The sequence below is a fragment of the Thunnus maccoyii genome, chromosome 12 (genome assembly GCF_910596095.1).
Source record: "Thunnus maccoyii chromosome 12, fThuMac1.1, whole genome shotgun sequence".
Classification (NCBI taxonomy): Eukaryota; Metazoa; Chordata; class Actinopteri; order Scombriformes; family Scombridae; genus Thunnus; species Thunnus maccoyii.
The window spans coordinates 33,269,277-33,341,365 of NC_056544.1; the positions used below are offsets into that span (position 1 = coordinate 33,269,277).

The window sequence follows — 72,089 nt, forward strand, 5'->3', positions numbered from 1 at the left end:
CTCACCTGTGTGTCTCACCTGTCTGTCTCACCTGTGTGTCTCACCTGTCTGTCTCACCTGTGTGTCTCACCTGTCTGCCTCTCCTGTGTGTCTCACCTGTGTGTCTCACCTGTCTGTCTCACCTGTGTGTCTCACCTGTCTGTCTCACTTGTGTGTCTCACCTGTGTGTCTCACCTGTCTGCCTCACCTGTGTGTCTCACCTGTCTGCCTCACCTGTGTGTCTCTCTGCCTCTCAGATGGCGTCTCTGACGATGGGTTTGGGAGACGCTCTGTCTCCTCTACAGTCGGTAAGTTTTTCTCTGTAGCTGCATTAATATTAAACGATCCAGCTGCTCTGAACCAATGAAAGTAGTTTCGTAGACTAGCTCATGACATCACTATGACATCATACGTGTCGTCACTGACAGGGATCTTTAAGAGCAGGTGTGATTGGTCGGTGTGAACCTGCCGTGTGTGTTTAGGTGGCCGCTCAGCGCCAGCGAGCGCTCGCCATCATGTGTCGAGTTTATGTGGGCTCCATCTACTACGAGCTGGGAGAGGACACCATCAGACAGGCCTTCGCACCCTTCGGACCAATCAAAAGCATCGACATGTCCTGGGACTCTGTCACCATGAAACACAAGGTCAGAGGTCAACTCGCTCTCTTCCTCCCTCTGACTGCGGCGAATAAACAGGAAGTCAGAGTTATGTCTACCACTCCCTCCATAGAAACTATCAACTATCAATAGTTAAACTATTAATACCACAAAGTCCTGCATTCAAATCTTTACTGAAGGTGAAGAGTGACAGCGAGGTTTTATCAGCATAACGTACTTACATTTACTCCACATACTGCTGGATAGTGTAATAAATAATAACGCATCATATTTTATTTGTTATCTGAATCTGCAGCGTAACCAGTAACATTTATCTGTCAGTAAATGTAGTTTACAGTGTTTAGAAGAACACAGCTGCATATTTTTTAAGTGCTTTGGGCGTTTTTTATTTTGATATAGTTATTTATTATTATTGTTATTTCAGGGTACAGTGAGTTAGAATATTTTTAACTTCTAAACATCATAATAAATCTCTGGCAGGCAGTTGCCCATCTTCCATCTTGCTTGATGGTAAAGTCTCCGTGTTTCTAACCGGTACGTGGATATGATGGATGTAACGTATTGGTGTCTGAAGAATGACACCAGTGTCCACAGAGGAAGTTGATTTGACGACCAGGAGACGGTGTTCTGTGGGTTTGTGTCTCAGAGTGTAAAATAAGTATTGTTTAAGACTTTAATTGTAGTTTAAGAGTTATAATAGAAGACAGTGTCATCAGCATAGAGGCGGTGCCTCAGTTTATATACTGTATATAATGAACACAATGGGACCCGGATCGGATCTTGGCAGAACTCCTGTGGACAGACTGAGTGGCTCAGTTCAGTTTCTGTAAACACACCTGTACTCAGGCGTTCCTTGTTAACGCTGCCGTGTGTTTGTGTCTGCAGGGTTTTGCCTTCGTGGAGTATGAGATGCCGGAGGCGGCTCAGCTGGCTCTGGAGCAGATGAACTCTGTCGTCCTTGGAGGCAGAAACATCAAGGTGAGTCCAGACTGATGACCTGTCCGTCAGGTGCGGCAGTGTGTAGCTGAAGGTGTTGGTGTCCGCAGCAGACAGCAGAAAGTCTTCTTCAGTCCAATTTAAACTGCAGCTGCTGACAGTTTGATGGCAGCAGCGGGTTGGATGAAGAATTATCCTTGTGTTGCTGAACCGTGCTGAGGATGCAGTCTGTCCATCTTCCTCGTCTTCCAGGTGGGGCGGCCCAGTAACATCGGCCAGGCTCAGCCAATCATCGACCAGCTTGCGGAGGAAGCGCGTGCCTTCAACAGGATCTACGTGGCGTCGGTGCACCCCGACCTCTCTGACGATGACATCAAGAGTGTCTTCGAGGCCTTTGGCAAAATCAAGTCCTGCATGCTGTCCCGAGAGCCGACCACAGGACGCCATAAAGGCTACGGCTTCATCGGTGAGCAGAGCTGCATGTGATGGCTTGGGGGGGGGGGCTGTAGACCAGTCCTCTGGGTCTGATGGCTTTATGTTGCTGGTCACCAGAGTACGACAAGGCCCAGTCTTCACAGGATGCTGTGGCCTCCATGAACCTGTTTGATCTCGGGGGTCAGTACCTGCGGGTGGGGAAGGCCGTGACTCCGCCCATGCCCCTCCTCACGCCGATGGCCCCAGGAGGCCTCCCTGCCGCCGCTGCCGTGGCAGCTGCCGCCGCCACCGCTAAGATCACTGCTCAGGTAACTCCTGAAGCTCCGCCTCCCTGAGAGACAGAACAAACAAACAAACAAACAAACAAACAGACGAAAAGGTGTTTCTGAACAAATACAGAATCATTTATAACAAGCATATCACATGTGGTGGTTTTTACTGTGCAGCACTTTGAGTAGTATATACATATATATATATATATACTACTCAAGATACATGATACATGAGTTTCAGAATATGTCGGTGTTGGGTTTGTTCCCCTTTCTGCTTTAATGACAGCAGCACTCGAGCTTCATGGAGTCTACAAGTTTGTGTAAAACCTGATGATCCGTGTTGTCCCGGCAGGATCTGACAATGTTCCACAGAGCTTCCTGTGATGTCACAAAATGTTCAGTATGGTTGAGGTCAGGTGACTGTGGAGGGAAGTCCAGGACAGTCAGGACTCCTCGTCTGGTCTTCTCTGGTCTTCAGTCGTTGTTGTTGCAGAGCTTTGAGGTGTTTGGGGTCGTTGTCCTGCTGCAGGATGAATCCTTCCAGCATGAAGATGCAAACCAGACGGTCCAGCATGTCTCTGAAGAACGGAGCGCTGCTTCTCCTCCGTCAGGGGGGTCAGTTCACTCCAGAGTAGTCAAACCCCCCCAGACCTGAATATTCCCTCCAGCATGTCTGACTGTGGGTTTGATAGACTGCGGTATCGTTCTCTCTCCTGTTGGTCTCCCTACATTCACCCCTCTGTTACTGCTGTACATCTCAGACTGGGATTCATCAGTAAATAAGACGTTTTTCCAGTCATCCACTGGGAAACGCTGGTATTTCTTATCCCACCCCGAGCGTTTGGCCTTGTTTCCCTTGAGAGGCGGTTTAGAAGCTGCTGCTCGTCCTCTGAGACGTCTGTAGACTCTACTGCTGATTGGAGTCTTGTGGTCTTTATTTATCAGATTCTGTATCTGTGATGAAGTTTCTGTCTCTCAGGGAACTCAGCTTGATGTATTGATCTTCTGATGGTGTTTTGGATGCACTGGTCCAGTTTCTGCAGAGTGTTTTAGAGCTTCATGCGACCTCTTAGAAACCTTTAGTCCAGCCATGATGTGATGCTGAGAAAGCTGCTCTTTGCTTAGAACGTCAGGTTTCCCGCCATCACAACGCTGCTCAGTGATCAATGATCTGCTGGGAACATGAGGCGGCCATGTTTATAACAGGTGATCACTGGCTGCAGGTTGAGTTATTGAACGAGCCTCCTGAGTGTCGTCTGAACGCTTCAATGGAAGAGAAACAATTCAAAGATCTTTGCTACAAAGTTAAGTTGGTCAATGATTTTTGGTTGCTGACACAGAAATACTGCAGAATCTTCTAATTCTTCTAAAATAAAGATTTTCAATGTGGTCTCAGACTTTTGGACCCCAATGTGCATATCTTATATATATATATATATATATATATATATATATATATATATTTGGCAGTAGAGGGGGTCTGGATCTGATATATTTCCACAGTATCTGATGTGTTTTGTGTTGCGTTCAGGAGGTGGTGGGAGCGTCGGTGCTCGGAGCTCTGGCTGGACCGGCGCTCCTCTCTCAGCAGCTGGGAGGACTTCCTCAGGCTGTCATGGCTGCTCAGGCTCCAGGTGTCATCACAGGTAGGAGCACCAACAGCCCCGCCCACACACATTAAACCCCACCCCCCCTTGTTAACGAGGACGTCCTGCTGTCCAATCACTGAGTGTCAGTGTGCAGCCAGTCACAGTCTGAATCCAATGATGTCACATTAATCAAAACATCACAGCAGGTTCAGGAAGTCTTTTGTTTTTTCCTTCCTCAACATCAACTATTAAGAGAAACCTGACAGAATAAAACAGCACGTATGAAACAGAGGAACTTTATTTTTCTGTGTTTATTTGATATTATTTCCTCGTGCAGCTGTGACTGATTCAGAAAGACGAACCTGAACAGACATCATTTCTGTTTGAAGAATGTTGACAGTTGTCTTGTTTGTTGTCCTGAACATGATACGTTTTAATCCTGTAAGATCCATTTAAGCTTTACACAAATTATTGTTTTGTTATTATCTTATTCACACATCTTATTATCTTGTTCAGATAAGTTATTATCTTGTTCAGTATGTCGTCCATATGACTTCTCTTATTCACTCTAATTCGTATCTTGTTCACCTGAGTTATTATCTTGTTTTTATAAGATTCGTATCTTGTTCTCACGTTATTGTGTGAACGAGATCACCAGTTAAAGTGTTTCAGGTCTGCAGCAGCTGCTGAATGTGAGTCATCAGTCAGACCTCGTTCTGCTTTTATTATTATTAGTTTGTTTGTGTTGCTTCATCCGAAGCGTCTCCACTAATACATTTTCTCTTTTATTGTCTTTTTTTTCTCTCTCTCTGTTTTTTCTCCTCTCTTCCCCTCTCTCTATCGCCCCCCCCCCCCAACGTTCACACCCACAGTGACCTCTTAGCCCCTCCCCTTTGCTGCACACTGACCAACCAAGTGAAGAGGACTGTTTCTAGCCCCTCCCTTTAAACATAGCCCCTCATTCCTATTGGCCAGTGAGTCTCAGATGCTGTGTGATTTGTAGAGTTTCGGTCATGTTGTTCATCACACCTGCACACTGGGGGGGTTCATTCTTAGCTTAAAGTCCAAAACTTCCTGTTTCCTGAGATTGTTGTATTTAACCAACTGTGAGTATTTAAAGTTCAATCTTACACGGTCACTACAGGAACATCAGCTGCTAGCTAGTAGGCGGAGTCACAGTCAGGAGCGGGTGCACTCGTTTGCAGCTCCGCTGGGTGGTGATGCACCACAGGCGGGTGGAGTTAATGATGGAAATAAAAGCAGTTTGGCTGAATCCAAATATTCTCCTTCTGGACTGGTGGACCTCAATCACACGAACCGCGACATGTTCACTGTCGTCGGGTCAAGTCTGCGCCGGACCACCAGGAGACCGAAGATTCTGCTGACATTTAAGATTATAATAAATAAATCAGCCTGTTATTCTGCACATTATAGCTCACAAAGCAAATGTCATCAAAAGTCAATATTTTACATTCCTATTATTATTATTATTATTATTATTATATTATTATTATTATTGATTTTTATTATTATTATTATTATTATTATTATTATTGATTATTATTATTATTATTATTATTATTATTATTATTATTATTATTATTATTATTGATTATTATTATTGATTTTTATATTATTATTATTATTATTATTATTGATATTATTGATTTTTGTAATTATTATTATTATTATTATTATTATTATTATTATTATTATTATTGTTATTATTGATTTATTATTATTATTATTATTATTATTATTATTGTTATTATTGATTATTATTATTATTATTATTATTATTATTATTATTATTGTTGTTATTATTGATTTTTATTATTGCTAATAATGATAAGTATTATCCTCTTTTACATTGTTACTTTATAGCCTATTGCTGCAGGATTGTGGGTAAAAAGACTCTCTGGAGGTCTACAGGAAGTCCGCTGAAGGCCTCTTGTGGACTTGATGATCGGTGGCCTTGGACAGACTCGGCACCGGCAGACGTCCCCCCGAGGAACGAGTCTCTGCGCTGAAGTTCGGACATTTGGATTCAGCCTTTGAGTGTTTTAGTTTTAACTCCACCCGTCTCCTGAGCAGGGCGGGACTAGCGTGTTAAACCAGTGCACCCAGTGTGTGTTCTGGTCGGAGGGTCGGTCCAGCAGCCTGGGGCGGCTCCCTGCAGCCGGACCGCCGCCGCCCGTCTGACCGTCCTGTCCTTCCTGCTTCCTGTCTGTTTCAGGCGTGACCCCGGCACGAACCGGCCTGCCTCAGGTGGGTCTGGTGAACCCGGTGCTGGCCACGCCCCCGGCACCGGCGGCCCCTTTCAGTGTCGAGGTGAAGAGAAATGAGGAGGAGGAGCTTCAGCAGGAGGCGCAGCAGGACGGAGCCACGGAGCCGCTCAGCGAGCAAGAACACATGAGCATCAGCGGCAGCAGCGCCAGACACATGGTGATGAGGAAGCTGCTGCGCAAGCAGGAGGTACGAGTTCAACGCCTGCCCGGGAGCAAGGCACCGCGGGGGGGGGGGGGGTCAACGCCTGCCCGGGAGCAAGGCACCGCGGGGGGGGGGGGGGTCAACGCCTGCCCGGGAGCAAGGCACCGCGGGGGGGGGGGGGGGGTTCAACCCCTGCCCGGGAGCAAGGCACCACGGGGGGGGGGGGTTCAACGCCTGCCCAGGAGCAAGGCACCACGGGGAGGTGGGGTTCAACGCCTGCCCGGGAGCAAGGCACCGCGGGGGGGGGGGGGGGGGTCAACGCCTGCCCGGGAGCAAGGCACCGTGGCGGGGGAGGGTTCAACGCCTGCCCAGAAGCAAGGCACCACGGGGGGGGGGGGAGGGGACTTGGGACTTGCTGGACTTGACTCAGGACCTGGTCTTGCTTTGAAACACTGACACTCTGCAGGTGGACTTGATATGGGACTTGTTGGTTGGACTTCAGGACTTGGTCAGGACTTGGTCAGGACTTGGTCAGGACTTGGGGACTTGGTCAGGACTTGGTCAGGACTTGGGCTGGTTGGTTGTATCTTATGAGACAGGAAACAGGTGATGTTGGACATCATGCAGACTCAGGTAGACTTGATTTGGGACTGGGACTCGTACACCCTGCAGGCTGACCTGTATAACAGACGTGTCTCTCTCATCAGTCCACCGTCATGGTCCTGAGGAACATGGTGGGTCCGGAGGACCTGGACGACGACCTGGAGGGCGAAGTGACGGAGGAGTGTGGGAAGTTCGGCCGGGTGCGGCGGGTCGTGATCTACCAGGAGCGTCAGGGCGAGGAGGACGACGCCGATGTCATCGTCAAGATCTTTGTGGAGTTCTCAGAGGCGGCGGAGATGAACCGGGCCATCCGGGCGCTCGACCAGCGCTGGTTCGGGGGACGGAAGGTGGTCGCCGAGGTCTACGACCAGGAACGCTTCGACGGCAGCGACCTGTCGGCATAGATCAGGAACTTCTTCTTCTTCTTCAGTTTGTTTCTGTGCAGGACGTAAAGGACCAGACCGCTGCTTCTCATCCTGTAACTGCAAACTGCAACTTGTTTTTCTATTGATCAAAGGATCCAAACCATCAATGAACTGATTTACTAACAAGTACTGTGTTTATCAAAGCCTGTTATATCAGATATATCAGATATATATATATATATCTGATATATATATATCAGATATATATATATCAGATATATATATATCAGATATATATATATATATATATATATATATATATATATATATATATATATATATACTGATATATGGTGTATCAGGCTTCCAAACAGGAAGAAAAATATAGAAAATCAGCAGAATGATCCTTTAAACTCACCTGCTTTGGTCTCACTTCACCAATCAGATGAATCAATTGGTTCAAACTGTTAAACACATTTAATCTGAACGTGTCTCTGCAGGAAACATGTTCTGAAACTTTTTACAGAATCATTTTTACCTGTTTCAGAAGGTTTTGCTTCTGTTTCCAAATCCAAACAGACTTTTCATGACGCAGCAGACGAACAGTTTTCAGCAGATTCATGATGTTTTAGAGGAAACGTCTGCTGAGACAGAAGAGGAACAAACTGGAACTCGGCTGAAACTTTTAACCTTTTTTTAAACAACTTGTAGATCTGAGATTCTTCCTGGAGTCATAACTCAGTCAGATCTGAACACACGTGACTTCCATCACCAGTAAACCTCCATGAATCCACAGAGAAACCAGAGAAAAGACGTTTTCTTCAGGATGACAGTGATCACTGATACTTGTCTGTTCATCATGTTACACTGAGACTGTTTGACTAAATGTAAACAAATGTGGTGTAAAAACACAGCTAACTCACTGAAGACTTCCTGTTTACATCCCCCAAAGCATTGTGGGAACTGTAGTCCCAGACCATCCCACAAATCAAAGTCCTTATTATAATAAATAATAATAATAATGTTTATTAATATATAACTTGTCAAAACCAGAGATTACAAAGTGCTTTACAAGGACTAAATGAGTGCAGTCACATTTTCCCAAATTGAAGAAGATAAAATACATTTTCAGAAGCAAATAAATAAATTTTAAATAAAACATAAAATCTAAAGTTGAGGGCAGAGAGCGGCTGGTGTGTTCAGGGACTCTGACGCTGACGTCAGATGATGATCAGCGGGATGGAAGCAGACGTGGGTTAAAGGATGAGAAGCAGCTGTGGTCCAGATGTTTCTTCCAGTTTTTTTGCAGCCAAACAGAATCTGGACATTTGTGTTCATGAACTGACCGACGCTCCTGAACGCAACGCCATCATCCAAACTCGAGCCATGAGGCTGATGATGAAACATGGATTCTCCGTCTGAGGCCGCCGGGGGTCAAAGGTCAGCAGTGACGATGTCTTCAGGTGTACTTACACCAACATATGTGAATAAAACTTTACTTTTTTAAATAACGAGTGTGAGTTTGTTTCTCATGAAGCTGTTGTTTGATTGGTTCTTTTTACAATGAAATTAAAATCTCTCAGCTTATAAATGATACAACAGAGAAATAACATCACAAAAATAAACAATAACAATAATTGACAGTTTAAGTTATTATATAACTAATAAGCTTCATATCAAGGATCTTAGAAAGACATCTAACTGCTTCAAACAGGACAAGAATAAATAAATTCCACATCTGGGAAGAATATTTTCAGAATCAGAATAATGTTTATTTGCTGAGTATGTATATATATATATATATATATATATATATATATCAATCACTGTATACAGGTGAACCTGTTTCTGTGGACGGTAAACAGGATACAAACAGTACAAAGAAGTGAAGAGATAAATATGAAATGTTACTGTCAGAGGTGGATTCAGTGATTTGAGGGCTGCTTTATTTCAGTCTTTCTCTAACTGGGAATGTTGGTATCAGCAGTGGAAGAAGAAAAACTCCAACCTATTAATACCACACAGTACAAATACTGTCAAAGTCCCTAATCAGGACAATGTACTGAAATCTACTGAACGTCTGTTCCACATGGAAATTTTAATTCTTATCAACTGCTGGATAGATTAATAAATAATAACGCATCATATTTTATTTGTTATATTTTGTGAGTAAAATCTGAATCTGCAGCGTAACCAGTCACATTTATCTGTCAGTAAATGTAGTTTACAGTGTTTTCCTCTGAAGTAGAATTATTTTTAAGCGTTTTGGGTCTTTTGTAAGTTATTTATAATCAGTCAGAATAATAAGAGTTCAATATGTTTCACATGTAAACATCATAATGAATCTGCATCTGTTTGCAGTGACTTTATGTACATTTTGCGGCAGAATCCCATTTATTTGATAATTTTCATTAAAAAAACATTACTATAGTTTATTGAGACTTTTATTCTGAAGCACACCAAACTTTACACTCAGAGGGCACAGTCTTTTATTGTGAAGACTGACCGGACGCGTGGGTGTTTCCGGCGGTGAGCTTGACGTGACGTCAGCCTGCGTGCCTGCGTACGGCGGCTCGGAGGGTCAGTCCGCGCCGCTCCGCCGCTGCTGTTGCTGACGATGGGAGACATTTACTGCGAAGAGCTCGAGGATTTAGTTCACTTCTCAGTGCACGACCTGCCGGCACGAGGCTATGTCGTCATGGAGGAGATCCGACGTCAGGGGAAACTCTGTGACGTCACGCTCAAGGTAAACATGACGCCGCGTCGAGGCTTGTGTTAGCCTGCTAGCTGCTAGTTAGCCCTCAGGAGGAAGCTAGCCGAGCTAACAGCGCTAACAACATGCTAACAACATGCTAACTCAGCTAACAGCGGATTATAATCAGAAACTAACAGCTGGTGTTAGGCAGCCATGTGACGTCACAGCCTGATAAGCTGTCAGCACTCACTCTGTTGACCCTTGACCCTCCGGACACACCTGAGACCTGCTGACTGAGGCCCAATCGCAGTGCCTCCCCTAAGGCCCCCGTATATAACGTCACAGCACTATGAATTTATGGGTAATCCGTCAGGCAGAGTGCAGAATGTTTGAGGCGCGCGTGAAGGGCACGTGATGACTTCACAGCGCTAAACCTTTAAGCCAGCCAGTGACGCCGGGACCGGGTCTGACAGGTGCAGGTAGCGCCCGTGTGTTGGGACGGACTCTACCTGATACTGGCTGAGATATAATCAATATAATCAATAACTCAGAGTGACAGCTACAGTCACACTACCTGACAGGACCGATGCAGTTAACACACCAACCAGACATGACGTCATTAGTGTCTAAATCTGACAAATGATATTATATATATATAATAATATTCATATTGACAGACTCGGATATTGATCATTCTCTTCAGTCCCATCAAGACGAGCAGATCTATAATATAATCACTTCCTCCTCACAATAATTAACGCTAATTTAAGAAATCTCTGCAATATTTATGAGCTGCAGTTTTGCTAAATTACAGCAACTTTTCTGGATGAAACGTCTGAATCAGCAGCCGCTTGTGATTTGGACCAATCATGGCGTTTAGTTTCGCAGTAACTGACGTCATCGCAGCACACAGGAAGTGATTACACGAGTCTTTGTTGGTAGCAGTTTAAAATAAATCACATCATTTTCCTTTGCTTGCAATTTTTCACAATTCCTACAATTTTACCACAAAGACACATAAAACAAACTATCAGAAGAAAAATCAAAATCAAACATTTTTGGCGCCAATAATCACAAAAGCTCAGTGAGATCAATAAACTCCGGCTTCTTCCTGGCAGCTGATTATTGTTATTATAGCTGATGCTGCGGTCCACTGTACTCTGATCTCAAAAAAAATGACCTCCAACACGGAAAAGTGTGATGGAACGGTCGTTCAAGACGGAATTCCAGGTGGGAAACTCGGGATCCATCCAGCCAAACACACTAACATGGCGGCACACAGCGAACAGGAAGCAGGATGACCTTCTCATCAGTGTTTGAGACGCTGCTCCTCTGTCTCTCAGTGCGCTGAGCTATTCATCAGCTGCTGCTTGGAATGAAACCTGCGTGTTCATGGCGTCCATGTTTTCCCGAGCAGACGCACTGGGACACATTCAGATTGGAAGCTGGAATACCGAATCAGAAATATCAACTTCCGACTTGCAGTTGACCGCAGCATTAAACCAAACTGTCGGTGCTCTACCGCCATCGTCCAGAGGCCGCATGCATAAAGGACGCGCACACTCAAAAACCACCGTACGCCATCTCCAGCACACAAACTGGTATCTATAGACACAGACTGGGAACGCCTCACGCTGACGTCAGACCAGCGAACACGTTGCTCTAAAGCGACGAGTGAAATATAAGCTGAGACTGTTTTAGTGAAACTGGCTGAAATAAGTCAGGACCTCACAGCCAATCACTGCAAGCGTTCTTCTATCTAATGTGACGTGTGATTGGCTGACTGCTGCAGCAAGTACAACACAGTCTGCTGATAAAACATCACGGTACAGTTTATACACTTAATAGATCAATAAATTAATACGTCACTGTACAGTTTATACACTTAATAGATCAATAAATTAATACGTCACTGTACAGTTTATACACTTAATAGATCAATAAATGAATACGTCACTGTACAGTTTATACACTTAATAGATCAATAAATTAATACATCACTGTACAGTTTATACACTTAATAGATCAATAAATTAATGTCACTGTACAGTTTATACACTTAATAGATCAATAAATGAATACGTCACTGTACAGTTTATACACTTAATAGATCAATAAATGAATACGTCACTGTACAGTTTATACACTTAATAGATCAATAAATGAATACGTCACTGTACAGTTTATACACTTAATAGATCAATAAATTAATAGGTCACTGTACAGTTTATACACTTAATAGATCAATAAATGAATACGTCACTGTACAGTTTATACACTTAATAGATCAATAAATTAATACGTCACTGTACAGTTTATACACTTAATAGATCAATAAATTAATACGTCACTGTACAGTTTATACACTTAATAGATCAATAAATGAATACGTCACTGTACAGTTTATACACTTAATAGATCAATAAATGAATACGTCACTGTACAGTTTATACACTTAATAGATCAATAAATTAATAGGTCACTGTACAGTTTATACACTTAATAGATCAATAAATTAATACGTCACTGTACAGTTTATACACTTAATAGATCAATAAATTAATACGTCACTGTACAGTTTATACACTCAATAGATCAATAAATGAATACGTCACTGTACAGTTTATACACTTAATAGATCAATAAATTAATACGTCACTGTACAGTTTATACACTTAATAGATCAATAAATTAATACATCACTGTACAGTTTATACACTTAATAGATCAATAAATGAATACGTCACTGTACAGTTTATACACTTAATAGATCAATAAATTAATATGTATGGTATCTATCACTTTAATGGCACCAGTACTGGTATTGGTATTGGTACTGGTACTGGTATTGGTATTGGTACTAGTATTGGTACTGGTACTGGTATTGGTACTGGTACTAAAATTGGTACTGGTATTGGTCTTGGTACTGGTACTAAAATTGGTACTGAATTGGTACTGGTACTAAAATTGGTATTGGTACTGGTACTGGTATTGGTACTGGTACTAAAATTGGTACTGGTATTGGTCTTGGTACTGGTACTAAAATTGGTACTGGTATTGGTACTGGTATTGGTACTGGTACTAAAATTGGTATTGGTACTGGTACTGGTGTTGGTATTGGTACTGGTACTGGTATTGGTATTGGTACTGGTATTGGCATTGGTACTGGTATTGGTACTAGTATTGGTACTGGCATTGGTACTGGTATTGGTACTGTTACTGGTATTGGTATTGGTATTGGTACTGGTATTGGTACTGGTATTGGTACTGGTATTGGTATTGGTACTTGTATTGGCATTGGTACTGGTATTGGTACTGGTATTGGTACTGGTATTGGTATTGGTACTTGTATTGGCATTGGTACTGGTATTGGTACTGGTACTGGTACTGGTATTGGTATTGGTATTGGTACTGGTACTGGTACTGGTATTGGTACTGGTATTGGTATTGGTATTGGTACTGGTACTGGTATTGGTACTGGTATTGGTATTGGTATTGGTACTGGTACTGGTATTGGTACTGGTATTGGTACTGGTATTGGTATTGGTACTTGTATTGGCATTGGTCCTGGTATTGGTACTGGTACTGGTACTGGTATTGGTATTGGTATTGGTACTGGTACTGGTACTGGGGTTGTATTTTGTAAATAGTACCCAGTCCCAGGTCAGGTTGACGATTGGCTGCACTGATTTACTGTTTTGCATTTACACTGAGATCAATAAATGCCGATCAAAGACACATCAGGAATGTGTCACATGACGGTGCAGGTAGAGCTGCTGCAGGTTAATCCTCCACTCAGTCTGCTGAGTCTGTAACAGAACACTGAACAGGTAAGAACATTGTGATGTGCTCTCACCTGTTCACTGCTCTGTATTCACCTGTACAGGTGAGAACGTTGTACCTTGACGTGTTGTGGTTTTGTCTGCAGGTCGGGGATCATAAGTTCAGCGCTCATCGGATCGTGCTGGCGGCCTCCATCCCATATTTCCACGCCATGTTCACCAACGACATGGTGGAGTGCAAACAGGACGAGATCCTGATGCAGGGCATGGACCCCAGGTAACCACAAAGCAGTTCAGGTACCAGTCCGGGTACCAGTGCACCCGACTGAGACCAGTTCAGGTATCAGATACTGTCTGACCTGTTCCTCTCTTGCAGCGCTCTGGAGGCTCTGATAAACTTCGCATACAGTGGCCATGTTGCCATCGACCAGCAGAACGTGCAGTCTCTCCTGATTGGCTCGAGCTTCCTACAGCTGCAGAATGTTAAAGATGCCTGCTGCTCCTTCCTGCAGGAGAGGTGAGTCATGCCACCGCAGATGCTCAGTGATGCTCTGCAGTCACACGCTACCGCACATGCTCATTGGCGCTCTGTTTAAAAAAGACGTATCAGACTGAAGTGATTTAAAACAACAGGTAGATACACTGAGTTCATGTAAAACATATAATAATCAATTGTAATGATCAGGAGATTTGCTCACCTGTCTCACCTGTCCGTTTACCTGTCCAGGTTACACCCTAAGAACTGTTTGGGCGTCCGTCAGTTCGCAGAGACCATGATGTGCACGACGCTGTATGACTCAGCCAGCAGCTTCCTGCACCAGCACTTTGTGGAGGTTTCCTTATCGGAGGAGTTCCTGGGCCTGAGGACGGAGGAGGTGCTGGAGCTGGTCGGCTGCGACGAACTCAACATCAAAGCAGAGGAGCAGGTGAGACAGCTCACCTGAAATCCTCACCTGAGACCCTCACAGAGAAGTGTACCTGTCAGGAAAGAAATCATGACTCACCTGTACAGGTCAGGTGAGTTAGCTGATAATACAGCTCAGGTGTGTCAAGTGTTAGCAGCTCAGAGGCTCACAGTGGTGACAACAAATGTACCTGTGCAGATGTTTGAGGCGTGTTATTTGTTACCTGTGCGGATGTTTGAGGCGTGTTATTTGTTACCTGTGCAGATGTTTGAGGCGTGTTATTTGTTACTTGTGCAGATGTTTTAGGCGTGTTATTTGTTACCTGTGCAGATGTTTTAGGCGTGTTATTTGTTACCTGTGCAGATGTTTGAGGCGTGTTATTTGTTACCTGTGCAGATGTTTGAGGCGTGTTATTTGTTACCTGTGCAGATGTTTGAGGCGTGTTATTTGTTACCTGTGCAGATGTTTGAGGCGTGTTATTTGTTACCTGTGCAGATGTTTGAGGCGTGTTATTTGTTACCTGTGCAGGTGTTTGAGGTGTGTTATTTGCTACTTGTGCAGATGTTTGAGGCGTGTTATTTGTTACCTGTGCAGGTGTTTGAGGCGTGTTATTTGTTACTTGTGCAGGTGTTTGAGGCGTGTTATTTGCTACTTGTGCAGGTGTTTGAGGCGTGTTATTTGTTACCTGTGCAGATGTTTGAGGCGTGTTATTTGGTACTTGTGCAGGTGTTTGAGGCGTGTTATTTGTTACCTGTGCAGATGTTTGAGGCGTGTTATTTGCTACCTGTGCAGGTGTTTGAGGTGTGTTATTTGTTACCTGTGCAGATGTTTGAGGCGTGTTATTTGCTACCTGTGCAGGTGTTTGAGGTGTGTTATTTGTTACCTGTGCAGGTGTTTGAGGTGTGTTATTTGTTACCTGTGCAGATGTTTGAGGCGTGTTATTTGCTACCTGTGCAGGTGTTTGAGGTGTGTTATTTGTTACCTGTGCAGATGTTTGAGGCGTGTTATTTGTTACCTGTGCAGGTGTTTGAGGCGTGTTATTTGTTACCTGTGCAGATGTTTGAGGTGTGTTATTTGTTACCTGTGCAGATGTTTGAGGTGTGTTATTTGTTACCTGTGCAGGTGTTTGAGGCGTGTTATTTGTTACCTGTGCAGATGTTTGAGGTGTGTTATTTGCTACTTGTGCAGATGTTTGAGGCGTGTTATTTGTTACCTGTGCAGATGTTTGAGGTGTGTTATTTGTTACCTGTGCAGGTGTTTGAGGCGTGTTATTTGTTACCTGTGCAGATGTTTTAGGTGTGTTATTTGCTACTTGTGCAGGTGTTTGAGGCGTGTTATTTGCTACTTGTGCAGGTGTTTGAGGCGTGTTATCTGTTACCTGTGCAGATGTTTGAGGTGTGTTATTTGCTACTTGTGCAGGTGTTTGAGGCGTGTTATTTGCTACTTGTGCAGGTGTTTGAGGCGTGTTATTTGCTACTTGTGCAGGTGTTTGAGGCATGTTATTTGCTACTTGTGCAGGTGTTTGAGGCGTGTTATTTGCTACTTGTGCAGGTGTTTGAGGCGTGTTATTTGCTACTTGTGCAGGTGTTTGAGGTGTGTTATTTGCTACTTGTGCAGGTGTCTGAGGCATGTTATTTGTTACTTGTGCAGATGTCTGAGGCGTGTTATTTGCTACTTGTGCAGGTGTTTGAGGCGTGTTATTTGCTACTTGTGCAGGTGTTTGAGGCGTGTTATTTGTTACCTGTGCAGGTGTTTGAGGCGTGTTATTTGCTACTTGTGCAGGTGTTTGAGGCATGTTATTTGCTACTTGTGCAGGTGTTTGAGGCGTGTTATTTGCTACTTGTGCAGGTGTTTGAGGCGTGTTATTTGCTACTTGTGCAGGTGTTTGAGGCGTGTTATTTGCTACTTGTGCAGGTGTTTGAGGCGTGTTATTTGCTACTTGTGCAGGTGTTTGAAGCGTGTTATTTGCTACTTGTGCAGGTGTTTGAAGCATGTTATTTGCTACTTGTGCAGGTGTTTGAAGCATGTTATTTGCTACTTGTGCAGGTGTTTGAGGCGTGTTATTTGCTACTTGTGCAGGTGTTTGAAGCATGTTATTTGCTACTTGTGCAGGTGTTTGAGGCGTGTTATTTGCTTCTTGTGCAGGTGTTTGAGGCAGTGCTGGCCTGGGTTCATCATGACCGGGACAGGCGGGAGTCTCTGCTGCCAGAGTTGCTCTCTAAAATCAGACTGCCGCTGTGTCGACCTCAGTACCTGTCAGACCGAGTCCAGCAGGACGAACTCGTCCGCTGCTGCCATAAATGCAGGTGAGACAGGTGCAAACAGCAGGTAGATGTTGCATCAGGTGACACCATGTGGACGTGTAATGATTGTTTCTCTGAATGACTTTGCTGTCAGAGATCTGGTGGATGAAGCCAAAGATTTCCACCTGATGCCAGAGCGTCGTCCTCATCTGCCGACCTTCAAGACCCGACAGAGGTGCTGCACGTCCATCACAGGACTCATCTACGCTGTGGGAGGACTCAACAGCTCAGGTACCTGTACGACACCTGCACAACACCTGCCTGAGCAGAGGTGGGGCTACAACATGATGCAGTGTGATTGGTCCTCAGCTGATGTCAGTTTTTTTCTCCTCCAGGTGATTCCTTAAACGTGGTTGAAGTGTTTGATCCAATTGGGAACTTCTGGGAGCGCTGTCAGCCAATGAGGACAGCTCGCAGCAGAGTGGGCGTGGCCGTTGTTAATGGGCTGCTGTACGCCATTGGAGGATATGACGGCCAATCGCGGCTCAGCACTGTGGAGGTTTACAATCCAGAGACAGACAGCTGGACGCGAGTGTCGAGCATGAACAGCCAGCGCAGGTCAATACACGATCAATACACTGATCAATACACGATCGATACACTGATCAATACATTGATCAATACACTGATCAATATACGATCAATACAGTGATATGATGTCATAATCGTGTCGTCCTCAGCGCCATGGGAACGGTTGTGATTGATGGACACATCTACGTCTGCGGCGGCTACGATGGGAAATCTTCTCTGAACTCGGTGGAGTGTTATTCTCCGGAGACGGACAGGTGAAGATTCATGGACTCATTCATTTATTCTAACAAATTATTATTATTATTATTATTATTATTATATTACATTAATATACTTCGTTAAATGACAGGTGGCTTAAAGAGCTTTCAGGCTGTTAACTTAAAGGTCTTTTTACGCTTTAAAAAGCCCTTAAACCATGAATGTAATCCACAAGTAAAAACCCCTTAAAAGTTACAAGAAAACTTCACACAGCCTTGTTTTTTAAATGATCTGTTAATGGATAAATTAATATACTATAGTAATTTAAGGATCTTTTCCTACCTGTGGAGGTAAAAAATGCTTAAATCTGCCAAACACAGTGAATTGAGAAACAAATAATTATTTAAGGTATCATTGAAGGGATGATGGAGGAACGAAAAGCTCTTAAACTGTGCAGATATTCTACTAAAATATTTTCCAATCCATCAATTATCAATTTAAAACCCAGAGTAGCTATAGAAAGCATCCCAAAGCACGGCCCAAGACAGGAAGCCTCTGCAGCGGGTGATTAAAACCGCCCAGAACATTATTGGTACCCATCTACCGAGCATCAGTGATATCAGTGAGGTGAGCAGCCTGCACAGAGATCCTAAAAGATAAAACCCACCCAACCACAGCCTGCTCACCCGGCTGCTGTTTGGCAAGAGATACAGAAATATCTGCTGTCTTACCACCAGACTACGGAGCAGCTTCTTTCCTCTTCAATTTAGCCTCTGCACTACAACATAAAAATAGTTTTATTTTGATGACTTATTATTTATTAATCCATTTATGTAATTTCTGTTTTGTGAGTAGCATTAAGGGACTACAAACTACATCTGGCATTTGTTGTACAATCTTGTGTTGAATGAATCTTGAATTAAAATACCTTGGTGACATCATTATTAATTTTATCAGTTTAAAGGTTTTGCCCTTTAAAAACCTCTTAAACTGTAGGTGCCATCCATTAAAAACCCTTAATATATATAATTGAAAAAGCTTTTCAAGATTTTCTAAACGCTTAATTCATGCAGAAATTCCCTTAAAATCCCTCAATATATTCAGTCCATGATTCCATTAATTTGTCTCAAATTTGAGTAAACATGTTGAATATCTGAATAAAATCCCTTAAAATCTCATAAATTATCAGCTGCTGACATAAATTTACAAACAGTTGAAAGTCTTCGTCACAGTGTTGGTTAAATATTGACTTGAGTGTGTAGGGTAACAGCTGCTGTTAAACTGCAGGGTCCTTAGGGTAACAGCTGTTGTTAAACTGCAGGGTCCGTAGGGTAACAGCTGCTGTTAAACTGCGGGGTCCGTAGGGTAACAGCTGCTGTTAAACTGCAGGGTCCGTAGGGTAACAGCTGCTGTTACCTGCAGGGTCCGTAGGGTAACAGCTGCTGTTAAACTGCGGGGTCCGTAGGGTAACAGCTGCTGTTAAACTGCGGGGTCCGTAGGGTAACAGCTGCTGTTAAACTGCAGGGTCCGTAGGGTAACAGCTGCTGTTAAACTGCAGGGTCCGTAGGGTAACAGCTGCTGTTACCTGCAGGGTCCGTAGGGTAACAGCTGCTGTTAAACTGCAGGGTCCGTAGGGTAACAGCTGTTGTTAAACTGCGGGGTCCGTAGGGTAACAGCTGCTGTTAAACTGCGGGGTCCGTAGGGTAACAGCTGCTGTTAAACTGCAGGGTCCGTAGGGTAACAGCTGCTGTTACCTGCAGGGTCCGTAGGGTAACAGCTGCTGTTAAACTGCAGGGTCCGTAGGGTAACAGCTGCTGTTAAACTGCAGGGTCTGTAGGGTAACAGCTGTTGTTAAACTGCAGGGTCCGTAGGGTAACAGCTGCTGTTACCTGCAGGGTCTGTAGGGTAACAGCTGCTGTTACCTGCAGGGTCCGTAGGGTAACAGCTGCTGTTAAACTGCAGGGTCTGTAGGGTAACAGCTGCTGTTAAACTGCAGGGTCCGTAGGGTAACAGCTGCTGTTACCTGCAGGGTCTGTAGGGTAACAGCTGCTGTTACCTGCAGGGTCCGTAGGGTAACAGCTGCTGTTAAACTGCAGGGTCTGTAGGGTAACAGCTGTTAAACTGCAGGGTCTGTAGGGTAACAGCTGCTGTTAAACTGCAGGGTCTGTAGGGTAACAGCTGTTAAACTGCAGGGTCTGTAGGGTAACAGCTGCTGTTAAACTGCAGGGTCTGTAGGGTAACAGCTGCTGTTAAACTGCAGGGTCCGTAGGGTAACAGCTGTTGTTAAACTGCAGGGTCCGTAGGGTAACAGCTGCTGTTAAACTGCAGGGTCCGTAGGGTAACAGCTGCTGTTACCTGCGGGGTCCGTAGGGTAACAGCTGTTGTTAAACTGCGGGGTCCGTAGGGTAACAGCTGCTGTTAAACTGCAGGGTCCGTAGGGTAACAGCTGCTGTTAAACTGCAGGGTCCGTAGGGTAACAGCTGCTGTTACCTGCAGGGTCCGTAGGGTAACAGCTGCTGTTAAACTGCAGGGTCCGTAGGGTAACAGCTGCTGTTAAACTGCAGGGTCTGTAGGGTAACAGCTGTTGTTAAACTGCAGGGTCCGTAGGGTAACAGCTGCTGTTAAACTGCAGGGTCCGTAGGGTAACAGCTGCTGTTAAACTGCAGGGTCTGTGGGGTAACAGCTGTTAAACTGCAGGGTCCGTAGGGTAACAGCTGTTGTTAAACTGCAGGGTCCGTAGGGTAACAGCTGCTGTTACCTGCAGGGTCCGTAGGGTAACAGCTGCTGTTAAACTGCAGGGTCTGTAGGGTAACAGCTGCTGTTACCTGCAGGGTCCGTAGGGTAACAGCTGCTGTTAAACTGCAGGGTCCGTAGGGTAACAGCTGCTGTTACCTGCAGGGTCTGTAGGGTAACAGCTGCTGTTAAACTGCAGGGTCCGTAGGGTAACAGCTGCTGTTACCTGCAGGGTCCGTAGGGTAACAGCTGTTAAACTGCAGGGTCTGTAGGGTAACAGCTGCTGTTAAACTGCAGGGTCTGTAGGGTAACAGCTGTTAAACTGCAGGGTCTGTAGGGTAACAGCTGCTGTTAAACTGCAGGGTCTGTAGGGTAACAGCTGTTAAACTGCAGGGTCTGTAGGGTAACAGCTGCTGTTAAACTGCAGGGTCCGTAGGGTAACAGCTGCTGTTAAACTGCAGGGTCTGTAGGGTAACAGCTGTTGTTAAACTGCAGGGTCCGTAGGGTAACAGCTGCTGTTAAACTGCAGGGTCTGTAGGGTAACAGCTGTTGTTAAACTGCAGGGTCCGTAGGGTAACAGCTGCTGTTAAACTGCAGGGTCTGTAGGGTAACAGCTGCTGTTAAACTGCAGGGTCTGTAGGGTAACAGCTGCTGTTAAACTGCAGGGTCTGTAGGGTAACAGCTGCTGTTAAACTGCAGGGTCCGTAGGGTAACAGCTGCTGTTAAACTGCAGGGTCCGTAGGGTAACAGCTGCTGTTAAACTGCAGGGTCTGTAGGGTAACAGCTGCTGTTAAACTGCAGGGTCTGTAGGGTAACAGCTGTTAAACTGCAGGGTCCGTAGGGTAACAGCTGCTGTTAAACTGCAGGGTCCGTAGGGTAACAGCTGCTGTTAAACTGCAGGGTCCGTAGGGTAACAGCTGCTGTTAAACTGCAGGGTCTGTAGGGTAACAGCTGTTAAACTGCAGGGTCTGTAGGGTAACAGCTGCTGTTAAACTGCAGGGTCCGTAGGGTAACAGCTGCTGTTAAACTGCAGGGTCTGTAGGGTAACAGCTGTTGTTAAACTGCAGGGTCCGTAGGGTAACAGCTGCTGTTAAACTGCAGGGTCTGTAGGGTAACAGCTGCTGTTAAACTGCAGGGTCCGTAGGGTAACAGCTGTTGTTAAACTGCAGGGTCTGTAGGGTAACAGCTGCTGTTAAACTGCAGGGTCCGTAGGGTAACAGCTGTTGTTAAACTGCAGGGTCCGTAGGGTAACAGCTGCTGTTAAACTGCAGGGTCTGTAGGGTAACAGCTGCTGTTAAACTGCAGGGTCTGTAGGGTAACAGCTGCTGTTAAACTGCAGGGTCCGTAGGGTAACAGCTGCTGTTAAACTGCAGGGTCTGTAGGGTAACAGCTGTTAAACTGCAGGGTCTGTAGGGTAACAGCTGTTAAACTGCAGGGTCTGTAGGGTAACAGCTGCTGTTAAACTGCAGGGTCTGTAGGGTAACAGCTGCTGTTAAACTGCAGGGTCTGTAGGGTAACAGCTGTTAAACTGCAGGGTCTGTAGGGTAACAGCTGCTGTTAAACTGCAGGGTCTGTAGGGTAACAGCTGTTAAACTGCAGGGTCCGTAGGGTAACAGCTGCTGTTAAACTGCAGGGTCTGTAGGGTAACAGCTGCTGTTAAACTGCAGGGTCCGTAGGGTAACAGCTGCTGTTAAACTGCAGGGTCTGTAGGGTAACAGCTGCTGTTAAACTGCAGGGTCTGTAGGGTAACAGCTGTTAAACTGCAGGGTCTGTAGGGTAACAGCTGTTAAACTGCAGGGTCCGTAGGGTAACAGCTGCTGTTAAACTGCAGGGTCCGTAGGGTAACAGCTGCTGTTAAACTGCAGGGTCCGTAGGGTAACAGCTGCTGTTAAACTGCAGGGTCCGTAGGGTAACAGCTGTTAAACTGCAGGGTCCGTAGGGTAACAGCTGCTGTTAAACTGCAGGGTCTGTAGGGTAACAGCTGCTGTTAAACTGCAGGGTCCGTAGGGTAACAGCTGCTGTTAAACTGCAGGGTCCGTAGGGTAACAGCTGCTGTTAAACTGCAGGGTCCGTAGGGTAACAGCTGCTGTTAAACTGCAGGGTCCGTAGGGTAACAGCTGCTGTTAAACTGCAGGGTCTGTAGGGTAACAGCTGCTGTTACTCTACTTACAGGTCAGTTAAGGGTTAATTAAAGGGACTTTATGGTGATCATTTCAGGCTGAATGTTGTTAATAAGTCTGATCAGTATGATTGATGCTGTGCGGTGCTGCAGATGGACGGTGGTGACGGAGATGAGTGCGAGTCGCAGCGCTGCTGGTGTGACGGTGTTTGACGGACGCATCTTTGTCTCTGGCGGCCATGACGGTTTACAGATCTTCAACACGGTCAGTAAACTGATCAATACAGATCTAGAGAACACATTATTATTAGTAGTAGTATTAAGACTCATTATTTCAGACTTTTTTCTGATTAGAAGTAAATTGTTGGAAAACTGATAATTAATGATTATAAGATGATTTATATTAATATATATTGATCAGAATAATCATTAATCATTCAGATATCAGCCGTTTATTTCTATATTTATTTATCTAATATTCAGCACACCTGTGTGATGTCACACATTACATTAAACTGCAGTGTGTGTGTGTGTGTGTGTTGCAGGTGGAGTATTATAACCACCACACTAACCGCTGGCACGCCGCGGCGGCAATGATGAACAAGCGTTGCCGTCACGGTGCGGCGGCTCTCGGCAGTCACATGTACGTGGTGGGCGGGTACGACGGCTCAGGCTTCCTGAGCGGCGCCGAGGTGTTCAGCTCGGCGGCGGGACAGTGGAGCCACCTGGTGGCCATGAACACGCGTCGGAGCAGAGTGTCACTGGTTGCTACGTCGGGTAGGTTGTACGCCGTGGGCGGGTATGACGGACAGTCCAACCTCTGCTCTGTAGAGATGTACAACCCCGACTCCGGCCGCTGGACGTTCATGGCGCCCATGGCGTGTCACGAGGGTGGGGTAGGCGTCGGTTGCATTCCCCTGCAGCCTGCTTAAACCCGCCAATCGGAGCTGAAGGAGCCGTGTTTCTGAGGAGGCCACGCCCTCCTGTGGCCATACAATGCCGGGCTGAACGCTCACCTGCACACACGCCACGCCTGAGGGATTCTGGGTAAAGACTGTAGAGTTAGCTCACGCAGGCTAACTGCTAGCATTGTGCTATTAGCGAGCGTGTGCTGATCAATGTTATTGATTTGATTTAAAACAACAAAGCTGCTGAATTTAAACAGGATGAATGCTCTGATGTGTTTTCTGTGAACTGTTGAATGATCAGGGAGACGAGAAAGAGACTGAGTGAGACATCTGAGCTATCAGCGCCGCCTGCAGGCTGCAGACGCCATCACATCTTCATCATCAGGCTGAGGTCAGAGGTCAGACCTCCTGGTGTCGCATCCCTGCGTGTTTCTGTAACAGAGCTGAGGAGGCGCTGTGACATGAAAACAACCTGAACTCTGAACAGGTCGAACCACACGAGTTACATCATCGGAGACGCTCAGACTCAAATGTTTCAGAGACGTTTCTGCACGATTTAAAAATGTTTCTCCAACGTTTCTGAAATGTCTTTGAAAATTGCTGAACTTTTCTTAAAGTTTCTTAAACGTTTCTGAATGTTTCCAAGACATTTCTGAAATAATTTGAACGTTTCTGAAACATTTTTTAATGTTTTTAAACGTTTCTCCACAGTCAATAAATCTTAAACTTTCAGTGTGAACGAGCTTTTACTAAAAGATGATGTCAGATTCTCTGTGATCAGTGATTGATAAATGATCGATGCAGTCGATCGCAGCTGCTGTCATGAACTCTCTCTCAGTTGATTATAAAATGATCTGATCAGCTGATCGTCTGTCTGTTTGTTCCTGGCGTCCGCTGGGAGGCGCAGACACACCTGAAGCTGTTCCCACGGACAGAAACATCTGAAGAAGAACAGTTTAGTTTCATCAGTAAGAGCCCAGAAACTGAGCTCGTGCTTCATACGATGTGTTGTTGTAGACCTTTGAGCTGGAGCTTTCAGCTACATCTCCTGGCCTTCATCAGCGGATGGAGGCGCTCAGTTGTCATGGAGACAGTTCAGTTGTGATCATGTGGCCTAATTTTTAAATATGAAGGCCACAGGACGCAGCTGAAAGCTCCGGTAAATGGACCCTGATGAATTTCAATTTAGAGAATAAACCAGATGAAATGATCAATAATGATGATCCAATCATCACTGAGTTTATGATTGATTAGATTTCTGTTTGTGGATCATTAAAGAGATGAAATCAATTTCTGTTTCCTGTCTGATCTGTAGTAATTAATGATTAATAATCATATTGATCTATCAGAGGACTGAATCAATGAAACTACAACTGAGAAACGATCAATAATTATAAAAACACCCAGACGCTCAGTTTTACTGTAGTATTGATTTAGTATTTGTAGTATTGATTTAGTATTTTACAGTACTGATGTAGTATTTTGTAGTACTGATGTAGTATTATTATTTTGTGTATTTTAATATTTTAACTGTTTAATTTTCTACTTTCAGTGGGTCACAACAAACACGGTGTGTTTGTTTATGAAAATTGCTCCTTAAAAAAATACAGTTTATTATTAATATCATTAAAAATGTGTATTAGAACAGTATGAAGTACTGCAGTAAACGCTGTAAACAGTTAGCTTCCTGTTAGCGGTGGTAGCTAACGAGACAGACTGGAGTTGGAATCAGAATTCATGAAACGTCCCAGTTTAAGACGAGACCTGCTGCAGGTTTCAGTTCATTTAATTCAGTTTTATTTATATGTCTTCATAGAGCAGGGGCCTGTTTCAGAGACCTTGAGATGAGGGAAACTCTGGGTTTTCAGTTTCAGGAAGAGAATTAACTTAAACTCTGGGTCAGTTACCGTGGTAACCGACTCTGTGACGCTAACCCGCTGGCAGGTTTTCTACAACAAACCTTTCTTTTCTCTCTGTTTCTCTCTGTCTCCTCTTACAGACTCAGACACGCTGGTTCATTTCCTCGTTCGTTTGTGGAGCTTTACTGTCAGAATCTAAATCCTGGTTGGATGTTAGTTTGTTACTCAGGACTTTCTAAAGTTACTGCTTTTATGTGTATCAGTCATTTCCTTGGACAGCGGTTTTTTCTCTGACATTCAGATATTCCACAGTGTGAATTGATCTTCAGCTCAGAATCAAACCTCTTCATGTCCTTCTGTTATAACTCTGACACTCAGTTTGTTAGAGCAGCTGCTGACCTCTAATCTTTACTGCACATAATGTTTAATCTCAGTTTTAATGTAAACAATCGGTAAGAAGCTTTAGACACATGGGATCAATCAATAATGATCTCTATCAGTCATGATGTGATTGGTCCACTGATGGAACATTGTTCCTATAATATTAGAGATTATATGTTAATATGCTGAGTGAGATTTTTAAATAGGGAGCTTAATCTGAACGTGTTTTAACAGCATTTCAGTGACAATATTTAAATTTACTACATTTGTTGAAGCAGCTGAAATAAAGTCACTGAATGTTGTTGAGCTGAGATACAAACAGATGTCTAAAAATATAAAATACTCTGTATTTCAACATCGACGCCTTTTCAAGTACAAATCACCAAACTCATTATTACTGATCAGACTGTGAGCTACAGTCACGTCTCTGTGTCTTTGATCTATTTATGTTTTAAATCTTTAACTGTATTTTTCATCTTCAGTCGCTGCTTCCTGTGTTTTGTCCGTCAGATTAAATCTGAACAAATATAGTATGTAGTACTGTACTGTAGTATCAGGGCTCCGTTGATGACGGCATTTTTTATTCATCACGCGTTAACTCGGAGTTGATTGAACCGACTCTGATCAGCTGTTCTGAAAACAAAAACTCTGAGTTTCCCATCTTGAGGTTCATCAACTCAGAGTTCAGGGTTTGACTCAGAGTTTGCTGAACCTGCTTTCTGAAACAGGCCCCAGGTCTAGACCGAACTCTTTAATCTACAGAGACCCAACATTCCTCCATGAGCAGCAGGAAAAACTCCCCTTTAACAGGAAGAAACCTCCAGCAGAACCGGACTCTAGGTGGTTCCATCTGCCTCCACCGGCTGGGTTGAGACAGAAAGAAAGAGGGAGACACAGAGAAGCACAACAACAACAATAATAACAACGATAATATTAATAGAAGCCCACATATACATGACATCACTGGTCAGATCAGGCAGGACCCAGAGAAAACTACGGAGTCCCACATTGTCTTCGCATATGTTCACACAACTCGACATTCATTTTAGTGACCTCAAATTGGCGTAATCGGGAGTCGTTCCCGCCAACGTGAATAACAATCGTCCCATATTTGCGTTTATCCTTGCCAGCAGTTTTAAATTTGATTCTATGTCTCCCGCTCTGGCCCCAGGAATACATCTGACTATGGTTTGTGAGGAGCACCTGAACACACCAGCTCAGGTCGGGTCCTCAGGTGTTCTGGGAACAGGTTTACCTGAGGACCTGGATTCATACTCTGGACTTTATGATATATCAATTGTGAATGACTCTTCATCTACCAGTGAAGAGTAACGACTTCCTGCAGATCACAGAAACAACTATATTTCAGCTGAACATGAGAACCATGAGGACTCAAAGTTCTATAAAAAAGAAAATACTGCACTTGAGTTCCATTTATAACCTTTATTAAATAAACTTTCAGCTCAACATTAGCAGCAAATAAAATCATCAATAATGCCATTGAAATAAATCCATCAACATAAAAATATAGTCAGCTGCTTCGGTCACAGTGATTGCAGTGTTGTTTATTCATCGCTGACTGACTGGTGAAGATTTCTGCTTGTAGTCGACCACAATGTTACAAGGATTACAAAACAGTTTCCCTCCACTGTCATCTGGGAACGTTTGGGAACATTTGGGAATTGTTTTGCTCGTCTATGGCATCATGTTTGTTGGCAGGTGAGATTTGTCCATCTTCCACCTGAATGACGTCAGTTACCACCACACCAAACGCCACAATTGGTCCAAACCACAAGCAGCTGCTGGTTTGGACTGCTTGGTTTCATGCAGGAAAGTTGCTGTAATTTAACTAAACTGCAGCTCTCACAAATATTGCAGAGATTTCTTCTTTGCATGAATTATTGCGATCGCAAAATCGTTATTTCCTGGAGGGACTGATCATTCACACCTGCACACCTCACCTGGTAGGAAACCCTCCAGCAGAGTCTACGTCTGTCTGAAAAAACACAAACATCTACAAAGTCTCTGCTGGACTTCAGTCTGCTCCTCAGATCCTCCACAGGGAGGTCAGACCATCACTGTCCTGGAGGTCCTGGAGCATCGGTCCTGGAGTCTGGAGCAGCTCCCTCAGGGTCGGAGTGCAGACCTGAACACCTGGACAGGAAGTTTTAATCATCAACTCTCACAGTCATTAAAAGTCTGATATACATAAAGTGATATTTACAGCTTCAGGACAGGTTTTAAAATATTTCATATCATGATATTTTAACCTTTATAACTGTATGCTTTACATTTTTGGGTTATTTCAGTTGAAAAGTTTAGCAAACTAATTTATGTTGCATTAAGCTTTACAGTATTGGGTAAGTCACATATTTAGGAATAGGAATAATTCCACAATATTATTTTGTACTTTGGAAGAATGAAGTTAATTATTTTATGATTGTTTCATCGTCATTATTCATATGTTTATATGTGAAACATTTAAGTTATTTATTTATGTCTCCTTGCTTAAATACAATGTAATTTCAGTTCCTACCTGCCGTTGTTTACGGGGGACATATTTGTTTAACGGTAACAGTGTAACATGCTGATAGTGATTTCTGTGCTGTTTATTACCCACAATCCACAGCGACTGAAGAAACCGGTTACAGTATTATTGATTAGTTGATCAGCTGATCAGCCTGAACAGATCTGACAAAATATTTTATAATCTCTGTAGTATCTTGTAATCTTGATGTAGTATTTTATAATCTTGAATTTGTTTCTCATAATCACAATTTAGTATATCATAATTCTAACCTACCATAGTGTATCATAATCTTGATATTATGTACAGCAGTATCTTGTAACTTGACATATTTCATTATCGTGACATTCTGCATTTTCACATATCTGAATGTCGAGGTAATATTTCAGCAGAACAGGTTTGAAAATATTTCATAGCATGATATTATTGATCAGTTCAGGGTGCGTTTGACCACAATAGGACCCTGAGTCACTAGCTAGACTCTTCTCCTCTGTAGTTCCCCGGTGGTGGAACGAGTTACCAAACTCTGTTCAATCTGCAGAGTCCCTCTCAATCTTCAAGAAAAGACTAAAGACCAAGTTCTTCTCTGCACCTGATGGACTGAAGGAGGAGAGAAAACAAAACAAAAAAACAAAACAAATGTGCTTCTATGCTCTCTATGCGTCACCTCTGTTCATCTCCTGTCGACATCTATGTCCCATCAGACTCAAACTCAGCTTTATAGCTCTTACTCACATTGTTGTTTCCTGACTAGATCCCTGCTTGTGTTGTATCAGCTCTCAGATGTACGTCGCTTTGGGTAAAACTGTCTGCTAAATGAAATTTTTAAGACTGTAAGATTGTATCTTTTCATCTTTAGTGTTTCATAATCTTGACATAATGTCTCGTAATCTTGACGTAGCATTTTGTAATCTTGACATAGTATTTCATCACCCTCAGATGGTATTTTGTAATCCCACCATATTATCTCCTATCTTGACATAATATTTTGTAATTTTCACATAATATCTCAATACCTTGACATAGTATCTTGTAATATTTACATAGTATTTCATAATCTTGATATAGTATCTTGTAATATTTATATAGTATTTCATTATCTTGACATAGTATCTTGTAATATTTATATAGTATTTCATAATCTTGACATAGTATCTTGTAATATTTACATAGTATTTCATAATCTTGATATAGTATCTTGTAATATTTATATAGTATTTCATTATCTTGACATAGTATCTTGTAATATTTATATAGTATTTCATAATCTTGACATAGTATCTTGTAATATTTACATAGTATTGCATAATCTTGACATAGTATCTTGTAATATTTATATAGTATTTCATAATCTTGATATAGTATCTTGTAATATTTATATAGTATTTAATTATCTTGACATAGTATCTTGTAATATTTATATAGTATTGCATAATCTTGATATAGTATCTTGTAATATTTACATAGTATTGCATAATCTTGACATAGTATCTTGTAATATTTATATAGTATTTCATAATCTTGACATAGTATCTTGTAATATTTATATAGTATTGCATAATCTTGAGATAGTATCTTGTAATATTTATATAGTATTTCATTATCTTGACATAGTATCTTGTAATATTTATATAGTATTGCATAATCTTGACATAGTATCTTGTAATATTTATATAGTATTTCATAATCTTGATATAGTATCTTGTAATATTTATATAGTATTTCATAATCTTGACATAGTATCTTGTAATATTTATATAGTATTTCATAATCTTGATATAGTATCTTGTAATATTTATATAGTATTTCATAATCTTGATATAGTATCTTGTAATATTTATATAGTATTTCATAATCTTGATATAGTATCTTGTAATATTTACATAGTATTTCATAATCTTGACATAGTATCTTGTAATATTTATATAGTATTTCATAATCTTGATATAGTATCTTGTAATATTTATATAGTATTTCATAATCTTGATATAGTATCTTGTAATATTTATATAGTATTTCATAATCTTGATATAGTATCTTGTAATATTTATATAGTATTTCATAATCTTGACATAGTATCTTGTAATATTTACATAGTATTTCATAATCTTGACGTAGTATCTTGTAATATTTATATAGTATTTCATAATCTTGATGTAGTATCTTGTAATATTTATATAGTATTTCATAATCTTGATATAGTATCTTGTAATATTTATATAGTATTTCATAATCTTGATATAGTATCTTGTAATATTTATATAGTATTTCATAATCTTGACATAGTATCTTGTAATATTTATATAGTATTTCATAATCTTGATATAGTATCTTGTAATATTTATATAGTATTTCATAATCTTGACATAGTATCTTGTAATATTTATATAGTATTTCATAATCTTGACATAGTATCTTGTAATATTTACATAGTATTTCATAATCTTGACATAGTATCTTGTAATATTTACATAGTATTTCATAATCTTGACATAGTATCTTGTAATATTTACATAGTATTTCATAATCTTGACATAGTATCTTGTAATATTTATATAGTATTTCATAATCTTGATATAGTATCTTGTAATATTTATATAGTATTTCATAATCTTGATATAGTATCTTGTAATATTTATGTAGTATTTCATAACCTTGACATAGTATCTTGTAATCTTTATGTAGTATTTTGTAATTTTGACATATGTTTTGTCATCTTGATGTATTTTGTCATCTTTAAATAGTATTTTGTAATCTTAATAAAGCATCTCCTGGTGGACAGTGTGTAATTCTGTGACACGACCTGACAGTGTTTGGTCACATGACCCAGTGTTACGGTGACTCACATCAGGTCGGTGGGCTGGAAGCGGCTCTCCTCTCCGTCCAGGATGCCGTGGTACATGCTGATCTCCTGCTCCAGTCGCTGCTTGTTGCTCAGCAGCGTGTCATAGTCGCGGCGCTGCTGGTCAATCTCTCCGCGCACATCGGCCAGCTCCGCCTCCAGCTTCGCCACCACTGAGCCCAGATTCTGCAGCTCCACGTCGTGCCAGTGCCGTGCATCACCCAGAGAGTTCTCCAAACCACGCTTCTGCACACAGGATTTATAATGGTGACATAATATCTCCCAATCTTGACATAATATCTCGTAAACTTGACATAATATCTCCTCAGCTTAACATATCTCCTAAATTTGACATATCTTGTAATCTTGACATAATATCTTGTAATCTTGACATAATAACTCCTGATCTTGACATATCTTGTAATCTTGACGTAATATCTTGTAATCTTAACGTAATATCTTGTAATCTTAACGAAATATCTTGTATTCTTAACATAATATCTCATAAACTTGACATAATTTCTTGTAATCTTGACATAATTATCTTGTTATCTTAACGTAATATCTTGTATTCTTAACATAATATCTCATAAACTTGACATAATTTCTTGTAATCTTGACATAATTATCTTGTAATCTTAACGTAATTTCTTGTAATCTTAACGTAATATCTTGTAATCTTAACATAATTTCTTGTAATCTTAACATAATTTCTTGTAATCTTGACATAATTATCTTGTAATCTTAACGTAATATCTTGTAATCTTAACGTAATATCTTGTAATCTTAACGTAATACCTTGTAATCTTAACGTAATTTCTTGTAATCTTGACATAATTATCTTGTAATCTTAACGTAATATCTTGTAATCTTAACGTAATACCTTGTAATCTTAACGTAATTTCTTGTAATCTTAACGTAATACCTTGTAATCTTAATGTAATATCTTGTAATCTTAACGTAATACCTTGTAATCTTAACGTAATACCTTGTAATCTTAACGTAATATCTTGTAATCTTAACGTAATACCTTGTAATCTTAACGTAATATCTTGTAATCTTAACGTAATATCTTGTAATCTTAACGTAATATCTTGTAATTTTAACGTAATTTCTTGTAATCTTGACATAATATCTTGTAATCTTAACGTAATATCTTGTAATCTTAACGTAATATCTTGTAATCTTAACGTAATTTCTTGTAATCTTGACATAATATCTTGTAATCTTAACGTAATATCTTGTAATCTTAACGTAATTTCTTGTAATCTTGACATAATATCTTGTAATCTTGACATATCTTGTAATCTTAACGTAATATCTTGTAATCTTAACGTAATATCTTGTAATTTTAACGTAATTTCTTGTAATCTTGACATAATATCTTGTAATCTTAACGTAATACCTTGTAATCTTAACGTAATATCTTGTAATCTTAACGTAATATCTTGTAATCTTAACGTAATACCTTGTAATCTTAACGTAATATCTTGTAATCTTAACGTAATACCTTGTAATCTTAACGTAATTTCTTGTAATCTTGACATAATTATCTTGTAATCTTAACGTAATATCTTGTAATCTTAATGTAATACCTTGTAATCTTAACGTAATATCTTGTAATCTTAACGTAATACCTTGTAATCTTAACGTAATATCTTGTAATCTTAACGTAATATCTTGTAATTTTAACGTAATTTCTTGTAATCTTGACATAATATCTTGTAATCTTAACGTAATATCTTGTAATCTTAACGTAATTTCTTGTAATCTTGACATAATATCTTGTAATCTTAATGTAATACCTTGTAATCTTAACGTAATATCTTGTAATCTTAACGTAATTTCTTGTAATCTTGACATAATATCTTGTAATCTTAATGTAATACCTTGTAATCTTAACGTAATATCTTGTAATCTTAACGTAATTTCTTGTAATCTTGACATAATATCTTGTAATCTTAATGTAATACCTTGTAATCTTAACGTAATATCTTGTAATTTTAACGTAATTTCTTGTAATCTTGACATAATATCTTGTAATCTTAACGTAATATCTTGTAATCTTAACGTAATATCTTGTAATCTTAACGTAATTTCTTGTAATCTTGACATAATATCTTGTAATCTTAACGTAATATCTTGTAATCTTAACGTAATTTCTTGTAATCTTGACATAATATCTTGTAATCTTAATGTAATACCTTGTAATCTTAACGTAATATCTTGTAATCTTAACGTAATATCTTGTAATCTTAACGTAATTTCTTGTAATCTTAACGTAATATCTCATCCTGATTTAGTATATTATAATCTTGACAGTATTTTGTTATCTTTGTGTATCGTGTATTGATCTATCTATTAGTACTGATTGGTACACTGATCAGTGTATTGATTGTGTATTGATCATGTATTGATCGTGTATTAGTATTGATCATGAATTGGTATTGTTTGTTTGATTTATTGGTGTATTGATTGTGTATTGATCATGTATTGATCGTGTATTGACATGGTATTGCTCGTGTATCACTCAGTGTATTGATCATATATTGAACGGTGTACTGACCATGTATTGATCATGTATTAGTATTGATTGGTGTATTGATCGTGTCTCACCAGTGCTCTGATGGACTCAGTCTCGGCCTGCAGACTCTGGATCTTGCAGCCAGCGTCGCTGCACTCGGCCTTCAGCGCCTCCACCTGCTTCTCCTCCGGACTCAGCCTGCTGACACACTGCGCCTCCTGCAGCACACACACCAACACACACACATCAGCATCACATCTGAGAGCAGCAGCCCGACCTGTGAGGACACCTGTCCAGGTGAGATGACCTCACCTTACACTCCAGGTAGCTGTCGGTGTCGGCTCGGTTCCTCTCTGTGACCTTCTCCCAGTGGTTCCTGATGTAAGCCAGGATCTGGTCCAGACTGGTCTCTATGGGAGCGTCGGGTTGGTCCACCTCACGTCCCGACATCTGACTGTAGAGGAGCCGCACGTCCTGCAAGCACACGGGGTCAGTTAGAAGGTAATCAATCAATGAACTGATCAATAACAATGCATTTACATTATATTTCATAAAACTCAAAGTGAAATAATTCATTATTCTGTCTTCAAATAAGGTTTTTCAATGAATTTTTGTTATAAAGTTAGATTTAAAAACCTAACATACAAATATGAATGAATGTAATGACCTTTTCATGATCTCTTTTCATTTCTTTTATAAAGTTTAAAGCCTTAATAACAAGCATTTCTCATTTTCATTTCATTCAATTATCATTTAAAGACTACGATAATTGCTTTTAAATTCATCATTTTGGTGCAAATCTGACTTATTCAAGATATATTTTCTTATTGATCGATTAGTGATAGTTGAACACTGTACAGTCTGTACATATTCTCAGGTCTGTGTGTCATTTTAAAGCAGCTCGTCTGTATCTGATGATGCCGAAATGAAAAATAACTATTTCTCTCTTTAGTGAAACACTGAGGTGTTGATGTTTTCCCGCTCAGAGGATCTGTCATGTGATTGAAGTAACCTGCTCGTGGTTGTGCTCCAGGTTACGCAGCTCTGCTCTCATGTTCTCCATCTGCTCCTCCAGCTCTGCCTTGGTCAGGTTGGCGTCGTCGATGACTTTGTACAGGGAGTTGATCTCCTCCTCCACCGCCTTCCTGAACGGCTGCTCGTTCTCATACCTGCAGGACCACACACCTGACTCTTACTCCTCTTCCTCACATACGTTCACAATCATGTGTTCATACGACCACTGAAACAGGTTTTCATCCCTCCTGTTCATGCTGACCATGATGAGATCATCTTTATTCTGTCTGAGAGTTTAAATATATAGAATATAATCAAATATGAGCTTCAGCAGTCAAATGCAGCGCAGATCTTCCAGAGTTTCTGTGCTTTTAGTGTTAAAGGTCAGCTGACGTCAGCACCTTTAGAAACATGTGTAATGAAGTGTGTGTGACCTCTGACCTGTCCTTAAAGTCCTCAGCGTTGGCCTGAACGTTCTCTGTCTGCAGCATCAGCCGAGCGTTATCCAGGATGGCTTCACTGACCTGCAGAAATGAAGGAAAACAGAGTACTGAGAGCTGCTGCCTGCAGCCAGCAGGGGGCAGCATACACACACACACACACACACACACACACACACACACACACACTGTTGTTGCTGTGGAGACGCTGCTGTCAATCAAAGCACAGAGTCCTGATAAAACTGATCAACTGAGTGTTTGTTAAAGTGTTTATCAATGATTATGAACATTATTACTGATTGTTGGTGGGTGTTGGTGGTGGAGTCATGACCAACAGTCATTCAGTTGATGTTTAACGATCAATATTTGTTGTGGTGTTAAACCACACCTGCTGTTACCAAGGTAACCACACGTGTCAACAAAGCAACCAAGACTGAGATCATGAAAAGATCTTAACTTAGAGTCATGAATATTTAACGTTTTAGAGAAATAAACCATAAAAAGCAGCTTTCAGTCGTATCACATGACCTTCATCAGCTGATGGTTCAGATCATTTGGACCCAGAGGATCTAATCAGGAACTAAATGTCTCTGTTGTGCATCCTGTTTGCATTTCCAGACTCATGAGGAACTACAAACTGAAACGCAGCGTTCACACAACACAGATGTTGTTCTTTGTGTTTCCTGCTGATGAGCTGGATGTGATGAATGAATGAAAAGCAGAAATGCAGCGAGTGTTTGTCTCCAGCGAATCATCTGCTGACTGTCTGATGCTTTTATTTCTGTTTTAGAACCAAACCACATGAAAGAGCCAGAAAATAACCTTTTCTCTTATTCACAGCTTTGTCCTCGCTGCTGCTCGCGCTCCTTTCGCTCATCTTTTATAAAAAGCCGACAACAAAGCCTGACTTTACTTTTATCATTATCGAATGAAGAGAAATGTCCTCCCCTTGTCCTAAATCAACACTAGAGTACTTCCTTGTTTTATGAATGAAGCAGTTTTGTTTGACCAATCAGCGATGGTCATCCCTGCAAACCACGCCCCCCATGGATCTCCCCCCGGAGCCTCATTTAGACCCTGGTTCCTCCGGTGGAAACGCAGACCTCAGTTTACCTGTCCTACCTGTAGGAGGTTCTCAGGCACCATGAGGAAACTGTCTGTGTGTGACTCCGCCCCCACCTATCCTACCTGTGTGTGACTCCGCCCCCACCTATCCTACCTGTGTGTGTGTCTGTGTGTGACTCCGCCCCCACCTCTCCTACCTGTGTGTGTGTGACTCCGCCCCTACCTATCCTACCTGTCTATGTGTGTGACTCCGCCCCTACCTATCCTACCTGTCTGTGTGACTCCGCCCCCACCTCTCCTACCTGTGTGTGTGTGACTCCGCCCCTACCTATCCTACCTGTCTATGTGTGTGACTCCGCCCCTACCTATCCTACCTGTCTGTGTGACTCCGCCCCCACCTGTCCTACCTGTGTGTGTGACTCCGCCCCCACCTCTCCTACCTGTCTATGTGTGTGACTCCGCCCCTATCTGTCCTACCTGTGTGTGTGTGTGACTCCGCCCCTACCTGTCCTACCTTTGTGTGTGTGTGACTCCGCCCCGACCTGTCCTACCTGTGTGTGTGTGTGACTCCGCCCCTACCTCTCCTACCTGTCTATGTGTGTGACTCCGCCCCCACCTGTCCTACCTGTCTATGTGTGTGACTCCGCCCCCACCTCTCCTACCTGTCTATGTGTGTGACTCCGCCCCCACCTGTCCTACCTGTGTGTGTGTGTGACTCCGCCCCCACCTGTCCTACCTGTGTGTGTGTGTGACTCCGCCCCCACCTGTCCTACCTGTGTGTGTGTGTGACTCCGCCCCCACCTGTCCTACCTGTGTGTGTGTGTGTGACTCCGCCCCCACCTGTCCTACCTGTGTGTGTGTGTGTGTGACTCCGCCCCCACCTGTCCTACCTGTGTGTGTGTGTGTGTGACTCCGCCCCCACCTGTCCTACCTGTGTGTGACTCCGCCCCCACCTATCCTACCTGTGTGTGTGTGTGTGTGACTCCGCCCCCACCTGTCCTACCCCAGTGTGTGTGTGACTCTGCCTTCCATGAGCTAACCTGTCGGTAGACGTCCTCCCACTCCCTCCTGAGGGGCCCCCAGGCTCCGGCGCTGGAGGCCTTGCGGTCCAGGCAGAGTCGTATCTGCTCCTCCAGCTGCTGGTTGAGCGTCTCCAGGGCTCGAACCTTGTCTCTGTACTCCATCAGGCAGCTGTTCAGACCGGCCGCTGCCGCGCCGTGACCCGCCGCCCGCTCCCCACCGCGGGGCAGCACGGGCGCCGCGCTGCTCCTCATGCCCTGCAGGAACACGCTGCTGATGCCCAGAGCGCGCCGGGACACCCGCGTCCCCAGGCCGGACACCCCGCCCACGGGCGGGGCGGAGCCCACGAAGACGCCGCGGGGAGCGGCGGTGCCGGTCGAGCTCAGCCTGCCGCAGGAGGCGGCGGCCGGGCGCTCGGAGGACGACTGTCCGAGGAAGGAGGAACGGCGTCGAGGCAGAGGCATGACGGCTCCCAGTGACAAACCGCTCAGAGCCGCAGGCCGCCGGGATTTATGGGAGGACGGCCTTCTGGAAACATGGCCGCCTTTGTTCATCTGCTGTTTGTGTTGCTGCGGTGACCGAAGCTTTGTTCTCATGGAAACACACAGTCTGATTTCAGCTGCATCAGCAGGACAGAAGACAGAGGCGCGAACAGTCCTGAAACACACACACACACAATACACAATACACACTACACACACACACTATACACACACACACACACACACACACACACACACACACACACAATACACACATCTACACACATTACACACACACACACTACACACACACACACACACACACACACTATACACAATACACACTATACACACACTATACACACACACACAATACACACATCTACACACATTACACACACACTACACACTCTAAAAACAAATGTTTTAGCACAACAACAATAACAATAATAATAATAATAATAATGATAATAATGATGCAACAGTTTCTTTTCTCTTTATTCAGAACATCAGCAGCATCTCTTCGCTGCACCTCGCTGTTCTCTGTCTCATGGTCACCGTCTGGGATCAAATCACTGATGATGGATATTGAATCAGTTTCCTGTCAAACTGCGTCCACATGAAGAAAGATAATGAATCACATGATTACTGCTGACTTTTCAGATTGTTTAGATCGCTGGTTTCCAACCTTTCTGACCTGTGACCCTGTAAAATAAAGTGACCCTTCACCACGTTTCATGTCTGACAGTTTAATTATTGTCTTGATTCATCGTTTTGTCCACAAATGTCAGAAAATGTCAATAGTGAAAAATATCCGTTAATGTTGTCGAGAGTCTAAAGTTTCATCTTCAGATGTCTGACAGTCCAAAGATATTCAGTTTATCTCATCACATCTGACGAGCTGAAGCATTAGTTTTTACATTTTTGCTTAAAAAATGACTGAAATGATTATTCAGTTATCAGAATAGTTGCTGATTCTGTCAATCGACTAATTGATTAATCGACTAACCTTGCAGCTCCAGAGAGACTCAATCACTCACTTATTTAATTTTATTTGAATAACTTTTAGAGGCTTGAGGAGGTAAAATACAGAAATCCACAAGAAATAACACAGAAATTAGAAGAAAGCTTGAAAAAAAATGTATGTTTCAAAATTGTGTTTTTTTTCTGTATCTGATCAGTTCCTTTCATCTCACGACCCCTTTGACTAACTCAACCCTCAGGTTGGGAACCACTGGTTTAGATTAACGATATTTTACACATCTTGACATCTTAATAAAAAATGTAATGCAGCCTTTAAGATCAGGAAAAATACAAACTTTAAGTTGTATCATAATATCACAATAACCAAAATAAATGATTTACAACACAAATATTATATTTTATATCTGTCACTGCAGGTGTTATAGACACAAAAGCAACACCACCAGCAGGATGACTGTCAATAACTGCAGAGTCTAAAGAATGAGGCTAAATTTAAGTTACACAACACAATTACATGAATAAACATGAGCGAACTAAAGATGAACCTGCTACAAACGAGCAGTCATAACAGATGGATCCATATCAGTCATATCACAACTAACACACACAAATACATTCTATGATAATCAGCTTTATGGTTTCTGTGTCCCTGACTCTGAACTGTGTTTCCTGTCCAGGTGAACAGCTGGTGAACAGTTGGTGAACAGTTAGTGAACAACTAGTGAACGTGGTGAACAGCTGATGAACAGTTGGTGAACAGCTGGTGAATGGCTGGTGAACATGGTGAACAGCTGGTGAACAACTAGTGAATGTGGTGAACAGCTGATGAACAGTTGAAGAACGTGGTGAACAGCTGATGAACAGTTGGTGAACAGTTGGTGAACAGCTGGTGAATGGTGGGTGAACGTGGTGAACAGCTGATGAACAGTTGGTGAACAGCTGGTGAATGGTGGGTGAATGTGGTGAACAGCTGATGAACAGTTGATGAACGTGGTGAACAGCTGATGAACAGTTGGTGAACAGCTGGTGAACAGTTGGTGAACAGCTGGCGAACAGTTGGTGTACAGTTAGTGAACAGCTGGTGTACAGTTAGTGAACAGTTAGTGAACACTTAGTGTAAAGTTAGTGAACAGTTAGTGAACAGCTGGTGTACAGTTAGTGAACAGCTGTGTACAGTTGGTGAACAGTTAGTGAACAGCTGGTGTACAGTTAGTGAACAGCTGTGTACAGTTGGTGAACAGTTACTGAACAGTTGGTGAACAGTTAGTGAACAGTTAGTGAACAGTTGGTGTACAGTTAGTGAACAGTTAGTGAACAGTTGGTGAACAGTTAGTGAACAGCTGGTGTACAGTTAGTGAACATTTAGTGAACAGCTGGTGTACAGTTATTGAACAGTTAGTGAACAGCTGGTGGACAGTTATTGAATAGTTAGTGAACAGCTGGTGTAGTTAGTGAACAGCTGGTGTAGTTAGTGAACAGCTGGTGTAGTTAGTGAACAGTTAGTGAACAGCTGGTGTACAGTTAGTGAACAGTTAGTGAACAGCTGGTGTAGTTAGTGAACAGCTGGTGTACAGTTAGTGAACATTTAGTGAACAGCTGGTGTAGTTAGTGAACAGCTGGTGTACAGTTAGTGAACATTTAGTGAACAGCTGGTGTAGTTAGTGAACAGTTAGTGAACAGCTGGTGTAGTTAGTGAACAGCTGGTGTACAGTTAGTGAACATTTAGTGAACAGCTGGTGTAGTTAGTGAACAGTTGGTGTACAGTTATTGAACAGCTGTGTACAGTTAGTGAACAGTTAGTGAACAGCTGGTGTACAGTTGGTGAACAGTTAGTGAACAGCTGGTGTACAGTTAGTGAACACTTAGTGTAAAGTTAGTGAACAGTTAGTGAACAGCTGGTGTACAGTTAGTGAACAGCTGTGTACAGTTGGTGAACAGTTAGTGAACAGCTGGTGTACAGTTAGTGAACAGCTGTGTACAGTTGGTGAACAGTTACTGAACAGTTGGTGAACAGTTAGTGAACAGTTGGTGTACAGTTAGTGAACAGTTAGTGAACAGTTGGTGTACAGTTAGTGAACAGCTGGTGTACAGTTAGTGAACAGTTAGTGAACAGCTGGTGTACAGTTAGTGAACAGTTAGTGAACAGCTGGTGGACAGTTATTGAATAGTTAGTGAACAGCTGGTGTAGTTAGTGAACAGTTGGTGTACAGTTATTGAACAGTTAGTGAACAGCTGGTGTAGTTAGTGAACAGCTGGTGTACAGTTAGTGAACATTTAGTGAACAGCTGGTGTACAGTTATTGAACAATTAGTGAACAGCTGGTGTGCAGTTAGTGAACAGTTGGTGTACAGTTAGTGAACATTTAGTGAACAGCTGGTGTACAGTTAGTGAACATTTAGTGAACAGCTGGTGTAGTTAGTGAACAGTTGGTGTACAGTTATTGAACAGCTGTGTACAGTTAGTGAACAGTTAGTGAACAGCTGGTGTACAGTTGGTGAACAGTTAGTGAACAGCTGGTGTACAGTTAGTGAACACTTAGTGTAAAGTTAGTGAACAGTTAGTGAACAGCTGGTGTACAGTTAGTGAACAGCTGTGTACAGTTGGTGAACAGTTAGTGAACAGCTGGTGTACAGTTAGTGAACAGCTGTGTACAGTTGGTGAACAGTTACTGAACAGTTGGTGAACAGTTAGTGAACAGTTGGTGTACAGTTAGTGAACAGTTAGTGAACAGTTGGTGTACAGTTAGTGAACAGCTGGTGTACAGTTAGTGAACAGTTAGTGAACAGCTGGTGTACAGTTAGTGAACAGTTAGTGAACAGCTGGTGGACAGTTATTGAATAGTTAGTGAACAGCTGGTGTAGTTAGTGAACAGTTGGTGTACAGTTATTGAATAGTTAGTGAACAGTTGGTGTACAGTTATTGAACAGTTAGTGAACAGCTGGTGTAGTTAGTGAACAGCTGGTGTACAGTTAGTGAACATTTAGTGAACAGCTGGTGTAGTTAGTGAACAGTTAGTGAACAGCTGGTGTAGTTAGTGAACAGCTGGTGTACAGTTAGTGAACATTTAGTGAACAGCTGGTGTAGTTAGTGAACAGTTGGTGTACAGTTATTGAACAGCTGTGTACAGTTAGTGAACAGTTAGTGAACAGCTGGTGTACAGTTGGTGAACAGTTAGTGAACAGCTGGTGTACAGTTAGTGAACACTTAGTGTAAAGTTAGTGAACAGTTAGTGAACAGCTGGTGTACAGTTAGTGAACAGCTGTGTACAGTTGGTGAACAGTTAGTGAACAGCTGGTGTACAGTTAGTGAACAGCTGTGTACAGTTGGTGAACAGTTACTGAACAGTTGGTGAACAGTTAGTGAACAGTTGGTGTACAGTTAGTGAACAGTTAGTGAACAGTTGGTGTACAGTTAGTGAACAGCTGGTGTACAGTTAGTGAACAGTTAGTGAACAGCTGGTGTACAGTTAGTGAACAGTTAGTGAACAGCTGGTGGACAGTTATTGAATAGTTAGTGAACAGCTGGTGTAGTTAGTGAACAGTTGGTGTACAGTTATTGAACAGTTAGTGAACAGCTGGTGTAGTTAGTGAACAGCTGGTGTACAGTTAGTGAACATTTAGTGAACAGCTGGTGTACAGTTATTGAACAATTAGTGAACAGCTGGTGTGCAGTTAGTGAACAGTTGGTGTACAGTTAGTGAACATTTAGTGAACAGCTGGTGTACAGTTAGTGAACATTTAGTGAACAGCTGGTGTAGTTAGTGAACAGTTGGTGTACAGTTATTGAACAGCTGTGTACAGTTAGTGAACAGTTAGTGAACAGCTGGTGTACAGTTGGTGAACAGTTAGTGAACAGCTGGTGTACAGTTAGTGAACACTTAGTGTAAAGTTAGTGAACAGTTAGTGAACAGCTGGTGTACAGTTAGTGAACAGCTGTGTACAGTTGGTGAACAGTTAGTGAACAGCTGGTGTACAGTTAGTGAACAGCTGTGTACAGTTGGTGAACAGTTACTGAACAGTTGGTGAACAGTTAGTGAACAGTTGGTGTACAGTTAGTGAACAGTTAGTGAACAGTTGGTGTACAGTTAGTGAACAGCTGGTGTACAGTTAGTGAACAGTTAGTGAACAGCTGGTGTACAGTTAGTGAACAGTTAGTGAACAGCTGGTGGACAGTTATTGAATAGTTAGTGAACAGCTGGTGTAGTTAGTGAACAGTTGGTGTACAGTTATTGAATAGTTAGTGAACAGTTGGTGTACAGTTATTGAACAGTTAGTGAACAGCTGGTGTAGTTAGTGAACAGCTGGTGTACAGTTAGTGAACATTTAGTGAACAGCTGGTGTACAGTTATTGAACAATTAGTGAACAGCTGGTGTGCAGTTAGTGAACAGTTGGTGTACAGTTAGTGAACATTTAGTGAACAGCTGGTGTACAGTTATTGAACAGTTAGTGAACAGCTGGTGTGCAGTTAGTGAACAGCTGGTGTACAGTTAGTGTACAGCTGGTGTACACTTAATCAATCAATCAATCAATCTTTATTTATATAGCGCCATATCACAACAGAAGTCATCTCAAGGCACTTTTCACATAGAGCAGGTCAAGACCGTACTCTTTAATTTACAGAGACCCAACAATTCCCCCATGAGCAAGCACTTGGCGACATTTCACATTTAGTGAACAGCTGGTGTACAGTTATTGAACATTTAGTGAACAGCTGGTGTACAGTTATTGAACAGTTAGTGAACAGCTGGTGGACAGGTAGCGAACAGGCAAGGCAAGGTTATTTGTATAGCACATCTCAACAACAAGGCAATTCAGTGCTTTACTTAGAGTAAAGAATAAAACAGAATATAAAAGCAACACAAGTAAAAAGACATATAAAAACAATTAAAAAGCGTTAAATTTGGAAATAAAAAGAAGCTAAAAGGGAATAAGACAGATAAAACAAGAGAATAAAAGTAACAGTGCAGTGTAAAATATTAACCCTCAAATTTGGTTTAATGAAAGGCGGCAAACAGAAAAGTCTTCAGCTGTGATTTAAAAGAACTGAGAGTTGCAGCAGATCTGCAGTTTTCTGGGAGTTTGTTCAGATATGTGGAGCATAAAAACTGAACGCTGCTTCTCCAGGTTTAGGATGGATGTTGAAATTCAGGTCTGAGTCCATGACAACGCCAAGATTTCTGGCTTGGTTTGTAGTTTTTAACATTATTGATTGAAGCTGAGTGCTGACTTTTAAACATTCTTCCTTGGCTCCAAAAACAATTACTTCAGTTTTATCTTTTCTTAACTGAATAAAGTTCTGGCACATCCAATCACTGATTTGTTCAATGCACTTACTCAGTGCTTGTATTGGACCAGAGTCCCCTGGTGATGTGGTTATATAAATTTGTGTGTCATCCGCATAACTGTGGTAGCATATTTTGTTGTTTTCCATAATCTGAGCCAGTGGGAGCATGTAGATGTTGAACAGAAAAGGCCCCAGAATGGAGCCTTGGGGAACTCCATGTGTCATTTTTGTCCACTCAGATGTGTAATTACCTATAGACACATAGTAGTCTCTGTCCTTTAAGTAGGATTCAAACTAGTTCAGTACCAGTTCAGTAATACTAAGACTGTAATTCTGCCACTGTCAGTGTTTAAGTGTATGTCATTAAAAACCTTAACAAGAGCAGTCTCAGTGCTGTGGTCAAAATCCTGACTGAAAGACATCAAAACGGTTGTTTGGTGCCACAAACTTGTTCAACTGTTGAAAAACAGCTTTTTCAATGATCTTGCTTAAAAATGGGAGGTTTGTTATGGGCCTATAGTTGCTCATTAGTGATGTGTCTAAATTGTATAGTGAAATCCTGCTTTCGACGTTGGGAGAAAATAAACTTAGCACAAAAAGTAAGGAAATGTGTGTTTGGTAGATTATTTCTTTGTTGTAACGAAGCTTCTTGGCAATAAATCTTATACCGTTGGAAAGCCTGTTTATTTCCCTTTTAAATGGTGCCACATTTGTAAGGAACATGCATTTGTGGGATGAGCAGCAGAGCTGAGTATGTGGGTTGTGCCCATGAAAAATTTGCCAAATCTTCTCTTCCAATGCCAAACAGCTTATTTTACTGTTGCTATTGACTCTTGTTTTGAGCTTCTGGTACCCCCAGGTGCTGCCAATCAGGTGCCTGATTAACAGCACCTGTGAGCATGGGCCCTGCTACAGTGGTCAGTAGGTGTTTCCTCCAAGAATCAGCATGCCACGTTTGACTGATCTGGATAGGACCCGTGCGATAGGGTGTTCCGCAAAACCAAGTTGCGGCATTATTTGGAGTGAGCCCTAGTACCATCTCCAAAGTGAAGGCCAAGTTCCATATAACAGGGCTGTCAGAGACAGGCTGCAAAGTGGGCGTCCCAAGAAGACAACACCCCAAGAAGACCATTTCCTCACCCTGTCAGCACTTAGGTACTGTAGGCTGTCTTCTACAGATTTGCAGTCAAGGTTTGCAGGATGATATGGCCGACGGCTCTACCCAGACAATCCAGAACAGACTGCACGCAGCCAATCTCCGGTCTCATAGGGCTGCCAGGAGGCCTGTCATGACTGCCCTTCACCGTCAGGCCCGTTTGCGCTGGTGTCGGCAAGATGTGCACTGGAACCTGAACATGTGGAGGAACGTTATGTTCAGCGATGAGTCCAGATTCTGCCTACAGCAGTTGGATCGTAGGGTCAAAGTGTGGAGAACGCTATGCTGATTGCTGCACTGATAGAGTAACATCTTTTGGTGGAGGCAGTGTGATGGTGTGGGGCGGCATCTCCCTCACTGGGAAAACGAGGCTTGTCATCATTAGAGGTAATCTCAATGCAGAGAGATATCGAGATGAGATTCTGCAACCAGTGGCAATCCCATATCTCCACAGTCTGGGACTGAACTCTATCCTCTGAGATGACAACGCTCGCCCCCACAGAGTGGGTTTATCAGAGACTACCTCCAGAGTGGAGAGGATGGAACGGCCTGCCAGCAGTCCTGACCTCAACCCCATTGAACACTTGTTGGATCAGCTTGGGCGTGCTGTTTGTGCCAGAGTGACCAACGCAACCACGTTGGCTGACTTGACAAATGCTGGTTGAAGAATGGGATGCCATCCCACAGCAGAGTGTGACCAGACTGGTGACCAGCATGAGGAGGAGGTGCCAGGCTGTTGTGGCTGTGTATGGTTCTTCCACACGCTACTGAGGCTCCTGTTTGCTACATGAATAAATTGTTGAATTGCCAATATGTCTTGTTTCTTCAAACTTCAATCATCCAATTCACCAAACACCAAACAAGAGTCAATGGCAGAATAAGCTGTTTGGCATTGGCAGAGGAGATTTGGCAAATTTTTCATGGGTGCAACCCACATACTCAGCTCTGCTGCTCATCCCACAAATGCATGTTCCTTACAAATGTGGCACCATTTAAAAGGGAAATAAACAGACTTTCCAACAGTATAAGATTTATTGCCAAGAAGCTTCGTTACAACAAAGAAATAATCTACCAAACACACATTTCCTTACTTTTTGTGCTAAGTTTATGTAATCAAGCCAATTTCATGACGTTACCAAACTTGAATTCCATTTGAAATCAATGAACACAGAAATTTGAGTTTAAATTACACACAATATGAAGTTGATGTATTTCCAACATTATTATGTCAACACAAGTCATTACAATAATGTTTGCAATTTAAAAAGTTGATGCAAATCATTAAATTTGAGTTTTTATCTTGCAGCAGTGCATGCTGGGACAAGCTGAGCTGTGAACCTGATGATGGATGTTATGAGGACCTGCTGTAAACAGAACAACACACACACTCTGCTCCATTTCCAGTCAAATTAAAGTTTCAGACGTCTGACGTTGCCATGACAACAAGCAGCCTATTCATGGTGATCAGTTATTTGTGTGTCTGGCTGGAAATCCCTCGACAGTCGTCGTCACAAACTTGTTTACTGCTCAGGTTGAGACAGGAAGTTAAAGACAGGAAGTGGTTCACGTCAACCAGCAGCTGAAACTTCCCAGCAGCAGCAGCAGATTTTTATCTGATTTCGTCCACAGTCTGGGAACTCCAACACTGAAATATTCATTATACTTATTATTATTAACAATTCAAATCATTCAGACACATCTGGAGTGTTCCTGCTGCTCACTGTACAATCAATCAATCAATCAGTCTTTATTTGTACAGCACCAGGTGGGTGCAAGTCACAGTGCTTCACAGTTGACTGACGGGGGTTTTGGTGAATGTTTCTTGTGAGAAGAGAAGATTCAGACAGATAAAACTGTGACCTGGACTCAGTCTCACCATTGTCTCTTCCTCAGTTTCACTTCTCCTTTCACATTTTGTTTTTCAGCGGCTGTTTTGTTCTGCAGAAAATATCAAACCACAGACAGACTCAATAACACACAGTTCTTCCTTCTGCTGCATAATGTCAGAGTTCATGTTTACTGCAACTTTAGATTCTGTGTGATGTTCAGTGAGACCCAAGCTGAGATTTTAATTATTAACACAGAAGCAGCCGAAAACAAACTCTGATCATAATTACAGTTGTTTCGGCACGGATCAATACTGAGTCCACATGTCAAAACTCTGTGGATCTGCAGCACATTTTAAACATATTTACATCCTCATTTCAACACAGTTTATGTTCAAACACTAACATGTATTCATACGGATCATAACCACACTGAAATACATCTATATTCAACCAAAAAACAAGACGTGCTGTCAGAAATGAACCTCCCTGAAAGCTTCCCTGTACTGTACATAGAAACTATACTGTATACAATATATAAACTATACTGTAAACTATACTGTATACTGTATATAAACTATAAACTATACTACATACAGTATATAAACTATACTGTAAACTATACTGTATACTGTATATAAACTATACACTATACTACATACAGTATATAAACTATACTGTATACGATATATAAACTATACTGTAAACTATACTGTATACTGTATATAAACTATAAACTATACTACATACAGCATATAAACTATACTGTAAACTATACTGTATACTGTATATAAACTATACTGTAAACTATAATGTATACAGTATATAAACTATACTATAAACTATATTATATACAGCATATAAACTATACTATAAACTATACTATATATAGTATATAAACTATACTGCACTATGTATATAAACTATACTATAAACTATACTGTATATGATATATAAACTATACTGTAAACTATACTGTATACTGTATATAAACTATACTGTAAACTATACTGTATACTGTATATAAACTATACTGTAAACTATAATGTATACAGTATATAAACTATACTATAAACTATACTGTATACGATATATAAACTATACTGTAAACTATACTGTATACTGTATATAAACTATACTGTAAACTATAATGTATACTGTATATAAACTATACTGTAAACTATAATGTATACTGTATATAAACTATACTATAAACTATATTATATACAGCATATAAACTATACTATAAACTATACTGTATACGATATATAAACTATACTGTAAACTATACTGTATACTGTATATAAACTATACTGTAAACTATAATGTATACTGCATATAAACTATACTGTAAACTATACTGTATACAGTATATAAACTATAAACTATACTACATACAGCATATAAACTATACTGTAAACTATACTGTATACTGTATATAAACTATAAACTATACTACATACAGCATATAAACTATACTGTAAACTATACTGTATACTGTATATAAACTATACTGTAAACTATACTGTATACTGTATATAAACTATACTGTAAACTATAATGTATACTGTATATAAACTATACTGTAAACTATAATGTATACAGCATATAAACTATACTATAAACTATACTATATATAGTATATAAACTATACTGCACTATGTATATAAACTATACTATAAACTATACTGTATACGATATATAAACTATACTGTAAACTATACTGTATACTGTATATAAACTATACTGTAAACTATAATGTATACAGTATATAAACTATACTATAAACTATATTATATACAGCATATAAACTATACTATAAACTATACTATATATAGTATATAAACTATACTGCACTATGTATATAAACTATACTATAAACTATACTGTATACGATATATAAACTATACTGTAAACTATAATGTATACTGTATATAAACTATACTGTAAACTATACTGTATACTGTATATAAACTATACTGTAAACTATAATGTATACAGTATATAAACTATACTATAAACTATATTATATACAGCATATAAACTATACTATAAACTATACTATATATAGTATATAAACTATACTGCACTATGTATATAAACTATACTATAAACTATACTGTATACGATATATAAACTATACTGTAAACTATAATGTATACTGTATATAAACTATACTGTAAACTATACTGTATACTGTATATAAACTATACTGTAAACTATAATGTATACAGCATATAAACTATACTATAAACTATACTATATATAGTATATAAACTATACTGCACTATGTATATAAACTATACTGTATACGATATATAAACTATACTATAAACTATACCATATATAGTATATAAACTATACTGCACTATGTATATAAACTATAATGTACTATGTATATAAACTATACTGCACTATGTATATAAACTATAATGTACTATGTATATAAACTATACTATACTCTATATATAAACTATACTATATTAAGTAAATCTGAGCAATATGACAGCTGTTCTCTGCAGTAGCAGCAGATCTAAATGTGATGTTATTATTGATTATTGATGCACCTGATCAGTAGTAGAAACGTGGTTTCAGCTGACAGTGAAAACAGGATGAGGAGGAAGGATGTGAAGGAACGAGTGTGACTGTGTTGATCAACTTCCTCCTGTTTTTCAAGCTCACACAAACTCTGCACATGTTTAACACACTTTAATTTCATCACTGAGTTGTGAACAGACGTGTACACTCAGTCTGACACGTTACATGTTCATACATGACCAAAACACACACAACTATTTACATCATGCTCACATCAGTGGGTTAGCATGTTAGCATGTTAGCACGTTAGCAGTGAAAGACTTTCTCTTCACATCAACAAACACAATTAAAGATGAGTCACATGACAGACAGACTCCTCCATGAGATGCGTTTCCTGTTGAAACAGGGTGATGCAACACCGCAGACATCTGAGAAAAACAAAGGTCACATGACTCCAATACTCCAATAACAGCAGCCAAAAATCTCACACATTCACTGTACAGGTGAGTCCAAAAAGTCTGAAAAGTCTGAAAAGTCCAGATGAGACATTCAAGGTCGTTTTTTATTCCAGTTAAACATGTTGATGGTTTGTTTAACTGTCATAACAATCACTTAATTAAACACAGAAAACACCTTAAATCCACCTTAATAACACCTTAAAAACATAATTTCCACATCAACTCTAAATATTAATTAATGAGTTTAAGGTGGAATTAAAATCTTGATGACATCATTAAAAACAGGTAATTGATTGAATTTTAAGATGAATGGATGAAACTTGTTAAAATGTCTTTATGTTTGGTAAACTCTGTTCAAACTCTCAGAACTTTATTTAAAAGTTTCAACAGATCCTGAATCAGTCCGACTGAAATTTGTTGGAAAGTTTGTAAAACGACGCAGCGGATCTGAGCAAGCGATGATGAAAGAGTGATGAAGGGGTGCAGCGTGTCGCCATGACAACAGTAGCTGCTGCAGCACAGACAGGCGGCGGGTCTACAGCGACAGCACCTGCGAGTTCTCGCTGGCCGAGCTCACCAAACTCCTACCGGACCTACTCAGCTGACTCTTAAGCGCCGCCTGCTGGCAGCGGCAGACACGCAGCAGCCGCAGCACGTCATGGCGGAAACGCACGCCCACGAAGGCGTAGAGGAAGGGGTTGAGGCAGGCGTGCATGTAGGCCAGACTCTTCAGCACCTGCCCCGTCTTGTCAAAGCGCTTCATCTCCTCGCAGTCCGTCATGGTCATGTTGGTGGCCTGCGCTGCCTCCATCACCAGCACGCCGTTGTAGGGCAGCTGGGACACGACGAAGGCGACCACCACTGCCAGGATGACACGCATGGCCTTGTGTTTCTGGAAGCTGCGTGTCTTGAGCAGCGTGGCGATGATGAAGCTGTAGCAGAACGCCATGACGAGGAAGGGCAGGCAGAAGCCCATGCTCACCTGCAGCGACAGCGCCAGGATCTTGGTGCGGTTGCCCTCGTGTGGCGGGAACACCATCCTGCAGACCTCGTGCAAGTTCCCGTTAACTTTGGATGTGGTGGCAAACACAAGCTCTGGTGTGGCGAGAAGCAGGGCGAGCAGCCACACCCCCACGCACACCAGCCGGTTGCAGCGGCGGCGTTCCATCTTCGAGTTTTGTGCCCTGGTGGTCTGCACGATGACCACGTAGCGATCGACGCTGATGCAGGTGAGCAGCAGCATGCTGCTGAACAGGTTGACCTTGTAGAGGGCGGAGTTCACCTTGCAGAGGGCGACGCCAAAGTTCCAGCCGCGCGACGCCTCGACAGACCACAGCGGCAGCGTGAACAGGAAGAGCAGGTCAGCCATGGCCAGGTTCAGCAGGTACACATCCGTCATGGTCTTCAGCCGCCGCTGGACATTCAGGTAGATCCACACCACCAGCATGTTCCCGGCTCCGCCCACCACGGTGATCAGCCAGAAGAGCGGCGGCTCGTAGAGACGCCTGAACTCCCGCACGGACGAACGGTCGCACATCAGGTTGGAGTCGAGATAGTCGTTGTAGTCGGAGTTGTTGGAGTAGTCGTTGTAGTCGTAGTCATCAGCGGTCGTGGAGCTGCTGTAGAACGGCTCCTGACAGGAAGAGTCATCAACAGATCAATAATCAATCTAATAAATCAATGAAACAGATGAGATGAACTGTGAGTGGGCGGGGTTTACTACCTGGGTGGGAAACGTAGTCATGTTGTCTTCCAGGGAGGTCATGTGATCAAGATCTTTGTTGATGTTGATGAGGTCATCCAATGACCTGACAAAAACAGACAGCAGCTGTGACATCATACTGTGACATCACCAGTGACATCACACTCGTCTCTGTTGCATTAAAACCAGACTGACATCTGACACATATGATCAGTTTATGTAATAATTGATTATTGATTATTAAAATGGTGATTCTATGTGATAATGATCCAGTAATATCGTATATAAAAATACATACTGATGCAGATGCTTCTGCAGTTTTTCAGTATTTTTACTTAAAATATAAAACTTCTGATACTTTGGACACAAAGTTTTCAGGAAGATATTGATCAGTACTCTGATTCAGTAATACTACAAGTAACAGATTTACTTCAGTAGTATCAGCAGAATGTTTATTAAAGTACTTATTGGACAGACTGGCTCCTGTCAGGGTGATGATTGATTACATCATCATCATCATCATCGTTATTACTGGATAAATATAGTGAACATATTAACATTTATATTAATATTAAACTGTAGCAGCTCCAGAACTCACTGATAAACACTTGTAATACTTGATATGTTTATGTGTAAAAGACCCTTAAACACAGCTCAGCTTCACCTCAGAGAGCCTTTAACCAACAAAGTAGATTTTATATGAAATATAAAATATTTAAAAAAATATTATATATATTTTAAGATCAATTTTGAACAATGAAACCTGTTAAACTGTCTGTACATTTCATACTAGTTCACAGCAGTGTCAGTGTCTACGAGCAGAAACTTTTTCCCGCCTCCGCGACCACGTAAAGTAAACCACAAAGACAATAAAGACAATAAAGACAATAAAGACAATAAAGACAGTAAAGATAATAAAGACAATAAAGACACACAGGTGAGACAGACAGACAGGCAGACAGGCAGACAGGTGTGGACTTACAGTTGTCTCTCAGCTCGTCTCAGCGTCTCTGCCGCTTCTCACAGTTTGCAGCAGTTTGTCCGTTAAACCACAGTGACGTTCAGGACGAGACGAGTCAAAGCAGAAGTGACAGAAATAGAAGGAGGAGCATCATTAACCCTTAAAACAACTGTCCTCATCAAACCTGAGCCACAGATCCTCAACTCTGAACTGATCTGTTAACTGAAACCTGACAGACACCAGAAGGATCTGCTGTTCATGTTCAAACAGCCCTGACGTGACTTTTGTTGTGATTTGGTGCTAAAATTGAATTGAATTGAAAAACTGAAACTGATTTGACTTGAACTCCTGGAAAAGTCCTGGAAAAGTCCTGGAGAGGTAACATGAGTAGTACTAGCACTAGTATCAGTAGTAGTATCAGTAGTAGTACTTTTCCAGGACTTTCCAGACATTCAAGGCCTTAAAAGTGTTTGTTTGCAGGTAAACGATGTGTTGATGGTTTCTTCTGTCACAACAATCACTTAAAATGTCTTTAATTAACTTCATTAACACTTAAACACAGCAGTGTTTAGTAGCCTGAAATCCTTTAATCTGAACTACTGAACCCCTCAAAACCCCCTTAATTAACAAAGCAATTATATTTTAATTTCCACTTTAATGTAAATATTTGACAGATTGATTAATAATGAGTTGAAGGTGTTTTTAAAGTTAAACGCTGTTAATGAGACTTTCAGGGTTTTTATTCAGCATTTTGATATTTAACAGGTTTATTTGCATTGATTAAGGTGTTTTTATAACTTGTACCTTAAAAAGTTCTTCAGCAGTTTAATTAATGTGTTGTCATGTGTTCGTGTTATTGTGTCACACGGCTGCTGTTGTCAGCTGAACAACACGAGTACTGCTTGCGGTATCAGTAGTAGTGAGATGGAACATGGTGTCCTTTTTAGTGTTTACATTTTTATTCACTTCCTTTAGAAAGGTAACACACACACACACACACACACACACACACACACACACACACAGGTTGGTGGTTGTGGTTGCAGTCACTGTAATGTCCTTATAAGTCATAGAAACAAGTGTGTGTGTGTGTGTGTGTGTGACATCATTAAAACAGGAATCAGCCACATTGCGTGCCAGCGTGTTCACTCGGGGCAGTGGTGCATGACAAGCTGCGACCGCACATGCACAGTCTCACACTCTGTATGAACAGAGTTGCTTTTCTGTGACCTTGTGTGAGTTCAGGTTGTTTCAGAAGAAGTTCCCCTTTATATAAAACCTGTCCGAAAGTATGTGGACACGATACAACACGTCTCATGGATGAGGTCACATGACTAGTGACCTCATCCATGAGACTGTCGAGAGCGGCCGCAGTGATGACGTCGACAGGTTGGACGCTGCAGATATTTATGCAGCTGTGATTCTTTCCCAGATGTGTTATTGATCACATGTTGGGGGCAGGCTGGAGAAACAGTCCTTAAACAAGAAAACTCTAAAACTCAAAGCATTTCCATCACTGTGGGGTTCTGGAGAAATACAGTTTACTGAGCTTTGACAGTTTTACATAATATTCAGATTTGTGTCTAGTTTATAAATGTTAAATGGTTTGTCCTCCTCCACTATGTGACTTTGTGTTCACTCGCTCAGTAAGTTCTATCAGATCCTCCAGAATCTCCTCTATAGATGATTGGACCATTTCATCACACTGCATTTAGACATCAGCTTCCTCTGTGAAAACCACGACTCAGTGAACATCCTACCTGATGATATGAAGAACTGCAGTTCAATCAGTACGTTCAAGACCAAATGAAACTGCTAGAAACTACTCAGCTCTGTAACCACTGACTACATTTCATCTCATGGTCTTCTCATATAATCTCTAATAACCTCGTTTTCATTTGATAAGTTTACATCATTAGTTTCTAGTTGACATTGTGTGTGTGTGTGTGTGTGTGCGTGTGAGTGCGTGTGTGTGTGTGTGTGTGTGTGCGTGTGTGTGTGTGTGTGTGTGTGTGTGTGTGTGTGTGTGTGTGTGTGTGTGTGTGTGTGTAGCTTTGTGTTTTGTAAATTAGCTATAAATTAAATCTGGTGCATCAGATGACAACATTTATGTTTAACACTTTACATGATCACCAATAAATACATAAATACAAAATACTATTATTACTGTTACCATGACAACAAAGACCCCCCCCTTGAAAAAGTAGCTAATTTAACTGAAACCACAATGTTTCTGGTTCTGATGGCGCGTCCTGATTGGTGGAAAACAATCAATGAATCAATATGAAGCAGTTGTAATGAAAACAGTTCAGTTTCCAGCATTGATAGTCAGAGTGGCTCCATCTGCTGGCCGGCTGTCGGTGTTACATGTGACGGCTGCTGTGTGTGTGTGTGTGTGTGTGTGTGTGTGTGTGTGTGTGTGTGTGTGTGTGTGTGTGTGTGTGTGTGTGTGTGTGTGTGTTTTCCTTGTCGCGGCCTCAGAGCTGCTCAGACACCGGCGGCTCGTCCGTTCTGAGTCTGGAACATAAATGCTTATTGCAACGTTCAAGGAGACCGACAGTGTTAATGTGTTTGTGTCATTGAGGACGTTGGGTTTACAGGCCTTCACTACGCGGATGGTTAAAGTTGTGCTTTAATAAATCTTGTTCCACATGTTTTGTTACGTTAGTTTGTGGTCTGACGGACACGTTGTTGTGCTGTAGTGTAAAAAAGTCTCTCTTAACTTAGTGCTCAAAACACAGCAAACACTCTTTAATTAAGACAAGAGGCTTGTTTCATGTTTTTCTCTCTGATCCCAGACAGCAGTCGACACAGAGGCCTGATGGGAGTTTATATCTTATATCATTACTGCTACTGAGGTATCGTAGGAGGTTCATATCTTCTGATGACGAGGAACACATGTTTAAGTGTTTTCTACCTCTAGCAGCTCTCATTGTTATTGCTCTTAATATTTAGTTTCTTCAAGAGAGGAGATGAGTCTGAGTGCACAGAGCTCATTTGTCAACACGACTGAGCTTCATCACATGAAGGTTTGTGTCCAGACTTTGAATCAACTACCATGAGCCACAGGATTAATAAGTATGTTTATATTATGTATGTCTCTGTCTGGTGGACTTCAGTCGTACGGTGGCGTGTTCACCGTCATCACGTCAAGTCTGCGACGGCGCCGAAGACCTCCAGTGTTTCACACAGTTCAGTGAGATTTAATCTTTACATGAGCTGCTGATTATTGTAATAACTTTTCTGAACTTCTTAAATCTTCCTCCTGACAAATACCCCCCATATTATAATAAAAAAAACTAAAACTAATACTGAAACTAATAAAAACTAAACTAAAATTAACATTTTTAAACAATAAAAACTAAACTGAAATGCACAAACCCCCTCTGGAAACTAAATGAAATTAAACTGAACTGAAAATAAAAATGAAAAACTTAATAAAAATAAAAATTAATGAAAAATATAAAACTATAATAACTCTTGACTTTTTCTTCCTCGGAGGGCAGGAGGTGTGTTTTGTTTTACAGTCTGTGCACCAAACACACCTGTAACTCAGTCTCATCATAAAGTACGAGGCTCCACCTGGTGGCGTCACCGTGTACTGCAGCAATGTACAGAACAGACAGTCTCACCTTCTGCTTCATCGGTTAATATATTTTTAATCGGTTAAATCATTCACAGCAATTAACTGATATTTGGTGAATCACTGACATCTCCACTATATATCATCTGCCTTATCTGTACTAGTAGGCCAGTTTGCACAGAGCCAAGCCTGGTTTATGTGTTTGAGGCACCTGAACAGGGACAAAATAAATCTTCTTCTATCATTCTCCTGACAGTTTGTGCCCCCTTACATTACTCTTGTAGCAGTTTGATTACATCAATTCCAGGGTGATTTTTCCCTTTATCCTCACACTAAAATTGACTGTAAATCCAAATGTTAAAGCTGATATTTTAAAAACAGTCTTCCTATTTTTTCAGCAGCATACGATGAGAGCGATCGCCTTCTTACCTGAAGTCTTCCAGCTTTCTCTGCTGATATGATTAGAAAATATGTTTGCAGAGCTGAAGAGTTCCTCTGAAGGCTGCACGCTGCTGAAAGCTCCTCATGTACTCAGGGAGAGCGTGTGTGTGTGTTTTCAGTTCCAGCTTTCTGTCAGTGTTTGGCGTGGAGAGGAGGGCCCATGCTGGCCTAAATTACCCAGAATGCCTTGCAGTCCAATGAAGATATCTGGGGGCAATCAGATGTTATAACATAACATGGGTAAATTTCCGAGACATCTTCACATTAGAAATGAGTGAATACAGTTTGTGTTTTAGTACAAAACAGTCTGATGATCCCTGGTGTCATCTGTGTTTGGCCTGAGGGCCCACAGCATGACACCTGAGGGCCCACAGTGTAGCACCTGAGGGCCCACAATGTAGCACCTGAGGACCCACAGCATGACACCTGAGGGCCCACAGTGTAGCACCTGAGGACCCACAGCATGACACCTGAGGGCCCACAGTGTAGCACCTGAGGGCCCACAGTGTAGCACCTGAAGACCCACAGTGTAGCACCTGAGGGCCCACAGCATGACACCTGAGGGCCCACAGTGTAGCACCTGAGGGCCCACAATGTAGCACCTGAGGACCCACAGTGTAGCACCTGAAGACCCACACTGTAGCACCTGAGGGCTCACAACATGACACCTGAGGGCCCACAGTGTAGCACCTGAGGGCTCACAACATGACACCTGAGGGCCCACAGTGTAGCACCTGAGGGCCCACACTGTAGCACCTGAGGGCCCACAGTGTAGCACCTGAAGACCAACAGTGTAGCACCTGAGGACCCACACTGTAGCACCTGAGGACCCACAGTGTAGCACCTGAAGACCCACAGTGTAGCACCTGAAGACCCACAGTGTAGCACCTGAGAGCCCACAGTGTAGCACCTGAAGACCCACAATGTAGCACCTGAGGACCCACAGTGTAGCACCTGAAGACCCACAGTGTAGCACCTGAGGACCCACAACATGACACCTGAGGGCCCACAGTGTAGCACCTGAAGACCCACAGTGTAGCACCTGAGGGCCCACAATGTAGCACCTGAGGACCCACAGTGTAGCACCTGAAGACCCACACTGTAGCACCTGAGGGCTCACAACATGACACCTGAGGGCCCACAGTGTAGCACCTGAGGGCTCACAACATGACACCTGAGGGCCCACAGTGTAGCACCTGAGGGCCCACAATGTAGCACCTGAAGACCCACAGTGTAGCACCTGAAGACCCACAGTGTAGCACCTGAGGGCCCACAGTGTAGCACCCGAGGATCCACAATGTAGCACCTGAAGACCCACAATGTAGCACCTGAGGATCCACAATGTAGCACCTGAAGACCCACAGTGTAGCACCTGAAGACCCACAATGTAGCACCTGAAGACCCACAGTGTAGCACCTGAGGGCCCACAGTGTAGCACCTGAAGACCCACAATGTAGCACCTGAGGGCCCACAGTGTAGCACCTGAAGACCCACAGTGTAGCACCTGAGGATCCACAGCATGACACCTGAAGACCCACAGTGTAGCACCTGAGGATCCACAGCATGACACCTGAAGACCCACAGTGTAGCACCTCAGGATTCACACCATGACACCTGAGGGCCCACAGTGTAGCACCTGAAGACCCACAATGTAGCACCTGAGGGCCCACAACATGACACCTGAGGGCCCACAGTGTAGCACCTGAGGATCCACAGCATGATACCTGAGGGCCCACAGTGTAGCACCTGAAGACCCACAATGTAGCACCTGAGGGCCCACAGTGTAGCACCTGAGGATCCACAGTGTAGCACCTGAGGGCCCACAGTGTAGCACCTGAGGATCCACAGTGTAGCACCTGAGGGCCCACAGTGTAGCACCTGAGGATCCACAACATGACACCTGAGGGCCCACAGTGTAGCACCTGAGGGCCCACAGTGTAGCACCTGACGGCCCACAGTGTAGCACCTGAGGGCCCACAGTGTAGCACCTGAGGGCCCACAGTGTAGCACCTGACGGCCCACAGTGTAGCACCTGACGGCCCACAGTGTAGCACCTGAGGGCCCACAGTGTAGCACCTGACGGCCCACAACGTGACACCTGAGGGCCCACAGTGTAGCACCTGACGGCCCACAACGTGACACCTGACGGCCCACAGTGTAGCACCTGACGGCCCACAGTGTAGCACCTGAGGGCCCACAGTGTAGCACCTGACGGCCCACAACGTGACACCTGAGGGCCCACAGTGTTACTGGTTATTAACACTGGGCTGCAGCTGAGGCAGTTCTCTCTCTTCAGACACCTGTTCTGCTCTGGTTTAGTTATGTTGCCTTAAATTTGTTATACTTTGCATACATGAACCTGACAACACAAACACACACACAACTACACACACACACACACACACACACACAACTACACACACACACACACACAACTACACACACACACACACACACACACACACTCACACACACACACATACACACACACACAACTACACACACACACACACACACACACACACACACACACACACACACACATACACACACACAACTCTACACACACACACACACACACACACACACACACACACACACACAAACACACACACACACACACACACACACACACACACACACACACACACACACACACACACTATCCATTCATGCATCACGCACCTCACACAGATTAGTAATATCAGTGTGAGGTGTGTGTGTGTGTGTGTGTGTGTGTGTGTGTGTGTGTGTGTGTGTGTGTGTGTGTGTGTGTAGTTGTGTGTGTGTGTGTGTGTGTGTGTGTGTAGTTGTGTGTGTGTGTGTAGTTGTGTGTGTGTGTTTTCAGGCTGTAATCAGTGTTTAAATGTCAGACTGATAAACTGCAGCAGGAACAATAAGTTTCAAAACAAGATAAACTTAAACAGCTGAGGCACAGAGAGACTCACAGTCTGCTGCATTTACTTTAATACGGTTAGATTTATATACAGTAAATTATCATAATACATATATTTACTCATATATGTATTCGTTGATGTTTATATATACATATATACAGTACCAGTCAGAAGTCTGGATACACCTGCTCATTCAAGGGTCTTTATTTTTGCTATTTTCTACATCGTGGAACAAAACTGAAGACATCAGAACTATAAAATAACACATATGGAATCATGTAGTAAACAAAACAGTGTAACAACCAACAAACCAAAATATGTTTCATATCTTAGTTCCCCCAGAGTCGCCACTATTTGCCCAGATGACAGCTTTATCCCATTTGCAAACCTGCAGAGCACAGAGGAAATGCTCTAAAATGATGCCTATGCTTGTGTGTGCTCAGGTGTTGAGCGTATCAATCTACAGACGGACTCATTTGCATAAAGTTGAGGTTGAGTCATGATTATGCAAGATATAGCAGTTGGTCCGTCCTTATTTGACAAACTTACATTATTAATTTCTAGTTCACATTGTGGTCGTATGTGATGTGATATTGTGTATTTCATAGCAATGATGTCTTCAGTGCATAGTGTGTGTGTGCCCACATATTTAAACATAGAATGACTTTATATGTTTTCTATATGAACATAAATCTATATGTTGTAGTTTAAACATCATTTAATGTTAATTGTTAAATTGTTCGTCACTAATTATATATAAAGAATATAATTAGTGACTCAGCTAATGTTAGCTTCTCTAACAGGCTAACATCACCTGAGCTTTAACTAACATCAGTCAGGTCATGTGACTCAGGAGAAACAGGTACCACCTCACACCTGGGAAATACTCTCCTCTCATTGGCTCTCACGATATGTCTGTGACACAAAGTGAGCTGAACAACTGCAAGTCTCAGAACCAGAACCTGAGACTAATGACGAACAACAAGGACAGATGGCTCTCTAATCAGTGTTTGTTCTGTCAGACACTGAGATACTGACGTGTTGTATGATAGGAGACACGCTGACAATCTGACATGTTGTATGATAGGAGACACGCTGACATGTTGACGTGTTGTATGATAGGAGACACGCTGACAATCTGACATGTTGACGTGTTGTATGATAGGAGACACGCTGACAATCTGACATGTTGACGTGTTGTACTGTATGATAGGAGACACACTGACATGTTGACGTGTTGTACTGTATGATAGGAGACACGCTGACATGTTGGCGTGTTGTACTGTATGATAGGAGACACACTGACACGCTGACATGTTGGCGTGTTGTACTGTATGATAGGAGACACACTGACATGTTGGCGTGTTGTACTGTATGATAGGAGACACACTGACATGTTGGCGTGTTGTACTGTATGATAGGAGACACGCTGACATGTTGTATGATTATCAATCAATCAATCAATCTTTATTTATATAGCGCCATATCACAACAGAAGTCATCTCAAGGCACTTTTCACATAGAGCAGGTCAAGACCGTACTCTTTAATTTACAGAGACCCAACAATTCCCCCATGAGCAGCACTTGGCGACAGCAGTAAGGAAAAACTCCCCTTTAACGGGTAGAAACCTCAAGCAGACCCCGGCTTGATTAGAGACACGCTGACATGTTGACGTGTTGTACTGTATGATAGGAGACACACTGACATGTTGACGTGTTGTACTGTATGATAGGAGACACACTGACATGTTGACGTGTTGTACTGTATGATAGGAGACACACTGACATGTTGGCGTGTTGTACTGTATGATAGGAGACACACTGACATGTTGACGTGTTGTACTGTATGATAGGAGACACGCTGACATGTTGACGTGTTGTACTGTATGATAGGAGACACACTGACACGCTGACATGTTGGCGTGTTGTACTGTATGATAGGAGACACACTGACATGTTGACGTGTTGTACTGTATGATAGGAGACACACTGACATGTTGACGTGTTGTACTGTATGATAGGAGACACACTGACATGTTGACGTGTTGTACTGTATGATAGGAGACACACTGACACGCTGACATGTTGGCGTGTTGTACTGTATGATAGGAGACACACTGACATGTTGACGTGTTGTACTGTATGATAGGAGACACGCTGACATGTTGGCGTGTTGTACTGTATGATAGGAGACACGCTGACATGTTGGCGTGTTGTACTGTATGATAGGAGACACACTGACACGCTGACATGTTGGCGTGTTGTACTGTATGATAGGAGACATGCTGACATGTTGTATGATTAGAGACACGCCGCAGGTCACACTGTCACATTAGTGTCTCAAACTGAATTAACAGACACGACGAGTCTCTGAACAGGACGTCTTGTTCTCTGTCAGCTGACCAACCACACGTGCTGCCACTTCCTCGTGACCCGATGACCTCTGACCCCCCCTCCCCCCAGACCCTGCAGCTGTTTGAGGAAAATCACTCCACCTCTAAAATCAGGATATTTCTCAGTGAAGTTCTGCATGATACAAACTGTGAGAGAGGACAGAGGAAGAGGATGATGAAGATGTAATGTGTATGATGATGTCAGAGGGAGGAGCCTGTCAGCCTGTACAGCACTGTCATTGGCCAGCTGTGCTGCAGGGAGGCGGGAGCTGAGATCTGATTGGCTGTTTGTTCTATAAAAGGAGAAAAAGTTCAGAAGAGTTCACAGTTTTTCATTTTCCTCAGAAACTCGACTGCAGGTACAAACCAGCTGATTCCTGTTCTACTCTTCTTCTACTGGTTCTACTGTCTCTACTGGTTCTACTGGTTCTACTGATTCTACTGGTTCTACTGTCTCTACTGATTCCTGTTCTACTCTTCTTCTACTGGTTCTACTGTCTCTACTGGTTCTACTGGTTATACTGATTCTACTGGTTCTACTGGTTCAACTGTCTCTACTGATTCCTGTTCTACTCTTCTTCTACTGGTTCTACTGTCTCTACTGGTTCTACTGGTTCTACTGATTCTACTGGTTCTACTGTCTCTACTGGTTCTACTGATTCTACTGGTTCTACTGTCTCTACTGGTTCATCTGGTTCATCTGGTTCTACTGGTTCATCTGGTTCTACTGGTTCTACTGGTTCTACTGTCTCTACTGATTCTACTGGTTCTACTGTCTCTACTGATTCCTGTTCTACTCTTCTTCTACTGGTTCTACTGTCTCTACTGGTTCTACTGGTTCTACTGATTCTACTGGTTCTACTGTCTCTACTGGTTCATCTGGTTCTACTGATTCTACTGGTTCTACTGGTTCTACTGGTTCTACTGATTCTACTGGTTCTACTGTCTCTACTGATTCATCTGGTTCTACTGATTCTACTGGTTCTACTGGTTTTACTGTCTCTACTGATTCATCTGGTTCTACTGATTCTACTGGTTCTACTGGTTTTACTGTCTCTACTGATTCCTGTTCTACTCTTCTTCTACTGGTTCTACTGTCTCTACTGGTTTTACTGTCTCTACTGATTCTACTGGTTCTACTGGTTCTACTGATTCTACTGTCTCTACTGGTTCTACTGGTTCTACTATCTTTACTGTCTCTACTGGTTTCACTGTCTCTACTGTCTCTACTGGTTCTACTGGTTCTACTATCTTTACTGTCTCTACTGGTTCTACTGTCTCTACTGGTTCTACTGTCTCCACATCTTTTAAATTTCTTCTTCTCTACTTTTGTCTTTTCTTTCTCCTCTCTCTGATTTCTATGTTGTCATCTTTTTATCCTGTTGTGAGTCTTCCTCTTCCTCTTCCTCTCTTCTTTGTCATCATGTTTCCTTCCTCCACTCTTCTTCCTCTATTCTATTCAATTTTATCCCATTTTTATGTATTTTATTCTGCTCTTTTATCCTCATCAAGCACTTTTGACTCCTCCACCTCTTCCTCTGTCTCTCTTCTTCTTCTTCTCCTCTGTGACATCTGTGTTTCTTCTTCTTCTCTGTCAGGATTCTCTGCTCCTCCTCCTCCTCACCATCATGGCCGACTGGACCGACTGTCTGAACTTCGGCATCTCCATCGCCAAACAGGCCAGTGAGGTAAGAGCCAGCCGACCAATCAGAACGCAGCATAGAGACACAAATATATTTTAATTTATTCATCAGAGATTAAAAAAACAAATAACCAACCAAATAAATATAAATCTAACTGATTTAACATGAAATATAAATAAATGTATCAATATTAGTTATTGATCAGAACAGTTTATTCGTATTAATAATAATTTAATGAATGCTTCTGTTTTAATGAGTTCCTGTTTGATGTTTTTGATTAGTATCTTAAAACATATTGATTATTATTAACTTAATTTGTTTTTTGGCTCCAAACCAATCAGAGGGCTTGTAGACAGTGATGTCATCAGGTGTTTCAGGTTAGCTGCAGGTCTCAGTTTCTATTGGACAGTCAAAGAAGAATGTTGACCAAACACGGCTCAGCAGCCGGTGTGTCTGTCCAACCAGGTGTAGGGGGCGTGTCCATCAGACGGGGTCAGGTTCAGTTCAGGTTTGATTAAAATGTTCAGGAATGTGAAGAATCAGAGTTTCAGTGTTTGAGTTCAGTAACACTCAGATACACCTGTAAGCACACAGGTGAGTTCAGCTGAGGTCGTCAGGTGAGGTCATCAGGTGAGGTCATCAGGTGAGGTCATCAGGTGAGGTTGTCAGCTGAGGTCGTCAGATGAGGTCATCAGGTGAGGTCATCAGGTGAGGTCGTCAGGTGAGGTTGTCAGGTGAGGTCATCAGGTGAGGTTGTCAGGTGAGGTCGTCAGGTGAGGTTGTCAGGTGAGGTCATCAGGTGAGGTTGTCAGGTGAGGTCATCAGGTGAGGTCATCAGGTGAGGTCATCAGGTGAGGTCGTCAGGTGAGGTCATCAGGTGAGGTTGTCAGGTGAGGTCATCAGGTGAGGTCATCAGGTGAGGTCATCAGGTGAGGTTGTCAGGTGAGGTCATCAGGTGAGGTTGTCAGGTGAGGTCATCAGGTGAGGTCATCAGGTGAGGTCTTCAGGTGAGGTTGTCAGGTGAGGTCGTCAGGTGAGGTTGTCAGGTGAGGTCATCAGGTGAGGTCGTCAGGTGAGGTCGTCAGGTGAGGTCGTCAGGTGAGGTCGTCAGGTGAGGTTGTCAGCTGAGGTCATCAGGTGAGGTCATCAGGTGAGGTCATCAGGTGAGGTCGTCAGGTGAGGTTGTCAGGTGAGGTCGTCAGGTGAGGTCATCAGGTGAGGTCATCAGGTGAGGTCGTCAGGTGAGGTCATCAGGTGAGGTTGTCAGGTGAGGTCGTCAGGTGAGGCCCGGACTGATGATACCTGTGTTCTCAGGTGGTTCTGTCGGCGTTCCAGCAGAAGAAAGAAGTGAAGCTGAAAAGTTCTCCGGCTGATCTGGTGACAGAAACGGATCAAAGAGTTGAGAAGATCCTGATCTCTGCCATCAGGAACCAATACCCTGACCACAGGTGCGGTTCTATTGGGTTCTACTGGGTTCTACTGTGCTCTACTGTGTTCTACTGTGTTCTACTATGTTCTACTGGGTTCTGCTGTGTTCTACTGTGTTCTACTGGGTTTTGCTGGGTTCTACTGGGTTCTACTGTGCTCTAATGTGTTCTACTGTGTTCTACTATGTTCTACTGGGTTCTGCTGGGTCCTACTGTGTTCTACTATGTTCTACTGGGTTCTACTGTGTTCTACTGGGTTTTGCTGGGTTCTACTGTGTTCTACTGTGCTCTACTGGGTTCTACTGGGTTCTACTATGTTCTACTGGGTTTTGCTGGGTTCTGCTGGGTTCTACTGGGTTCTACTGTGCTCTACTGGGTTCTACTGGGTTCTACTATGTTCTACTGGGTTTTGCTGGGTTCTGTTGTGTTCTGCTGGGTTCTAATCTGCCTGGTAACAGCAGACAGGAGGTCTGCAGGTAAAGGTGTGTTCTGACAGGTGTATAGGGGAGGAGTCTGTTCTCATTAACACGTATGTTCTTATTTTACATGTATGTTCTTATTAACACGTGTGTTCTGACAGGTTTATAGGGGAGGAGTCAGTGGCGGCAGGTGAGCGTGTGCAGCTGACTGACGCTCCCACCTGGATCATTGATCCGATTGATGGAACCGTCAACTTTGTCCACAGGTGAGAGGCTCCGCCCATGTTGTGATGTCACTCTTAGGATAAGTTCTTATTGGTTAATTTATTCCACTGACTCCGCCTTTCATTAATCAGCACGTCCTGTTAGTGTTTCACAGTAAAAGACTTCAAGCACAAGGAAAAGACTTTTATTGTGAAACAGCTAGAGGAAGATAATATATATATATATATATATATATATATATATATATATATGTATATATATATATCTTCTTATATATCTTCTTCTTATATATATCTTATATATATCTTCTTAATAATATTGATTGATTGAATGATTGATTTATCAGCTTTTTGACACGATCATTATTTTGACATGTTTGTTTCTCTGACAGGTTTCCGTTCGTGGCTGTTTCCATCGCCTTCACAGTCAACCAGCAGGTAAACTCACCTGTCAGCTGCAGCTCAGGTCAGAGGTCAGAGGTCAGAGGTCACTAATTCAAACTCTGCCTGTATACTGTAATGTTTAGGAGATACACGTTAGTGTGCAGCAGCAGTCAGGTTCCTGTTCTTCAAGCCTTCTGATCACCATCAGAACCTGCTGCCATTTAAAAGCTCAACGTGTGAGAGTGTAAGTGACTCAGTGTTCGACGTGTCTCACAGTTTGACGTGTCTCACAGTTTGACGTGTCCCACAGGTGCGACGTGTCTCACAGGTTTGACGTGTCTCACAGGTTTGACGTGTTCCACAGGTGCGACGTGTCTCACAGGTGTGACGTGTTCCACAGGTGCGACGTGTCTCACAGGTGTGACGTGTTCCACAGGTGCGACGTGTCTCACAGGTGTGACGTGTTCCACAGGTGCGACGTGTCCCACAAGTGCGACGTGTTCCACAGGTGTGATGGGTCTCACAGGTTTGACGTGTCTCACAGGTGCGACGTGTCTCACAGGTTTGACGTGTCCCACAAGTGCGACGTGTCTCACAGGTGCGACGTGTCTCACAGGTTTGACGTGTCCCACAAGTGCGACGTGTCTCACAGGTGCGACGTGTCTCACAGGTTTGACGTGTCTCACAGGTGCGACGTGTCTCACAGGTGTGACGTGTTCCACAGGTGTGACGTGTCTCACAGGTGTGACGTGTCTCACAGGTGTGACGTGTTCCACAGGTGTGACGTGTCCCACAAGTGCGACGTGTCTCACAGGTGCGACGTGTCTCACAGGTTTGACGTGTCTCACAGGTGCGACGTGTCTCACAGGTTTGACGTGTCTCACAGGTGTGACGTGTTCCACAGGTGTGACGTGTCTCACAGGTGTGACGTGTTCCACAGGTGCGACGTGTCTCACAGGTGTGACGTGTTCCACAGGTGTGACGTGTAATGTGTGCAGAGACTCTTTGTCTGGCATGTTGTTGCAGACGCAGTTCGGGATCGTTTACAGCTGTGTCGAAGACAAACTGTTCCACGCTCAGAGAGGAGGCGGAGCCTTTCTGAACGGAGAGCCGCTGCACGCCTCCGGACAGGAAGGTGACATCACGGCTATGACATCACAGCTATGACATCACATCACACACATGACAGACGGACGCAGGACATGAACATACACATGCTTTTTAAGGTGATATTGGGTTCAGTCTAACCGCTCTGTCTTGTCCAATCAGACGTCAGCAGGTGTGTGGTGGTGACAGAGATCGGAGCGGAGCGTGATGACCTCGCTCTGTCCACCATGACCTCCAACATCTTCAGACTGCTGAAACTACCTGTCCACGGGTGAGAACAGGCCACACCCCCCACACTAATCTCTGATTGGTCCTTTAACAGGCCACACCCCCACACTAATCTCTGATTGGTCCTTTAACAGGCCACACCCCCACACAACTGTATGATTGGTTCTTTAACAGACCACACCCCCACACAACTGTATGATTGGTTCTTTAACAGGCCACACCCCCACACTACTCTATGATTAGTTCTTTAACAGACCACACCCCCACACTACTCAATGATTGGTTCTTTAACAGACCACACCCCCACACTACTCAATGATTAGTTCTTTAACAGGCCACACCCCCACACTACTCTATGATTAGTTCTTTAACAGGCCACACCCCCACACTAATCTCTGATTGGTCCTTTAACAGGCCACACCCCCACACAACTGTATGATTGGTTCTTTAACAGGCCACACCCCCACACAACTGTATGATTGGTTCTTTAACAGGCCACACCCCCACACAACTCAATGATTAGTTCTTTAACAGGCCACACCCCCACACTACTCAATGATTAGTTCTTTAACAGACCACACCCCCACACTACTCAATGATTAGTTCTTTAACAGGCCACACCCCCACACTACTCAATGATTAGTTCTTTAACAGACCACACCCCCACACTACTCAATGATTAGTTCTTTAACAGGCCACACCCCCACACTACTCTATGATTAGTTCTTTAACAGGCCACACCCCCACACTACTGTATGATTGGTCCTTTAACAGGCCACACCCCCACACTACTGTATGATTGGTTCTTTAACAGGCCACACCCCCACACTACTGTATGATTGGTCCTTTAACAGACCAGTTTACCAACTTAACGTGTTGTTGGCGTGTTGCAGGGTCCGTGCTCTTGGCACGGCGGCGGTCGACATGTGTCAGGTGGCGACAGGTGGAGCTGATGCCTACTATCACATCGGGATGCACTGCTGGGACATCGCTGCCTCCGCCATCATCGTGCAGGAGGCCGGAGGCATCGTCATGGATACGGATGGTCTGTAGCTGACGTGTGATGTCATATCTCACCTGTGTGTACCTGTGGGGGCGTCACCTCCTCTCACTGGTCTGTGTCTCCTCAGGCTCGCCGTTCGACATGATGTCCAGGAGAGTCATCGCGGCGAGCTCCTCCGCCGTAGCCAATCGCATCGCTCAGGTGATCCAGGCGTTCCCCTGTCGCCGTGACGACGAGGATCCTGACAAGTGTGTGTGTGGAGCCTCCGGTGTGAATGGATCGTAGGTCAGCTGATCATCTTCTGGACTCCTGATCAATATCTTCATCAATATTTATTCTGTTGATTACTTCAGCTGACCAATCAGAGCTCATCGGTGTGTCACCTGATTCATGAGATGTGTGATTATGAATTCGTCATTAAAGACTGAAGAAGAAGAATATTACTGTTATCAATAACTGAATTCTAATGATCAATAATAATAATAAAGCAGGTTTATGACATCACGGCCGTCTGTGTGTGAAGTAACTGAGTCCTTTGCACTTCAGTCAGGTTTAGAGGTACTTATACTTCACATTACTGTAAAAAACTGTAAAGAACGTTAATATTCCAGCAGCTGGGAGCCAATAAAATACTGTAAAATAACACAAAATAAACCAATCTGTCATTAAAATACACTTTATAGCTTTCATTTCACATGAAATGTGTATTTTTTGGCTTTTTAATAATGTAAAAACATTTAAATTAACATTAAATTCACTAAAAGATGTGCGTCCAGCGTGACGGGATTTTAAGGGTTAATTCAGGCACTTTTTTCAGCTTTGTGAGTGTTTGACCTGTAGACAAGCAGCTGCAGGACAAACATGCCTGCGTGTGTGTTGTTGTTATACCTGCGAGGACACACCTGGTTCTCACCTGTCCAGCATTACTGTCCACATTCTCAGTCAATACATCCAACTTTATTCAGGCTGTTTGACGCCTTTCAAACTAATCAAACTCTGTAAAACTCTTCAGTTCGCCGTAAATCTTCCACCTTAACACAACGTCTGTAATTAAAATACACTTTATAGCTTTAATTTCACATGAAATGTGTATTTTTTGGCTTTTTAATAATGTAAAAACATTTAAATTAACATTAAATTCGCTAAAAAATAATTAGGCTTAAAAACAGGGAAATGTACTGTTATAAACTGAGATCTTCTATTAATCTATATTTAAGTAATAAAATGATAAACCGGCAATAAAACATTTGATTTACTTTTTTTTTTCAATGTCACAGTACTGTAGTAAAACTGGTGATCAGGTTTATAATTGCATCAATCTACTTCATTTCAGATCATACTAAGTGTAATTATTTTACATTAAATAGTACATTTACAGAATATGTTTGTCATTTTATTGACCTTTTCATGTACCGTTGAAATACAGGAAACATCTGTAAAATAAAAAAAGACAAAGAAAGGACGTGTGCAGAATATAATATATATAAACAGTATGTATGAGCATGTTTTCCTCTGAAACTCCTCCACATGTTTGCTCTTGTAACCTTCTGATTGATGTTTGTCCTGCGTCTGAAGAAGAAACAGGACAAACATGATGGAACCAGTTTGTCTTTGAAGGCAGCTTTCTGCTGATAAGCACCTGAACGCAGCGTTCAGTCTCCACAAACACATTTCAGTCTGTTAAAGATGTCTTAAATTCCCCCCCGTCAAACAAACACAGGATGAAACCGGTCACCACATCATACAGAGCGTTTATGTAACGCGGTTCAAATAAACGCGCTGCGTATTAAACAGAAATCAGGAGGCAGAAACTCAGAAAGATGCAAATGTGGAGGAAAACAGCTGGAAGATGAAATAAACAAAACATGCACATTTATTCTGCACGTCCTTTCTTTCACTGTAAAAACAAATATTTCAAAAACACATCAAAATGTCAATATTACAGAAATTTCACTAACCAAGACCAACCTGACCTTCTAGAATATGGATTGAATGGTTTGTTGGGAGGAGCAGGGTGAAAAGGAGGAAGGATGGTTGGAGAGGGATGGTTGGAGAGGGAAGGATGGATGGGGGAAGGGAGAGGGTCGGGGGTGTGAGGATGAGGGGGTGAGGGGATGAGGGTCGAAGGATGGGGAGAAAGAAGAGCAGGCGGGAAAGAGGGGAAGGAGGGAGCGGATAGGAGAGCGATAGATGAAAGGAGGAGAGGCGTCGACGTCGGGGAGGTAAAGTGGGAACAAGGGGGTCGAGACTCAGGGTGGGGGGGTGCTGTCTCGATGATCCGGCATCTGTACGAGGCCCCCCCCCTCCCCCCGTTCCTGTGTTCGAGCAGAGAAGAGAGGAAAGTTAGCGGAGGGGTCGGGTGGGAGGGACTTACAGGCTGAGACAAAGGGAAGAGGAGCAGATATGGGTTGCGTACAAGGCGTGGTCTTTGGTTCCCGAACTTTGTTTATAAGTCTATAAACTTCATGCACTGTGAATTTACATGTCTAATGTAATATAACATGAAAAAAGTGTATTTTTTATATCCTTATTTATCATTAAAAAGATTCATGTGAAGTTAAATCAGCTGTAAATGTGTCTGCAGCTTCTCGGAGCGTCGGCTGCTGTTACATTAAAATAATAATAATAATTATAATAATACTCTGGTTGTGTTGGAGTGTTCCTCGGTGTCTTTGTACAACACTCTGTCATGTTTTGGTCTCTGGGTAATCTGTTATACCAAGATGGAATCTGTTTTCCAGATACTGGGACTGTGAGGCATCGATGTCGGGATGGGACTGGGAGCAGTGGGGAGACAGCTGAAACACAGACAGACTGAATAACTAATGAGGGTAAAATGTTGTTAGTGAAGGAAAGATGGTTGAGAGAGAACAGGAAGTAGATTATTCTCTAACATGCTGATGTAACATCTGGAACCGTGAACATCATTTAACTTCACTGTGTCTGTTTATTATAAACGTCAACGGATTGGAGTTAATATGAAGAGATTTTAAACGGGTTTTTTTGTGTGAACTTTAGTGTTTTTAGGGGTCAAAAGGGGCCATTAGGGACCTGCAGCTCACTGGAGCCTCTGGGCCAAAAGCAGGTTGGAGCAGGTCTAAACAGAAAGACTTCATACAACATCTCCCTAAAAACTCCCTCAGACACAAAAACACTTCAAACAGTTTAAACCAAGCTGACAACACATTTCAACAACTTCAATCTCATTATTATTAATTTATCCATTAATTAACCTCCTAACCTCTGAACCCGCACCTTCATCATCATCATCATCATCATCATCATCATCATAATAATAATAATAATAATAATAATAATGTGTGAAGTCTTTATCCCTTAAATAAAAAGTCTCAGTTCACACAGAAACCCCATTAAATCCTTTCATATATTCCAGTGAATGTTTCCATCCCATAATGACCCGTTAAACATGTTAAATATCTCATTAATCAGCAGCTCCTTTTTAAAGATGATGATGATTATTATTATTATGAGCTGTGTTGGATAGTGAGGTGGCAGACAGGAAGTAACCTGCGCAGTAATCGTCGGGCTACCTGTGCGTCCAGCGTGACGGGATTTTAAGGGTTAATTCAGACACTTTTTCAGCTTTGTGAGTGTTTGACCTGTAGACAAGCAGCTGCAGGACAAACATGCCTGTGTGTGTGTGTGTGTGTGTGTTGTTATACCTGCGAGGACACACCTGGTTCTCACCTGTCCAGCGTTACTGTCCACATTCTCAGTCAATACATCCAACTTTATTCAGGCTGTTTGACGCCTTTCAAACTAATCAAACTCTGTAAAACTCTTTTAACACGACGTCACTCGCTGAATGTTTTCATTGATTAAACGGGAAACAGAACAGATTTATCATGTTGTAACA

At 42.3% G+C, this 72,089-nt stretch overlaps 5 protein-coding genes across 6 annotated transcripts in view; 3 read left to right on the forward strand and 2 right to left on the reverse strand.

The window, feature by feature from the left end:
* puf60a (poly-U binding splicing factor a) overlaps positions 1-7,439 on the forward strand; it is an 11,053-nt gene extending 3,614 nt beyond the window's left edge. For both annotated transcript variants that reach the window (XM_042427633.1, XM_042427634.1), the window contains 8 exons: positions 237-287; positions 462-623; positions 1,482-1,574; positions 1,785-1,998; positions 2,085-2,275; positions 3,771-3,885; positions 6,065-6,303; positions 6,966-7,439. In XM_042427633.1, the coding sequence (XP_042283567.1) occupies positions 237-287; positions 462-623; positions 1,482-1,574; positions 1,785-1,998; positions 2,085-2,275; positions 3,771-3,885; positions 6,065-6,303; positions 6,966-7,265 (1,365 nt within the window). In that variant the 3' untranslated portion in view covers positions 7,266-7,439. The remainder of the gene's footprint in view (positions 1-236; positions 288-461; positions 624-1,481; positions 1,575-1,784; positions 1,999-2,084; positions 2,276-3,770; positions 3,886-6,064; positions 6,304-6,965) is intronic.
* Positions 7,440-9,678: 2,239 nt separating this feature from the next.
* On the forward strand, positions 9,679-24,690 carry klhl18 (kelch-like family member 18). Its single transcript, XM_042429753.1, has 10 exons — positions 9,679-9,972; positions 13,850-13,980; positions 14,080-14,220; positions 14,431-14,629; positions 16,754-16,914; positions 17,006-17,142; positions 17,247-17,469; positions 17,592-17,696; positions 22,646-22,757; positions 23,038-24,690. The coding sequence occupies exons 1-10, from the start codon at positions 9,844-9,846 to the stop codon at positions 23,422-23,424; spliced, it is 1,725 nt and encodes a 574-aa protein (XP_042285687.1). The 5' UTR covers positions 9,679-9,843; the 3' UTR covers positions 23,425-24,690.
* Positions 24,691-27,166: 2,476 nt separating this feature from the next.
* On the reverse strand, positions 27,167-37,786 carry bfsp2 (beaded filament structural protein 2, phakinin). Its single transcript, XM_042427585.1, has 7 exons — positions 37,093-37,786; positions 34,989-35,071; positions 34,546-34,702; positions 33,846-34,007; positions 33,626-33,751; positions 31,014-31,255; positions 27,167-27,794 (listed from the first exon to the last, which is right to left on the reverse strand). Exons 1-7 carry the CDS (start codon positions 37,666-37,668, stop codon positions 27,716-27,718), a joined length of 1,425 nt encoding a protein of 474 aa, XP_042283519.1. The 5' UTR covers positions 37,669-37,786; the 3' UTR covers positions 27,167-27,715.
* Positions 37,787-49,500: 11,714 nt separating this feature from the next.
* Positions 49,501-52,866, reverse strand: ccr9a (chemokine (C-C motif) receptor 9a). Its single transcript, XM_042428865.1, has 3 exons — positions 52,485-52,866; positions 51,524-51,608; positions 49,501-51,433 (listed from the first exon to the last, which is right to left on the reverse strand). The coding sequence occupies exons 2-3, from the start codon at positions 51,563-51,565 to the stop codon at positions 50,336-50,338; spliced, it is 1,140 nt and encodes a 379-aa protein (XP_042284799.1). The 5' UTR covers positions 51,566-51,608; positions 52,485-52,866; the 3' UTR covers positions 49,501-50,335.
* An 8,185-nt stretch (positions 52,867-61,051) lies between these two features.
* Positions 61,052-68,843, forward strand: LOC121908707 (inositol monophosphatase 1-like). Its single transcript, XM_042428934.1, has 9 exons — positions 61,052-62,136; positions 63,376-63,465; positions 64,735-64,868; positions 65,428-65,532; positions 65,883-65,928; positions 66,901-67,009; positions 67,144-67,252; positions 68,103-68,254; positions 68,340-68,843. Exons 2-9 carry the CDS (start codon positions 63,406-63,408, stop codon positions 68,495-68,497), a joined length of 873 nt encoding a protein of 290 aa, XP_042284868.1. The 5' UTR covers positions 61,052-62,136; positions 63,376-63,405; the 3' UTR covers positions 68,498-68,843.
* The last annotated feature ends 3,246 nt before the right edge of the window (positions 68,844-72,089 follow it).

Coding starts and splice junctions, on each gene's coding strand:
- klhl18 (XM_042429753.1), top strand. CDS start 9,844: ATGGGAGACATTTACTGCGAAGAGCTCGAGGATTTAGTTCACTTCTCA. Junction 17,470..17,591: donor AGCATGAACAGCCAGCGCAG/GTCAATACACGA, acceptor TGTCGTCCTCAG/CGCCATGGGAACGGTTGTGA. Junction 22,758..23,037: donor GTTTACAGATCTTCAACACG/GTCAGTAAACTG, acceptor TGTGTGTTGCAG/GTGGAGTATTATAACCACCA.
- bfsp2 (XM_042427585.1), bottom strand. CDS start 37,668: ATGAGAACAAAGCTTCGGTCACCGCAGCAACACAAACAGCAGATGAAC. Junction 34,008..34,545: donor TGGAGCACAACCACGAGCAG/GTTACTTCAATC, acceptor GTGTGCTTGCAG/GACGTGCGGCTCCTCTACAG. Junction 31,256..33,625: donor CTGAGTCCATCAGAGCACTG/GTGAGACACGAT, acceptor TCCTGTGTGCAG/AAGCGTGGTTTGGAGAACTC.
- ccr9a (XM_042428865.1), bottom strand. CDS start 51,565: ATGACCTCCCTGGAAGACAACATGACTACGTTTCCCACCCAG. Junction 51,434..51,523: donor TGACTACGTTTCCCACCCAG/GTAGTAAACCCC, acceptor TCTTCCTGTCAG/GAGCCGTTCTACAGCAGCTC.
- LOC121908707 (XM_042428934.1), top strand. CDS start 63,406: ATGGCCGACTGGACCGACTGTCTGAACTTCGGCATCTCCATCGCCAAA. Junction 63,466..64,734: donor TCGCCAAACAGGCCAGTGAG/GTAAGAGCCAGC, acceptor CTGTGTTCTCAG/GTGGTTCTGTCGGCGTTCCA. Junction 68,255..68,339: donor CATCGTCATGGATACGGATG/GTCTGTAGCTGA, acceptor GTGTCTCCTCAG/GCTCGCCGTTCGACATGATG.